We start from the raw sequence: 72,089 nt of genomic DNA, 5'->3' as shown, positions 1-72,089 counted from the left end.
GTAATCTCACTGAGGCCATTTGGAGTAAGGGGGTTTAGTTTATAAATCCAGAAGATTTCTTCCCGATGTAGTTGTCCAATGCGATTCTGACCCTGTGGGGGAATCTCCTCTGTGGGGAATATTCTCAGTTGTGTGGAATCTTTCTTGTGTTTGATGGTGCAGTGACGTGAAAGCCCATGTTGGAGAAAACCCTATGGAGTATTGGGACGGTGTGAGTTCAGCCTTTTGTGGAGGGGTCGGGTCGTCCTTCCCACATATAATTTCTGGTATGAGCATATAATCACGTATGTGACATAACTGGTGGAACATGACATGGGAGTTTTGGTCGGGAAAATTTCACCAGTAGAAATAAGGGTGAATTCAGAGAGACCATGGCAGATCGAGTCACAGCAGAGGCAAGTTTTCAGATTGCATGTAATGAGTTTATTCGGGAGACAGGCGACTTTTAGCAAATCTTCCTTCTTCTCTTTTATGTTTCTTGGTGCTAGGACATTTTTCAATGATGGAGGTCTTCAAAATGTCAAAAAGGGATTGCTGGGTAATGTTTTTCCCATTCCAGCTGTCTGACAGGCTCATGATGCTCCTGCAGAGGACGTGAGTAACTCAATATATCATCCAGGTAAACTACCGCAAATCTACCCATCGGGGAGAATAGAAAATGAGATTTTCAAAGACTGCCGGAGCATTGTTTAATCTGAATGGCATCACCAAATTTTCATTATGCCCCTCCGGTGTATTGAATGCGGCCTTCCATTCATCACCATTGTGTATACGTATAAGAGTAATCATAAGGAATTGAAAGAATTGTCACCCAGATCCTTCTTACAATTTTATTCCATGGTGAAACGTGACATCAAACCATATTAGAGTGCGGCGTGCAGGTAGCAGGGAGCTATACAGAGGAGAGAGCCTGACGGACTACGGCCGTTTCGCACTTGCTTAGCGCTTCTACCGGTCCATGCTTGTCAGGGGGTTACACCACTTCCTTATAACAAGGGTTAGGGAATGATTAACTGAGAATTGCAAAACATTTACAGTGAGTACAGAGAAATGATTAATATAAAAATGTAAAGAACTATAACATAGATCACAGCCACACATACATATTCAATGTATCACTGAGGCCAAGGGGAACTTGTGCATCGCAATCCACAATCCATGCTGCTTCTCTTGTTAGTAGTAATCTATTCTGGTCACCGCCTTGTACAGGATAATCAGCGGGCTCAATTCCTGCAGATCTCAGCACATTGGGGTCCGCATTATGGACCTCTCTTATATCATTAATGTCACAGATCCTTTTCCTGTGTAACTGAATGGAAATGTTCTCTGAGCCTGATGTGCCGCGGTCTAATAGTCTGGGCAATATAATAATCGTCCTGGGCAGTATATGACATAAAGCACTTGCTCTGTGCGGCCCGTGATTAGTTTATCTACCGTCATCGCCCCGATCCTCAGATTTCTCCTGTAAGGTGGAGATGACAGAAGGAGCGATCCCCACAATGGAAATGGCCTCTTGGACGTCTTCCATGTAACCAGGTGACTTTATTGTTCTTCTCCTGGAATCTTTCCTGTAGCGATAAGTCATCTAAGTCACCGCTTCTTCTAGAAGCAATCGAGGGTTGTTCTTTGCTGCTACGGCTAAATCTTTATCTCCTCACAAATGCCAATTCCTGTTTATCGCTGATTTTATTACATTCATATTGGGATTAGGTGTAAAAGTAACAATAAACCTTTTATTATCTCGTCCTTCTTTCTGCTCTTCCTCCTGGATCTTGTAACTAGACCCACATGGGTTCCTCCATCGCTCTAGCACAGTGTAATAATGTTGGCGGATAACCTCTGTGTAATAAGTCGTCTGTCAGGTCATTCGCTTGTTGTAGGAAACCTTCTTCTCTACTATTCATTGTTCTCAGCCTCAGATACCGGCTGTATGGTCGGCCTCTGTTAGTATGTTCCAGGTGCGCATTATTAGAATGGAGGGACATATTGGTGGCTGCAGGTTTTTATAGGTGCTGGTTATTATTCTACCATCCACTATTTTATTATTCACATCTGAGAAATCTAAGTTATTCTGTCCAAATTGTGAATAAATCTCATATTAACCTTATTCTCCTCATTAAATATGTAATGAAATCATTAACCCCTTTCTGTCCCAGCCCACACCAGAAACACATCATCCACGTACCGGTGGTCCGCACGGAGGTGTCAGGTGGGGGTTTTACACTATAAATATATTTATTTTCAAAGTCTGGCAAGAACAAATTAGTGAAACTGCAGCATCTGGCGCCCCCATCGCTGTCCCCGTCATCTGGGTGGACCAGCTGCCCCCAAAAGAGAAGGCCTTATGGGACAATATAACATTCAGGCTTTCCAGGATGAATCCAATATAGTCATCTGTTTCAGCAGTGTTTTCCATAGATTTTTATTGCTTCCAGTCCTGTGATTTGTGGAATTCGTGCGTACAAGCTCCCGACATCGATCAAAGCCAATTTATAACCCTCCTGCCAATCTATACCGGACACAATTCTCTATAAATCTCCGGTGTCCTTGATGTGAGCAGGTGCTATTCTCAGTAATGGTCTCAGACACCGGTCTATAAATGTAGATAAAGATTCTGTTACTGATCCGACCCCGCACACTATCGGGCGGCCTGGTGGGGGCGCTGCGTCTTTGTGGACTTTAGGAATATAACACCAATGCGGCTTGTGTGGAAATTCAGGGAAGAGTTTCTCTGATATTTCTTAGACAATCGTCCCTTCTCTATGTGAAATCTCAGAGAAGATCTTAGTTGTTCCTTCTCGTTATTTGTGGGATCAGCGCTTGTTTTTCTCTGTGCTGCTCTCTGATCGCTGTCTTTCTGCTCCTTACTATATTGTCCATTGCTACTAACACTACATTATTGCCTTTATCAGCTTCTCTAATAACAGGATCTTGGCAGTTTTTATCTCCTTCAGTGCTCGCTGTTCTTTTTTGTTACATTATCTGTTGTTTTTGTACAGCACTGCCTGTGTGTCTTTTACCGCTCTGTAAAAAACATAAAAACAATTAACCCGATCAGTAAACACCGGAAATAGAAAAAAATTGAGAATTGCCAAAATTACGTTTTTATGGATGGCACAATTCCACAAAAAATGCTGTAACGAGCGATCACAATTGTACTAATAAAAACGTTATCTCGTCCTGCAGAAAATAATCCATCATACAGCTCCACCGGAGGAAAATAACAATGTTACGGGTCTCGGGAAATGGAGAAACTGCTCCAAAAATGTTACAGGGAAAGTGATGATATAGGTCAAATTCCATGATATATCCCCTATATCATCACTTTCCCTGTAAGCAATCTGTTCATGGTTACTATGCCTATACGTCTCCCTCACTACCTGATGCTCCTAACGCGTCCTTTCCATCTCACTGCCGGATGTTCTTAGTGCGTCCCTTCCATCTCCTGCATGACTGCGTCGCCTGGTGACGGCTAGGCGCCGGCCGTCCCACGTGACGCAGCAGCAGAGTGGTAGTGACGTGCGGGTTCACCAGCGGCACGGGGTTAATACCCGCCCCCCATACTGCCACTCACCGCTCCGTACTGAGGGCGGAAGTGACGTGTGTGTACTTAACTGGCAGGAGTGAGGGTCACCGCCCTCACTTCCTGCTTGTCATCGTTGATGTCTGAGCATATCATTGGTGGAGGTGCCCTTTCCGCCTCTGGGGACTAGCTGGAACAATTGAACTGGGATTAAGTGTGACGTTCATGGGCGGATACATTGCACCCATTCGCTTGATTACATTCCTATTGGTAACTTCGCAAACAAGTAGGGTATTTAAATGGGAACCTAGGCATATTAAAGCCACGCCCTCTGAGGAAGATTTACACATCGAAACGTGCGTCGGGGTTTGTCCTCCTGCCTTCACGCTTGGAAGCATGACGGGTAATTACATATTAGCGATGTATTTTGGTTGATTCATTTATCTCAATTGTTCTGCCTAATACACCTTTCACTAACTATGGATCTTTAGTCTCTTCACATGCCGCAGTGTCCGGTGCCCCTCCATATTATTTAGTGCTATTGGATTTGTCTATTTACGACATTGATTATAATTGGGGGAACCTCGGTACCTGGGGTTTAGCATTATGCTTGTTATACTTGGGACTATTTTGTCCACTAAGACTGCTGTGACTAGTGGCAGCACATATATATCTGCTTTATCCCGTATGTACTAAGCGTGATCGTAGGAAATTCATGCCACGTTCTAGGGTTTTGAGGTCACTTTTAATTATATAAGCACCCCTTTCCATACTGTCTGCTCACTCGTGTATTGTGTTCAGTGTCTTTTTGCATATACTGACATTTTATGTCACTTTTTATGATTAATAAAAATTTGATAATTTTTTGTTAACTAGCCTAGACTCTAGTCTCTCCGGTTTATCATGATGTCATCATAGGTTGCAAGCCCTGCTGCCGCTCATTATGATGTCATAATGGTTGACTATGAGATGGAGGATGTGTGATGGGTATATGGGCACTGGACTATGGGATGGAGGATATGTATGATGGGTATATGGGCACGGGACTATGAGATGGCGGATATGTATGATGGGTATATGGGCACGGGACTATGGGATGGAGGATATGTATGATAGGTATATGGGCACGGGACTATGGGATGGCAGATATGTATATGGGCACAGGACTATGGGATGGAGGATGTGTGATGGGTATATGGGCACTTGACTATGGGATGGAGGATATGTTTGACGGGTATATGGGCACGGGACTATGGGATGGCGGATATGTATGATGAGTATATGGGGTATATGGGCACGGGACTATGGGATGGCGGATATGTATATGGGCACGGGACTATGGGATGGAGGATGTGTGATGGGTATATGGGCACTGGACTATGGGATGGAGGATATGTATGATGGGTATATGGGCACGGGACTATGGGATGGAGGATATGTATGATAGGTATATGGGCACGGGACTATGGGATGGCAGATATGTATATGGGCACAGGACTATGGGATGGAGGATGTGTGATGGGTATATGGGCACTTGACTATGGGATGGAGGATATGTTTGACGGGTATATGGGCACGGGACTATGGGATGGCGGATATGTATGATGAGTATATGGGGTATATGGGCACGGGACTATGGGATGGCGGATATGTATATGGGCACGGGACTATGGGATGGAGGATGTGTGATGGGTATATGGGCACTGGACTATGGGATGGAGGATATGTATGATGGGTATATGGGCACGGGACTATGGGATGGAGGATATGTATGATGGGTATATGGGCACGGGACTATGAGATGAAGGATCTGTGATGGGTATATGGGCACTCGACTATGGGATGGCGAATATGTATGATGGGTATATGGGCATGGGACTATGGGATGGAGAATATGTATGATGGGTATATGGGCACTTGATTATGGGATGGAGGATATGTATGACGGGTATATGGGCATGGGACTATGGGATGGAAGATATGTATGATGGGTATATGGGCATGGGACTATGAGATGAAGGATGTGTGATGGGTATATGGGCACTCGACTATGGGATGGCGAATATGTATGATGGGTATATGGGCACTTGATTATGGGATGGAGGATATGTTTGACGGGTATATGGGCACGGGACTATGGGATGGTGGATATGTATATGGGCACGGGATTATGGGATGGAGGATGTGTGATGGGTATATGGGCACTGGACTATGGGATGGAGGATATGTATGACGGGTATATGGACACGGGGCTATGAGATGGTGGATATGTATGATGGGTATATGGGGTATATGGGCACGGGACTATGGGATGGAGTATGTGTATGATGGGTATGTGGGCATGGGACTATGAGATGAAGGATGTGTGATGGGTATATGGGCACTCGACTATGGGATGGAGGATATGTATGATGGGTATATAGGCATGGGACTATGGGATGGAGGATATGTATGATGGGTATATGGGCACGGGCCTATGGGATCGTGGATATGTATGATGGGTATATGGGCATTGGACTATGAGATGGTGGATTTGTATGACGGGTATATGGGCACGGGACTATGGGATGGAGGATAATTATAATTTGCTATAACTAACCACAGTTAGTTACTATGCCCGGGCAGCGCCGGGCTCTTCAGCTAGCATATATATATATACATGTAACTACAGTATATAGTATGTGTATGTATATTATACTTGTATACTGCATGTGTGCACGATATTGTGTAAATATATAAGCTGTATATGTATGTGAGCATACTGTATATTTTGTATATAAACTGAATGTTTCTGTGTGTATATACTTTATATATACAGTATGTGTGTACTGTATATACAGCATATAGTGTATGTTTCTATATTTATAAAGTATATATAATGTGTGTCCATGTATAGTGTGTATCTGTGTATATGTGCTGTATATATAGTCCTGTAATTGTAGTGTCGCCATAATAGGAATCAGTAGTTTACCGTATTTTATAGATTATAAAACACTCCGGATTATAAGACGCACCCCAAATTTTGAGAAGAAGAAAAGGAAAATAACTTATTTTAATAAATTACTTACCGGTGTTGGTGGTGGCTGCGGTGAAGCGGGGTCCCAGGGTCGCTGCTGGAGGAGGCAAGAGTGGAGCGTTGCCGCAGGCTGGGATGAAGGGGCATTCGGATGTGTGGCGCGCCGCTGTGGGTGTACGGTGCTGCAGGGGCTCTGCCGACATTTTGTGAAAGGCCAGAACCCCCGCAGTTTATATATTTATTTTGACTCATTTATATAGCGCTATTAATTCCACAGCGCTTTACAGACATTAGTGGCATTGTCCCCAATGAGGCTCACAATCTACATTCCCTATCCTTAGAGACGGACGTAGGACATCTTTCCAGATCACATGTCTATTTATCTTGTGGAGATGCGATAAATCTCACCCTACAATGTATTGTACGCAGTGAATCCGCACGGTTCAGTGATCACATGTGGAGTCACCTGTGTTCAGTAGCTGGCAGCGGACATGTGCTGCGTCCAAAGCGCTGCCAATTCCTGATCGTGTGCACCGGCCTAAGGGAATAAATCATTCAATTACAGAAAAAAAACAAATTCCTTTGACCTCTGCTGGTGTCAGTGCCGTCTGTGGCCCCAATGGGGATTTATGTGATTCCTATTTTAGAGGGATTCAGGCAGAGCCCCCGGACGCACTGCAGAAGCACAGTGTGAACAGGGCTTAATATCCTATTGTGTGGAATAATGCCGTCTACTATACTATTCCGGCCTGTCCCAGTGCAGCAGCCAGACATGGACACGGACAGCAGGCAGACACGGACACTGGCCAAACACGGACAGTGGGCAGACATGGACACGGACAGCGGGCAGACATGGACACCGGGCAGACACGGACACCGGGCAGACACGGACACCGGGCAGACACGGACACCGGCCAAACACGGACAGCGGGCAGACACGGACACCGGCCAGACACGGACACCGGCCAGACACGGACACCGGTCAGACACGGACAGCGGCCAGACATGGACACTGGTCAGATACAGACACCGGGCAGACACGGACACCAGCCAGATACAGACACCGGCCAGACATGGACACCGGCCAGACATGGATACTGGGCAGACAAGGACACCGGTCAGACACGGACGCCAGCCAGTGTTAAATATTAATAATCCATTAATTTCTTATTACACTCAGTTCTATACATTGTTTTAGCTGACACTACGTAGGCTATTTTTAAGTTTAGCTCATGGTAAAAGGACAACTCCATATGTAGAGACCACGTGCTTTGAAAGATGTATATTTAAGGTGGGGGCTTACTCTAGGGGTCGCTCGCTCGCTCTCTCCTTCCCTATCACCATGAAACACATTCGAGGAGTCATCTATGCTGGGCCATGACATTACGGACAGCTGGTATGTAACTTGATGGCTACGTGAGAAGCCGAACAGAGACAGACGCCATTTGCCATGTGGGATCCCAGAGAAAGAAGGATATAAGTTTTGCATTTTTTTACAGCCAGACGCAGACACCAGGCAGATACGGACAGCAGGCAGACACGGACACCGGTCAGATGCAGACAGCAGCCAGATACGGAACCAAGCAGACACGGACACCAGCCAGACACGGACACCAGCCAGACACAGACACCGGCCAGACACAGACACCGGCCAGACATGGACACAGCAACAATGGTGGGTGTGAACATACACTACAGGGGATTTCTGAGAATGTAAAAATAATTAGCATGAACTGATAAATTCCCCGCGGCTCCAGCACCGATGCTCAAGGGGTCTCTGCCAGTTTCAGCACTGGGCTGCAGGGGTCTTGTGGCTCCAGGGGTCTCTGTCAGTCTTAGCACTGGGCTGCAGTGGTCTTGTGGCTCCAGGGGTCTCTGTCAGTTTTAGCACTGGGCTGCTGGGGTCTTGTGGCTTTGGGGGTCTCCGTCAGTCTTAGCACTGGGCTGCAGAGGTCTTGTGGCTCCTGGGGTCTCTGTCAGTTTTAGCACTGGGCTGCAGGGGTCTTGTGGCACCGTGGATCTCCATCAGTCTCATCACTGGGCTGTAGTGGTCTTGTGGCTCCTGGGGTCTGTCAGTCTCAGCACTGGGCAGCAGGGGTCTTGTGGCTCGGGGGTCTCCATCAGCCTCAGCACTGGTCTGCAGGGGTCTTGTGGCTTCACCTTATATTATAGCTGCAAAGTGAATAATAACCATCAGGGCCCCCGAACCATCGGCCACGGAGCCAGAGGGGATTTAGCAGAGTAGTTTGGGGGACATGTAGGACTTGTTATTAATCTCTTTTTATTCTGCTGTTTGTGAGGTAGGATGTAGAAAAAGACGGCAATTCTGCTAATGTTTTCTATTATGTGACTGTACGGCCCCTTCACACGACCTGTCATGTTTTTCACAGATGCCACGTGTCCCCTATTTGACCTACGGTGCTGCTCTCATGTCCATGTTTCCCCAGCAGCACAGATGACAAAGGGCCAATACAAGTCTATGGGTCCGTGTAAACATGCCGTCCGTGTGCTGTACATGAGCCATACATGTGCTGTCCATGTGCCATCCGTGTGTTGTACATGTGCAGTCCGTGTGCTGTACATGTGCTGTCCGTGTGCCGTACATGTGCCGTCCGTGTGCTGTACATGTGCCGTCCGTGTGCTGTACATGTGCCGTCCGTGTGCTGTACATGTGCCGTCCGTGTGCTGTACATGTGCCGTCCGTGTGCTGTACATGTGCCGTCCGTGTGCTGTACATGAGCAGTCCGTGTGCTGTACATGTGCCGTCCGTGTGCTGTACATGAGCCATCCGTGTGCTGTACATGTGCCATCCGTGTGCTGTACATGTGCCGTCCGTGTGCTGTACATGAGCCATCCGTGTGCTGTACATGTGCCGTCCGTGTGCTGTACATGTGCCGTCCGTGTGCTGTACATGTGCCGTCCGTGTGCTGTACATGAGCCATCCGTGTGCTGTACATGAGCCATCCGTGTGCTGTACATGTGCCGTCCGTGTGCTGTACATGTGCCGTCCGTGTGCTGTACATTAGCTGTCCTTGTTTTGTACATGTGCCGTCCGTGTGCTGTACATGAGCCGTCCGTGTGCTGTACATGAGCCGTCCATGTGCTGTCCGTGTGCCATACATGTGCCGTCCTTGTGCCGTACATGTGTCGTCCGTGTGCTGTACATGTGCCGTCCGTGTGCTGTACATGTGCCGTCCATGTGCTGTACATGTGCTGTCCGTGTGCTGTACATGTGCCATCCGTGTGCTGTACATGAGCCGTCCGTGTGCTGTCCATGTGCCATACATGTGCCGTCCTTGTGCTGTACATGTGTCGTCCATGTGCTGTACATGTGCCATCCGTGTGCTGTACATGTGCCGTCCGTGTGCTGTACATGTGCCGTCCGTGTGATGTACATGTGCTGTCCGTGTGCTGTACATGTGCCGTCCGTGTACTGTACATGAGCCGTCCGTGTGCTGTAGATGTGCCGTCCGTGTGCTGTACATGTGCCGTCCATGTGCTGTACATGTGCTGTCCTTGTGCTGTACATGTGCTGTCCGTGTGCTGTACATGAGCCGTCCGTGTGCTGTCCGTGTGCCATACATGTGCCGTCCTTGTGCTGTACATGTGTCGTCCGTGTGCTGTACATGTGCCGTCCGTGTGCTGTACATGTGCCGTCCATGTGCTGTACATGTGCTGTCCGTGTGCTGTACATGTGCCGTCCGTGTACTGTACATGAGCCGTCCGTGTGCTGTAGATGTGCCGTCCGTGTGCTGTAGATGTGCCGTCCGTGTGCTGTACATGTGTCGTCCGTGTGCTGTACATGAGCCGTCCGTGTGCTGTACATGTGCCGTCCGTGTGCTGTAGATGTGCCGTCCGTGTGCTGTACATGTGTCGTCCGTGTGCTGTACATGAGCCGTCCGTGTGCTGTACATGAGCCGTCCATGTGCTGTACATGTGCCGTCCGTGTGCTGTACATGTGCCGTCTGTACATGAGCCGTCCGTGTGCTGTACATGTGCTGTCCGTGTGCTGTACATGTGCCGTCCGTGTGCTGTACATGTGCCGTCCGTGTGCTGTACATGTGCCGTCCGTGTGCTGTACATGTGCCGTCCGTGTGCTGTACATGAGCCGTCCGTGTGCTGTACATGAGCCGTCCGTGTGCTGTACATGTGCCGTCCGTGTGCTGTACATGTGCCGTCCGTGTGCTGTACATGTGCCGTCCGTGTGCTGTACATGTGCCGTCCGTGTGCTGTACATGTGCCGTCCGTGTGCTGTACATGAGCAGTCCGTGTGCTGTACATGTGCCGTCCGTGTGCTGTACATGAGCCGTCCGTGTGCTGTACATGAGCCGTCCATGTGCTGTACATGTGCCGTCCATGTGCTGTACATGTGCCGTCCGTGTGCAGTACATGAGCCGTCCGTGTGCTGTAGATGTGCCGTCCGTGTGCTGTACATGTGCTGTCCGTGTGCTGTACATGTGCCGTCCGTGTGCTGTACATGAGCCGTCTGTGTGCTGTAGATGTGCCGTCCGTGTGCTGTACATGTGCCGTCCATGTGCTGTACATGTGCCGTCCGTGTACTGTACATGAGCCGTCCGTGTGCTGTATATGTGCCGTCCGTGTGCTGTACATGTGCCGTCCGTGTGCTGTACATGTGCCGTCCATGTGCTGTACATGAGCCGTCCGTGTGCTGTACATGTGCCATCCATGTTTAACATGGAAAGTCTATGAGAAGCTTTGTAATTCCTTTTCCATTATCCATACGGATGACCAAGATCAGAGTCTCATTATCCCGAGTAGAGAATCATAGAATCATAGAATCGTAGAGTTGGAAGGGACCTCCTGGGCCATCTGGTCCAACCCCCTGCTCAAAGCAGGATTCGCTAAATCATCCCAGTCAGATGTCTGTCCAGCCTCTGTTTGAAGACTTCCATTGAAGGAGAACTCACCACTTCTCGTGGCAGCCTGTTCCACTCATTGATCACTCTAACTGTCAAAAAGTTTTTTCTAATATCTAATCTGTGTCTCTTCCCATTCAGTTTCATCCCATTGCTTCTAGTCTTTCCTTGTGCAAATGAGAATAAAGTTGATCCTTCTACAATGTGACAGCCCTTTAGATATTTGTAGACAGCTATTAAGTCTCCTCTCAGTCTTCTCTTTTGCAAACTAAACATTCCCAAATCCTGCAACCTTTCCTCATAAGACAGGGTTTGCAGACCGGTCACCATTCTGGTCGCTCTTTTCTGAACTTGCTCCAGTTTGTTGATGTCTTTTTTAAAATGTGGTGCCCAAAACTGGACACAATATTCCAGATGAGGTCTGACCAAAGAGGAGTAGAGGGAAATAATGACTTCACGTGATCTAGACTGTATGCTTCTGTTAATACATCCTAGAATTGCATTTGCCTTTTTTGCTGCTGCATCACACTGTTGACTCATATTCAGTCTGTGATCTATTAGTATACCCAAGTCTTTTTCACATGTGCTGTCACTTAGCCCTATTCCTCCCATTCTATATATGCTTTTTTCATTTTTATTGCCCAGATGTAGTACTTTGCATTTCTCCCTGTTAAAAACCATTCTGTTAGTTGCTGCCCACTTCTCCAGTTTATTTAAATCTTTTTGAATCCTCTCTCTCTCTTCTCTAGTATTAGCTATCCCTCCTAGCTTTGTGTCATCAGCAAATTTAATCAGTTTACCCTCAATTCCTTCATCTAAATCGTTGATAAAGATGTTGAACAATACAGGGCCCAGGACAGAGCCCTGTGGTACCCCACTTGAGACATTCTTCCAACTGGATGTGCAGCCATTTACGACCACTCTTTGGGTCCGATCACTAAGCCAGCTATGAATCCACCTAACAGTTGCCTTGTCCATTCCATACTTAGTCATTTTTTCAATAAGGATTGTATGAGAGACTTTGTCAAATGCTTTGCTGAAGTCAAGATATACTATATCTACAGCATTTCCTTGATCCACCCAATCAGTGATACCGTCATAGAAGGAAATTAAGTTAGTCTGACATGACTTATTAGTTAGAAACCCATGCTGACTCTGTTTAATCACTTCATTCTTATCCAGGTATTGACATACATGTTGTTTAATAATTTGTTCAAAGATCTTTCCTGGTATAGAAGTCAGACTCACCGGCCTATAGTTGCCTGGGTCCACCTTCTTCCCCTTTTTGAAGATAGGAACAACATTTGCTCTTCTCCAGTCTTCTGGCACTTCTCCTGTTCTCCAAGAATTTTCAAAGATTATGGAGAGGGGTTCAAAAATTTCTTCTGCTATCTCCTTCAGTACTCTGGGGTGTAATTCATCTGGACCTGGAGACTTGAATTCATTTAGGTTAGCTAAGTGTTTCCTCACTATCTTTCTGTTTATAGATATCCTGGATTCTTCTATTCCCTTAATAGGACAGTGAATAACAGTTGATGTTGCATTTCCTTTCTGAGAGAAAACAGATGCAAAATAGGAATTTAAAAGTTCAGCCTTCTCAACATCCTGTCTTACCAGGGACAAAGACCCCGTCTGGTCCTAACACGCTGGGGGCCCGGAGTATCCAGCCACGGGGCCCGGATTCTCTCATTTGTGGCCCCAGCGTTTCTTGTAGAATAAATCCCTTTCTCACACAGTCCTGTAGTAATGACTTTGTTCTCACTTTTTGTAGGAGGGTTCGTCTGACTCCATCTTATGTTATCAGTATAAGTGCAGAAATGTGGTCAGTCAATCCACGCTGTGAATCACTGAGGAATGAGTTCTGTGAGACTCTGAAACGCGTAGAATAAAGTCCACTGTATTAATAATCCGAGTTTTTCGTGATTCGCAGCGCGGATTGACTGACCACATTTTTCCTGTCCTGAATCTTCTATGTTGGTCCCTCATGGATCTGTGGTTCTGCAGCAGCGAATCCTCCATTGCCGGTTACAAATCTCCATTTGGTGAGTGTATCACTTGCAATTGTTATCTGCACTCCGGATAATGCACTATTGCGCTATTTCTCTTTTACAGCAATATTAGTATAAGTGCGAGAGATGAGACACCGACGACCGCAGTTTTACCGTGTGTGTCCGACAGAGGCGTATCTAGGCTTTCTGGCACCCGGGGCAAGAATTTGGTTCGGCGCCCCCCCCCGCCCAAGTACATATGCGACTTGCACACTTAGTCATGTACCCACGAGCTGCTCTCCCTAATGCCCTCAATGTTCAGTGAGAATCTGAGAGAAGCAGGAAGAGAAGCTCGTTGTCACAGGACCATAACTATGAGAGTCACATATGAGTGACGTGTCCATGTGATGACTGCTGGAGCCTGCAGAGCTGAGTCCTGACATTGCAGCTTCTGAATTCTCACAACGAATGCACTGCACACATTTAGGATTCTCACTTGCCGATGTACAGTCATGTCAGCACAAGCATGTGATTTATATACTTCTGGCCACATTCCGACTAGACGTGCCCTGCCCCGCTCTGTTCATTTTCATTGAGTGAGGCCACACATGTCTAGTCAGCATGTGACCGCATGTATGTAAATTACCGGCACGAGAGAATCCTGACAGCGTTCAGTGAGCACTGTGAGAATTCAGAAGTCTGCAGTCACATAGAATGTCTGCAGACTCAGCACAAACCTGGACAGCCCCTTTAATGCTCCTAACAAATAAAAACACAAGAATAAGTCAGTGTCACAAATAATATTTACATCCAGGTACCTTATAGATGACGTCGTCTCTGGACTCATTCTTTTCTTCTTGTCCAGACCCCATGATGAGTTTTCTCATCCACAGCCGTCTCTGCAGACTTCCGTCTTCTCCGCTCTTCTGCAGCAAATCTCCACACGATGCCCTTAAATATAGAAGTGTCATTATAATGCCCCTAAATACAAATATCTGCAATATACTGTGGCCTCACACTATTCCCCTCTAGCATCCCACCTGTTCACCATACTGTCTCCTCATATATTTACCCCCTCACTCTCTATACTGTCTGCTCACACATACCCCTGACTCCCCATACTGTGTCTGCACACATCCCATCACCCTCACTCCCCATACTGTATCCACATACATTAACCCGTTTGCTCCCCATACTGTCTGCACCCATCCCCCATACTGTTTCCTCATACATACTCTTCATTTTGTGTCCTCAAATCTCCCCATTCACATTAAATCCCCCATCCCCAATCCCCCACACACATTAAGTACCCCCCATCCCGACTCCAAATCCCCCCACCCACATTAAATGCCCCATCCCCACTCCAAATCCCTCACACACATTAAATAACCCCCATCCCCACTCCAAATCCCCCCACAAATTAAATAACCCCCCATCCCCACTCCAAATCCCCCCTCGCATTAACCCCCCATCCCCACTCCAAATCCCCACACACATTAAATAACCCCCTATCCCCACTCCAAATCCCCCCACACATTAAATAACCCCTGTCCCTACTCCCAAATCCCCCAACACATTATGTACCCCCACTCCAAATCCCCCCACACATTTACCCCCATCCTCACTCATTAACCCCCCACACATTCACCCCCATCACCACTCATTAACCCCCCACACATTATCCCCCATCCCCACTCATTAACCCCCCACACATTAGCCCCCATCCCCACTAATTAACCCCCCACACATTAACCCCCATCCCCACTCATTAACCCCCCACACATTAACCACCATCCCCACTCATTAACCCCCCACACATTAACCTCCATCCTCACTCATTAACCCCCCCACACATTAACCCCCATCCCCACTCATTAACCCCCCACACATTAACTCCCATCCCAACTCATTAACCCCCCACACATTAACCACCCCACACATTAACCCCCATCCCCACTCATTAACCCCCATCCCCACTTTAATCCCCCACACATTACCTCCCATCCCAACTCATTAACCCCCTTCCCCACATTAACCCCCCCACTCATTAAACCCCTTCCCCCTCATTAGAAGAATCCAGGATATCTATAAACAGAAAGATAGTGAGGAAACACTTAGCTAGCCTAAATGAATTCAAGTCTCCAGGTCCAGATGAATTACACCCCAGAGTACTGAAGGAGATAGCAGAAGAAATTTTTGAACCCCTCTCTATAATCTTTGAAAATTCTTGGAGAACAGGAGAAGTGCCAGAAGACTGGAGAATAGCAAATGTTGTTCCTATCTTCAAAAAGGAGAAGAAGGTGGACCCAGGTAACTATAGGCCGGTGAGTCTGACTTCTATACCAGGAAAGATCTTTGAACAAATTATTAAACAACATGTATGTCAATACCTGGATAAGAATGAAGTGATTAAACAGAGTCAGCATGGGTTTGTAACTAATAAGTCATGTCAGACTAACTTAATTTCCTTCTATGACGGTATCACTGATTGGGTGGATCAAGGAAATGCTGTAGATATAGTATATCTTGACTTCAGCAAAGCATTTGACAAAGTCTCTCATACAATCCTTATTGAAAAAATGATTAAGTATGGAATGGACAAGGCAACTGTTAGGTGGATTCATAACTGGCTTAGTGATCGGACCCAAAGAGTGGTCGTAAATGGCTGCACATCCAGTTGGAAGAATGTCTCAAGTGGGGTACCACAGGGCTCTGTCCTGGGCCCTGTATTGTTCAACATCTTTATCAACGATTTAGATGAAGGAATTGAGGGTAAACTGATTAAATTTGCTGATGACACAAAGCTAGGAGGGATAGCTAATACTAGAGAAGAGAGAGAGAGGATTCAAAAAGATTTAAATAAACTGGAGAAGTGGGCAGCAACTAACAGAATGGTTTTTAACAGGGAGAAATGCAAAGTACTACATCTGGGCATTAAAAATGGAAAAAGCATATATAGAATGGGAGGAATAGGGCTAAGTGACAGCACATGTGAAAAAGACTTGGGTATACTAATAGATCACAGACTGAATATGAGTCAACAGTGTGATGCAGCAGCAAAAAAGGCAAATGCAATTCTAGGATGTATTAACAGAAGCATACAGTCTAGATCACGTGAAGTCATTATTTCCCTCTACTCCTCTTTGGTCAGACCTCATCTGGAATATTGTGTCCAGTTTTGGGCACCACATTTTAAAAAAGACATCAACAAACTGGAGCAAGTTCAGAAAAGAGCGACCAGAATGGTGACCGGTCTGCAAACCCTGTCTTATGAGGAAAGGTTGCAGGATTTGGGAATGTTTAGTTTGCAAAAGAGAAGACTGAGAGGAGACTTAATAGCTGTCTACAAATATCTAAAGGGCTGTCACATTGTAGAAGGATCAACTTTATTCTCATTTGCACAAGGAAAGACTAGAAGCAATGGGATGAAACTGAATGGGAGGAGACACAGATTAGATATTAGAAAAAACTTTTTGACAGTTAGAGTGATCAATGAGTGGAACAGGCTGCCACGAGAAGTGGTGAGTTCTCCTTCAATGGAAGTCTTCAAACAGAGGCTGGACAGACATCTGACTGGGATGATTTAGCGAATCCTGCTTTGAGCAGGGGGTTGGACCAGATGGCCCAGGAGGTCCCTTCCAACTCTACGATTCTATGATTCTATTAACCCCCTACCCCACATTAACCCCCATAATGTCCTCAGTTTCCCTCTCCTCCCACCATATGTTCCTCATCTTTCTCCACCACACCACATGAATATGTCTGCATCCTGGCCTTGCGCCGAGTCCTCATACACTGTCCTCAGTAAATTTACTCCCCCTGCTCCCTCCCTATCCATTCCATGGGACTCTGCAGCCATCCCCCAATCTTCCCTTGTCGGTGGTGTCTTCAGCTCCATTACCCGTCTGGAGCACTTACCGCACCAACCGCAATGCTGCCTCACTGCCCGAGTCTTCGCCTCTGTAAAGCTGCGTGTGATGTCAGCAGCGTGATCATGTGACCTGATCACGCTGCTGGCACATGCGGAAGTGCCGGCGGCGGTGAGGCGCCGCTGGCAGTGGCGGCGCAGCGGCGCTTACACCTCTCCATGTGAGTCAGACAGTGTATGTACTAGTACACAGACGTGCAGCACTTTCTCTGCGCCAGCTGTCAGTATGACAGCTGGCCCAGAGAACTGGAGATTCTGAGCGTGGGGGCGGCAGAATGCTGCCAACGGGGAGTCTCCTCTTTGGACCACCGCATCAGGCATCCCGATGGTGCCCCCTGTCGGCTGCACCCTGGGCAAATGCCCCAGCTGCCCCCCCTGGATACGCCCCTGGTGTCTGACATCAGTTCTACAGTGTGAGAGATGCGGGTTCTGTGACCAAAGCTGTGGGTATACGGGTGTATACAGCATACACAGGGGTCTGCAACTGAAGCTGGGTGTATACAGTGTACACAGGGGTCTGCGACTGAAGCTGGGGAATACGGGCGTATACAGTGTACACAGAAGTCTGCAACTGAAGCTGGGGGTATACGGGTGTATACAGTGTATACAGGGGTCTGCGACCGAAGCTGGAGGAATACGGGTGTATACAGTGTACACAGAGGTCTGCAACTGAAGCTGGGGGTATACGGGTGTATACAGTGTACACAGGGGTCTGCGACTGAAGCTGGGGGAATACGGGTGTATACAGTGTACACAGAGGTCTGCAACTGAAGCTGGGGGTATACGGGTGTATACAGTGTACACAGGGGTCTGCGACCGAAGCTGGGGGTATACGGGTGTATACAGCATACACAGGGGTCTGCAACCGAAGCTGGGGGTATACGGGTGTATACAGTGTACACAGGGGTCTGCGACTGAAGCTGGGGGAATACGGGTGTATACAGTGTACACAGAAGTCTGCAACTGAAGCTGGGGGTATACGGGTGTATACAGTGTACACAGGGGTCTGCGACCGAAGCTGGGGGTATACGGGTGTATACAGCATACGCAGTGGCGTCTGCGAATGAAGCTGGGGGTATACAAAGTACACAGAAGGGTCTGCACAAAGGCGGCTTTGCTCCGTACACCTCGTACACACATGGCTCTGCTCCGTACACCTCGTACACATGTGGCTCCGCTCCGCACACCTCGTACACACACGGCTCCGCTCCATACACCTCGTACACACAGGGATCTGCTCTGTACACCTCGTACACATAGGGCTCCGCTCCGTACACCTCGCACACACACGGCTCCGCTCCATACACCTCGTACACACACGGCTCCGCTCCGTACACCTTGTACACACGTGGCTCTGCTCCGTACACCTCGTACACACACGGCTCTGCTCCGTACACCTCGTACACACACGGCTCTGCTCCGTACACCTCGTACACACGTGACTCCGCTCCGCACACCTCGTACACACACGGCTCCGCTCCGCACACCTCGTACACACACGGCTCCGCTCCATACACCTCGTACACACGTGGCTTCGCTCCGCACACCTCGTACACACAGGACTCTGCTCCGTACACCTCGTACACACATGGCTCCGCTCCGTACACCTCATACACACGTGGCTCCGCTCCGTACACCTCATACACACGTGGCTCCGCTCCGTACACCTCGTACACACACGGCTCCGCTCTGTACACCTCTTACACACACGGCTCCGCTCCGTACACCTCATACACACACGGCTGCGCTCCCTACACCTCGTACACACACAGCTCTGCTCCGTACACCTCGTACACACACGGCTCCGCTCCTTACACCTCGTACACACGTGGCTCCGCTCCGTACACCTCGTACATACACGGCTCCGCTCTGTACACCTCTTACACACACGGCTCCGCTCCATACACCTTGCACACATAGGGCTCCGCTCCGTACACCTCGTACACATAGGGCTCCGCTCCGTACACCTTGCACACAAAGGGCTCCGCTCCGTACACCTTGTACACACACGGCTCCGCTCCTTACACCTCGTACACACACGGCTCCGCTCCTTACACCTCGTACACACACGGCTCCGCTCCGTACACCTCTTACACACACAGCTCCGCTCCGTACACCTCGTACACACACGGCTGCGCTCCCTACACCTCGTACACACACGGCTCCGCTCCGTACACCTCGTACACACACAGGGCTCCGCTCTGTACACCTCGTACACACACGGCTCTGCTCCTTACACCTCGTACACACGTGGCTCCGCTCCGTACACCTCGCACACACACGGCTCCGCTCCCTACACCTCGTACACACACGGCTCCGCTCCTTACACCTCGTACACACGTGGCTCCGCTCCGTACACCTCGTACACACACGGCTGCGCTCCCTACACCTCGTACACACACGGCTCCGCTCCGTACATCTCGTACACACACAGGGCTCCGCTCTGTACACCTCGTACACACACGGCTCCGCTCCTTACACCTCGTACACACACGGCTCTGCTCCGTACATCTCGTACACACACAGGGCTCCGCTCTGTACACCTCGTACACACACGGCTCTGCTCCGTACACCTCGTACACACACATGGCTCCGCTCCGTACACCTCGTACACACGCGGCTCCTCTCCGAACACCTTGTACACACACGGCTCCGCTCCGTACACCTCGTACACACGCGGCTCCGCTCCATACACCTCGTACACACACGGCTCCACTCTGTACACACACAGCTCCGCTCCGTACACCCCGTACACACACGGCTCCGCTCCGTACACCTCGTACACACACGGCTCCGCTCCGTACACCTCGTACACACGTGACTCCACTCCGTACACCTCGTACACACGTGGCTCCGCTCCGTACACCTCGTACACACACGGCTGCGCTCCCTACACCTCGTACACACACGGCTCCGCTCCGTACATCTCGTACACACACAGGGCTCCGCTCTGTACACCTCGTACACACACGGCTCCGCTCCTTACACCTCGTACACACACGGCTCCGCTCCGTACATCTCGTACACACACAGGGCTCCGCTCTGTACACCTCGTACACACACGGCTCTGCTCCGTACACCTCGTACACACACAGCTCCGCTCCGTACACCCCGTACACACACGGCTCCGCTCCGTACACCTCGTACACACACGGCTCCGCTCCGTACACCTCGTACACACGCGGCTCCGCTCCGTACACCTCGTACACACACGGCTCCGCTCCGTACACCTCGTACACACCCGGCTCTGATCCGTACACCTCGTACACACGCGGCTCCACTCTGTACACCTCGTACACAACACGCGGCTCTGCTACATCCACCCTGTAAACCCCTCCTGACCTCACACATAAACTTCCCCTCATCCAGCACCATGACAACCAGCACAGCAGAGTCCTGCACACACTGAGGCCCCTGATCATGTGACCCCTGACTCCTCCCCCTGTGACCTCATCACAGGTCCTGTGCACACAGAGCAGCTGTAGAAATCTGCGGCCTTGGGGGTCTCACCAGACTTCGCTCTTTTCTTGCAGGGGCCGCAGTGGATTTCATCCTGGATCCATAGAGCTGAATAGAGGAGCGATGTTCCTTCACTCTGATGGGAATTGATGGTGATGTTTGTCCAACGTCCACGTTACCGAGTAAATCCCCCCAGGACTGCAGCCGGTAAAGACCCCGATATCCACAGGTGTCCCCTCTAATTGGGGGAAAGGGATAGAAAAGCCTCTTATCCCGAGGGGAAACCCTGTACATGGAGACATCGGCCTCAGATCTCTCCTGTCCTGTTCTTCCAGAAAAGCCTCAAACTTCTGTGTGTGACTCAGAGCTGAGATCTAACGTGATAGAAGATTCCAGTGCGGGGAAGACGGGAAACCTTCATATAGACGGCCGGTGGGGATGGAGGCAGTGACCGACTCTGGCCAAATCTATTTCTAGAGCCGTAGTAGAAGATGACGATGTCGTCCTCATCATGAAGGAGTTATTTCTCATGTCGCGTGTAATGAATATCTCCTGCAGTATTGCTAATGCCGATTCCAGTGCCGGTAATGAGACGAGAATTAGCGTTATGGAAGATGAGTCTATGAGGAACGTGTTCAGCTGCCGACTCCGAGGAGGAAACTGCTTGTTGTCTGTGGCCTAAATATATAGGTTTTATTAGTAGATGTCAGGGGAGAAAACTAAACCCTGTAAGATAATAAATCTCCTCATATGTTTCCCTTATTATCTCCAGTAATTGTATTATTACACAGGATTCTTATGATGTTACATCGGATCATCTTCTTCTCATTCAGGTCTCTACAATATCGGATCCTCTCAGTGAAGATCTTCTACAGAAGAGAATTTTCCTGATTTACCCATCAAGGATGGATATGGACAGAGACAAGATGGCGGAGAGGATATTACACCTCACCCTATTACACCTCTCACTGGAGAGGTGAGAGATTCTGATGACGTCACATTACATCATTCTTATCTATGGGAATAACAGTTGGACAGAACTGGAGCGGTGAGGACTCTGGAAATGTCTGGAGTGAGATTTATTAATGTGTCTCTCCATAACCAGGATTACACAGTGGTGAAGAAGACCTCTAGTGATCGCTGTCAGGACCCTGTGTCTGAGGGATGTGGAAGACCCCTGAGCCCAATCACGGGGCCTGCACCTCACCCCCTGATCCATGAGGACATCAATGACCAGAAGTTCCTAGAACTCATCTACAAGATGATTGAGCTGCTGACTGGAGAGGTGACACTGCTGGGAATGCTGGGACATTATACAGTAACACTATGAAGGGATCGGGGGATGATCATTGTATCATTGTATGTGTCAGGTTCCTATAAGGTGTCAGGATGTCACTGTCTATTTCTCCATGGAGGAGTGGGAGTATTTAGAAGGACACAGAGATCTGTACAAGAACGTCATAATGGAGGTTCCCCAGCCCCTCACATCTCCAGGTAATAGACAGGACTAAATACACACGGCCTATAATTATCTGTATGTAGAGAATGAATTCAGTCCCTGTATGTGTTTCCTCCAGATCTATCCAGTAAGAGGACAACACCAGAGAGATGTCCCCGTCCTCTTCTTCCACAGGACTGTAACCAAGAAGATCCCAGTGCTCCTCAGGATCATCAGGTAGATGGAGAGAAGGTGTCAGGAGATCTCCCCTATGATGTGTAGACGGCTGTGAAGGTCTTGTGCTCAGTCTTGTTTTATCCACCAGTATTATATGTTTTATACTTGTGTAATGAGAGCGGTGGAGATGGCAGGATTAGAGCTGATCATAGATGGGACTTCTCCATCTGTCGGTGACTTTTACAATATTTGTTTCAGGGTGAAGATCTGACCCATATTAATACTACAGAGACAGATGTGAGAGATGATGAGCGGTGTAAAGAGGAGATTCCCACATATGATTACCCAGGTGAGTAGTAACCACTGAATGCAGAGAGGTCACAGATTCCTCTCAGTCACCGGCTGTGGCTGCTTTATCGGTGGTGTAGTCCGGCCGTATTACCATGATCACTATTTTGCCTCTAGACCACAACATTCTCCTCCACCCAAAACTGTTCAAATGACTTTGATACAGGAAAGATATATATCTTTGTACCGTGTTAGCCAGTAGATAGAAGAATATTCAGAATTGAGAGTCCTCAGTGGTTGATACTAGAGTTGAGCGACTTTTGTTTTTTTAGGGTCGAGTTTCGTTTCGTGAAACCCGACTTTTCCAAAAGTCGGGTCGAGCAAGATCGTCCGATTATAGGGAAAAGTCGGGGTCGTCCCGAAACACGAAACCCAATGTAAGTCAATGGGGAATAAAAGTCGTCAGTGAGAGGAGGACAGGAAACACACCTACAGTGCCCATTTGAATGCCAAAAGCATCAATTCTTCTTACTTAAGCTTGTCAACCTTAATTAACTTCATAATACAAGTTACGCACTGAAAAATGGGGGTTATTTGGCTAAAGTTGTGGGGGGGGAGGGCTGGCTCCAGGTTTTCATGTGCCCTGGGCGAAAGAGCGCCCCTTTAACACATACCACAACTCATCATGCTCCGATACGGCAAAGAAATAGCGGTATAGTACAATGAAAAATACTTCACTTTTTACATCTCATGACGAGGCCCATCTATTTCTCCATACAGAATCATTGGTCCCATATAATGTTTGAAACAGTATATGATGAGCTCCACATAATGCTACAGTATATGTTGGTCCCCATGGATGAAGCTCCACTGTCTTATGGGCCCAAATAATGCTCCAAACATAATGGGCCCCATTTTTAATGCTCTAGTGTATAATGGGCCCTGTAAATGCTGCTCCAGTGTCTGATGTCCACCTTTGGAATGTTCCAGTGTATGGTGGGCCCCATCTATCATTCTCCAGAGTATAGTGCTCCCCAAAAATTGCTGTCCCAACATTGAAAACAATCAAATAAGTCTCCTCGCTAGGGAATCCCTGTACTAGTCTGGAGTCTGGACTCCTTGTCGTCCCCATCTTCCATCTCACTGCACAGTATTTCAACCTTGCAAGTGCTGTGATCCTGAGCAAGCAGGGGGGGCCCACTCGTTGGCGACAGCACTGGCACAGGGCCCCTGATAGTACGGTGGTGTGTCTGACGGTGGGTGGGCCGAACCTGCACTTTCATCTGCAGCTTCCTCTTTGTCACCGTGTATGATGGAACTGTATATGGGAAGGGTAACCTGAGTTTCATCAGGGTCAGATTCAGGCCGTGTAGCGTGCGAGGGGAATGTAGTGGTCTGGGTCAATGTACCAGCAGATTCATCAAGCAGTGGCTGGGCATCAGTGCACTTGTGTCGCCCCCAGGAGTACGGTCGCCACAGTGGCATTACCTTCCTCCTAGGGAGTGTGATGTCATGCTTGGGAGCAACGAAGGATCTCTCTAGCAGGTTAACTGATTGGGCGGCGTTATTCCCACGAGTCATGACCCTCCAAACAGCGTTCATGAAGGCAAAGTGTTTGTTTTACGTGGGCAGTATGGTTGCAAAGCTGAACCTTAAAGGAATGTCCAGAAGGGCACCACGAGGAGTGGAGCCTACGGTTAAATTCGACTCCACCTGGGAAACCTCAACCATGCCAGCTACAGAACAGATGCACACTCCATCATGCCCCGCGGTCCGAGTCCGGCTTACTAGAGGGACACGTGAGGCTCTGGCACATGAGGTTGGCCAATAACTGGTGTGTCATGCCCTTACATGTCCGTGGCTACATGTGCGCTACACTGAAAAAGCCAGCGTTTGTCGCTGATTACAATTATTACCCGCGAACAATGATTTCCCAGTAAGTGCAGGTCAACCGCAGTTCCGGAATTAGGCCTAACCGTCATTCCTGAAAAAATGAAAAACTTACGTGTGCAAACCACAGGTGCTGTAGCTTGCTTAACAGCTCGCCAGCCGTTCTCACGCCCAGTATGGATTACACGTGATTGCACAAAGGTTAGAAAGGGTACCGTTTCCCCGGATAACAGGTATGGATAGCGTACACATTCAAAATATATGTCTCAGGAGGCAGGCTCAGACGGTGTTAGGCCCAGTATGGATTGCACGTGATTGCACAAAGGTTAGAAAGGGTACCGTATCCCCAGATAACATGTATGGATAGCGTACACATTCAAAATATATGTCTCAGGAGGCAGGCTCAGACGGTGTTAGGCCCAGTATGGATTGCACGTGATTGCACAAAGGTTAGAAAGGGTACCGTTTCCCCGGATAACATGTATAGATAGCGTACACATTCAAAATATATGTCTCAGGAGGCAGGCTCAGACGGTGTTAGGCCCAGTATGGATTGCACGTGATTGCACAAAGGTTAGAAAGGGTACCGTTACCCCGGATAACATGTATGGATAGCGTACACATTCAAAATATATGTCTCAGGAGGCAGGCTCAGACGGTGTTAGGCCCAGTATGGATTGCACGTGATTGCACAAAGGTTAGAAAGGGTACCGTATCCCCAGATAACATGTATGGATAGCGTACACATTCAAAATATATGTCTCAGGAGGCAGGCTCAGACGGTGTTAGGCCTAGTATGGATTGCACGTGATTGCATAAAGGTTAGAAAGGGTACCGTTTCCCCGGATAACATGTATGGATAGCGTACACATTCAAAATATATGTCTCAGGAGGCAGGCTCAGACGGTGTTAGGCCCAGTATGGATTGCACGTGATTGCACAAAGGTTAGAAAGGGTACCGTATCCCCAGATAACATGTATGGATAGCGTACACATTCAAAATATATGTCTATACAGCAGGAGGCAGGCTCAGACGGTGTTAGGCCCAGTATGGATTGCACGTGATTGCACAAAGGTTAGAAAGGGTACCGTATCCCCAGATAACATGTATGGATAGCGTACACATTCAAAATATATGTCTCAGGAGGCAGGCTCAGACGGTGTCAGGCACAGTATGGATTTGATGGCCCAGATTACACAGCGGAGGAGCAGGGAGAGGTAAAGATTGCAAATGCTGGGGCCCTGCCCAAGCAAGGGGGGCCCACTCGTGGGCGTCGGTACTGGCACTGGGCCCCTCATAGTACAGCGGTGTGTCTGACGGCGGGTGTGCACCACCACCGTCAGAGACACTTGATTGCACTATGAGGGACCCTGTGCCAGTGCCCGCGCCCAAGATTTGGCCTACCCACCTGTCCAGGGCAACGGCACTCGCACGGTGTCGTGCGCTAGGTGGTGACCCCGGCCATGGGGGGGGAGGCAGCACAGTTAGGGAGTTTTAGAAAGTGGCATATGTTGATGTTGGACATTCAGCTGATGCAAAAGGCGAAATAGGTGAAGTCCCAGGAAGAGGTGGACCAAAGCAAGCCATTTTTCTGTCACCCTATGTGTCATCAGGGGAAGGTGGGACAAAATCCTTGGAAACCCATGCATGGTTCATTTTAATGAAGGTTAGATCATCCACATTTTGGGTTGACAGACGGGTCCTTTTTTCTGTCAGGATTGATCCAGCTGCACTGAAGACTCTTTCCGATAGCACACTTGCAGCTGGGCAAGCGAGCTCCTGTAAGGCATATTGGGCCAATTCAGGCCAGGTGTCCAGTTTAGCGGCCCAATAGTCAAAGGGGAATGACCTGTGTGGGAGAACATCGATATGGGAGGAAAAGTAGTTTGTAACCATAGTTGACAACTGCTGTCTCCTGTCACTTTCCATCGATGCAGTATTACCAGTTGTGTGAGCGGTATTTGAAAAATCAGTCCACAACATTGTCATGAAACCCCTGTCTCCAACGCCACTTCTGCTGTGTGCACCACGAACACCTCTGCCAAGCTGCCCCCGGCCCGTACGGCTCGTGTGAGAACCATCACCGCTGCTGTGTGCTGGGAATGCCTCAAGCAACCGATTTACCAGAGTTGCTTGTTTATTAGCCAATATTAGGTCAAGGTTCTCCTGTGGCATGATGTTTTGTAATTTGCCTTTATAGCGTGGATCCAGGATGCTGGCCAACCAGTAGTCGTCATCGTTCATCATTTTGGCAATGCGGGGGTCCCTTTTTAGGATCTGCAAGGCATAATCTGACATGTGGGCCAATGTTCCCGGTGTCAATGATGCACTGCGAGTGCTGGGTGGAGGAGCACTTTCTGGCAAATCCACATCCCTCCAGTCACGCACAAACCCTATACCAGACCTTGCCACGCCAACATTTTCACTTGCCCCACGAGATGCATCCTCCTCCCCTAAGTAATCATCCCCATCATCATCCTCCTCCTCCTCTTCTTCCTCCACCTCGTCCAGGAGAGGTCCCTGAGCAGACAATGGCTGAATGTCATCAAGAATTCCCTCCTCCTCTTCCTCCTCATCAACATTGGCTGCAGACGCCTGCTCCTTAAAGTGCGTCAAAGTTTGCATGAGCAGACGCATAAGTGGGATGCTCATGCTTAGGATGGCGTCGTCTGCGCTTACCAGCCGTGTGCATTCCTCAAAACACTGAAGGACTTTACAGAGGTCTTTCAGCTTCGACCACTGCACGCCTGTCAACTCCATGTCTGCTCTCAAAGTGCCTGGCCGTGTATCCTCCCACAAATGCATTATGGCCTGCCTCTGCTCGCACAGCCGCTCCACCATGTGCAGGGTGGAGTTCCACCTTGTTGCAATGTCGATAATGAGGCGGTGGTTGGGAAGGTGGAGCAATCGCTGCAGCTTCTGCATATGAACGGAGTGTACAGGCGACCGGCGGATGTGCGCGCACAGTCTTCGCACCTTCTGGAGCAGGGCTGTTAACAACGGATAATTTTTGAGGAAGCACTGCACCACCAGGTTCAAGGTGTGAGCCAAGCAAGGTATGTGGCTGAGTTTTGAAAGGGCTATGGCTGCCACAAAATTACGGCCGTTATCACTAACTACCTTGCCTGCCTCAAGATGTACACTGCCCAGCCATGACTCAGTTTGTCGCTTCAAGTACTCGGCCAGCACCTCGGCGGTGTGTCTGTTGCCCAAACACATCATCTGCAACACAGCCTGCTGACGCTTTCCACTAGCTGCTCGATAGGGGGACAAATCGTGTGCAACAGTGGCAGCTGCAGATGGAGTGCTCGTACGACTGCGCTCTGTGGACGAGCTTTCGCTTCTGGAGGAGGAGGAGGAGGAGGGTCGAACGCCTACAGCCAACTGTTTCCTATACTGTGGGCTAGGCAGCACTGTCCCACCACCGCTGTCCCCTGTGGACCCTGCATCCACCACATTAACCCAGTGCGCAGTGATGGACACGTAACGGCCCTGGCCATGCCGACTGGACCATGCATCAGTTGTGAGGTGCACCTTTCCGCTCACTGACTGCTTGAGTGCATGGACAATGCGGCCTTTCACATGATGGTGGAGGGCTGGGATGGCTTTGCGAGAGAAGAAGTGGCGACTGGGTAGGTCATAGCGTGGTACTGCATAGGCCATGAGTTCGCGGAAAGCTGTGCTTTCCACCAACCGAAAGGGCATCAACGAGATTAGTTTGGCAATGTGGGCGTTCAAACCCAGCGTACGCAGATGAGAGACTGAGTACTTTCTTGACCTACTCATAGTGTCTGGGAGGGTGAGCTGGACTTGAGAGCTGCATATGGTGGAAGTAGCGGTGGACAGGGCGGACTGATAGAGGGTTGATGATGGTGATGGAGTTGTTGTTCTTTATGATGGCCTAGAATCAGTCTTTCGTTGATATAACAGTGGGATTCCCTGACTGCTGTGGCCTTGCAACGACACCTCAACATTTGCTGCTGTGCTAACCGGTGGGCTTACAGTGGGGGAAACAATGTAGCGTTGCTGACTACTTTCGTTGTGATCAGTTGCACATGTGGCACTTGAGGTTTGGTGTTGTGTCCACGCTTGCAAGTGCATGCTGGTTAAATGTCTAAGCATGCAACTGGTATTCAAATTTTTCAGATTTTTCCCTCGGCTAAAGGTCTTTGCGCACTTCTTACAGATAACCTTGGCCTGATCATGAGGATTTTGTTCAAAAAAGTGCCACACTGCACTCTTCCTACTTTGGCAGACATTTTGCGGCCTAGCACGCTGTGATCTTTTGACCCTCTGGACAAGCTGTCCTGCAACTATTTTGATGTTTGGAACCTGTCTTTGGAGTGCTCCGGGCCTGCCAGATAACAGCTGTTGCGATGTCGATGTCTGCTGTGGATGCTCCTCATCTGAGCTATTGGAAGCAGCACCCTCTTCCCCCAATGGATGCCAATCTGGGTCAACAACTGGGTCATCCATCACCTCCTCTTCTATGTCATGTGCACCTTCCTCTGTGTCACCGTGTATGGTGGTATAGTGTGCGGGAAGGGGCACCTGAGTCTCATCAGGGTCAGAATCTGGCTCTGTACACTGCGAGGACAATGTAGTGCTCTGAGTGAATGTACCAGCAGAATCATCCATCAGCGGCTGTGCATCAGTGCACTCCATGTCAGATTCATCTTGGCCTGGGTAATTCACCATTTGACTTGATAATCCAGGCATGGTATGTGAAAACAGCTCCACGGAGTAATCAGTAGTATGGCCTGCGTCATCCTTCAATCTTGTTTGGGGTGAAGGACACAAGGAAAGGTGTGGTTCATGAACATGAGCCTCCAATGACGACTTAGTGCTTTTACGTTTTACAACTGAAGAAGAGGAGGCGATAGAGCTGGAGGCTGAGTCAGCAATGTAAGACAAAACTTTTTCCTGATGCTCTGGCTTTAAAAGCGGTTTGCCAACTCCTAGAAAACTAAGCGTTCGAGGCCTTATGTAGCCAGACGATGACGCAGGCTCAACACCTCCTGCATTCGGTCCTATTTTGCTCTTGCCACTACCATCAGATCCACCACCAACACCATCATTACCAGCTGCCAACCCCCGCCCAATTCCATGGCCTCTTCCACCAGCCTTCCTCATTTTTGGTAGAAATGTAGACAAAATCCAACAAACTATATAGTAATGTCAAACAAGGTACAAGGTGTCGATAGGACAGGGGAGATTTTGAATTTCTGCAGACACTTGTGGACACTGGACACTTTTGGATTGTGTGAGGCCCAATGAATATCTGAGCGCTATGTGACAGGCTCGATGGCACAGCTGTGACCAAAGTGACGAGAGGATATGGGAGATTTTGAATCTCTGCGCACACTTTTGGACACTGGACACTTGTGGATTGTGTGAGGCCAAATGAATATCTGAGCGCTATGTGACAGGCTCGATGGCACAGCTGTGACCAAAGTGACGAGAGGATAAGGGAGATTTTGAATCTCTGCGCACACTTTTGGACACTGGACACTTGTGGATTGTGTGAGGCCCAATGAATATCTGAGCACTATGTGACAGGCTCGATGGCACAGCTGTGACCAAAGTGACGAGAGGATAAGGGAGATTTTGAATCTCTGCGCACACTTTTGGACACTGGACACTTGTGGATTGTGTGAGGCCCAATGAATATCTGAGCGCTATGTGACAGGCTCGATGGCACAGCTGTGACCAAAGTGACGAGAGGATAAGGGAGATTTTGAATCTCTGCGCACACTTTTGGACACTGGACACTTGTGGATTGTGTGAGGCCCAATGAATATCTGAGCGCTATGTGACAGGCTCGATGGCACAGCTGTGACCAAAGTGACGAGAGGATAAGGGAGATTTTGAATCTCTGCGCACACTTTTGGACACTGGACACTTGTGGATTGTGTGAGGCCAAATGAATATCTGAGCTCTATGTGACAGGTTCGATGGCACAGCTGTGACCAAAGTGACGAGAGGATAAGGGAGATTTTGAATCTCTGCGCACACTTTTGGACACTGGACACTTGTGGATTGTGTGAGGCCCAATGAATATCTGAGCGCTATGTGACAGGCTCGATGGCACAGCTGTGACCAAAGTGACGAGAGGATAAGGGAGATTTTGAATCTCTGCACACACTTTTGGACACTGGACACTTGTGGATTGTGTGAGGCCCAATGAATATCTGAGCGCTATGTGACAGGCTCGATGGCACAGCTGTGACCAAAGTGACGAGAGGATAAGGGAGATTTTGAATCTCTGCACACACTTTTGGACACTGTACACTTGTGGATTGTGTGAGGCCCAATGAATATCTGAGCGCTATGTGACAAGCTCGATGGCACAGCTGTGACCAAAGTGACGAGAGGATAAGGGAGATTTTGAATCTCTGCACATACTTTTGGACACTGGACACTTGTGGATTGTGTGAGGCCCAATGAATATCTGAGCGCTATGTGACAGGCTCGATGGCACAGCTGTGACCAAAGTGACGAGAGGATAAGGGAGATTTTGAATATCTGTGCACACTTTTGGACACTGGACACTTGTGGATTGTGTAAGGCCCAATGAATATCTGATCGCTATGTGACAGGCTCGATGGCACAGCTGTGACCAAAGTGACGAGAGGATAACGGAGATTTTGAATCTCTGCACACACTTTTGGACACTGGACACTTGTGGATTGTGTGAGGCCCAATGAATATCTGAGCGCTACGTGACAGGCTCGATGGCACAGCTGTGACCAAAGTGACGAGAGGATAAGGGAGATTTTGAATCTCTGCGCACACTTTTGGACACTGGACACTTGTGGATTGTGTGAGGCCCAATGAATATCTGAGCGCTATGTGACAGGCTCGATGGCACAGCTGTGACCAAAGTGACGAGAGGATAAGGGAGATTTTGAATATCTGTGCACACTTTTGGACACTGGACACTTGTGGATTGTGTGAGGCCCAATGAATATCTGAGCGCTATGTGACAGGCTCGATGGCACAGCTGTGACCAAAGTGACGAGAGGATAAGGGAGATTTTGAATCTCTGCGCACACTTTTGGACACTGGACACTTGTGGATTGTGTGAGGCCCAATGAATATCTGAGCGCTCTGTGACAGGCTCGATGGCACAGCTGTGACCAAAGTGACGAGAGGATAAGGGAGATTTTGAATCTGTGCACACACTTTTGGACACTGGACACTTGTGGATTGTGTGAGGCCCAATGAATATCTGAGCGCTATGTGACAGGCTCGATGGCACAGCTGTGACCAAAGTGACGAGAGGATAAGGGAGATTTTGAATCTCTGCGCACACTTTTGGACACTGGACACTTGTGGATTGTGTGAGGCCCAATGAATATCTGAGCGCTATGTGACAGGCTCGATGGCACAGCTGTGACCAAAGTGACGAGAGGATAAGGGAGATTTTGAATCTGTGCACACACTTTTGGACACTGGACACTTGTGGATTGTGTGAGGCCCAATGAATATCTGAGCGCTATGTGACAGGCTCGATGGCACAGCTGTGACCAAAGTGACTACAGGATAAGGGAGATTGGATTGCTTTTAAAAAAGCAGTTTGCGGAGCAGTGGGTAAACAGCAATGCCAGCCTGTCAGGAAGCCTTAAAAGGCAGCCCAACAACCAACACCACTGATACACCACAATATAGCCTCCCCTTGCACTGCACACACAGTGACTTGTGTGTTGTGCAGGCCAAATTGCTAGCAGCAGAAGCAGTTTTTTTTTCTTCTCAGCAGGACAAAAAAAAAAAATTGGGATTGCTTTTAAAAAAGCAGTTTGCGGAGCAGTGGGTAAACAGCAATTCCAGCCTGTCAGGAAGCCTTAAAAGGCAGCCCAACAACCAATACCACTGATACACCACAATATAGCCTCCCCTTGCACTGCACACACAGTGACTTGTGTGTTGTGCAGGCCAAATCACTAGCAGCAGAAGCAGTTTTTTTGTCTTCTTCCCTGCCTAACGCTCTCCCTACAGAATCAGCAGCAACCTCTCCCTATACTGAGATCGGCAGAAGTAAGATGGCGGTCGGTGTCCACGCCCTTTTATACCCCCTGTGACACCCACCAAAGCAAGCCAATCACTTGCATGCCCTTCTGAAAGATGGTGGTGACCCCTGCCTATGTCATCACGTTGCCCACAGTGTCCGTGGATCCTGATTGGCTGAAAAAGAGCGCAAAACAAACTTTTGAAACGCGACTTTGGCGCGTAAGTCGCCGACCTCGTGGCCGACCTCATCCTAGGGTCGGGTTTCGTTTCATGAAACCCGACTTTGACAAAAGTCGGCGACTTTTGAAATTTTTCAACCCGTTTCGCTCAACTCTAGTTGATACCTTTTAATGGCTAACTGAAAAGGTGGTAGCACATTGCAAGCTTTTGAGACTACTCAGGTCTCTTCATCAGGCTAGACTAATACAACATCTGAAAAATCACATATTTATACACAAAACAGCACAGAAATAATGCAGATAGATAAGACAAGTAACATTTAGCAGACTTGTCATTATGGGAGAGGGATAAACATAAATATTGGAACAGTTTATAGATTAGGAGTGTGAACGTTTTATTGCCCTCTGATTAGGGTCTAGTTCTGTGTTGTGTGATGACCCCAGAAGTTCTGAAGAGCAAATTCCTTAATTGATGTAAAAAGACATAAATTCATGTGACACATTCATTCCTGCACTGAGTGTGTCAAAAGTTGTCATAAATTTATACTCCCAGACCCTCCTGTCTCTCTGAGAGTTGAAGTTACCATTTAATACAAGTAATTTAATGTCCATCATGCTATGACCGGGGATACAAAAATGTTTTGCCACAGGTAGATCCTTTCTTTTTTCTCTTATTGTGTGGCGATGAGAATTCATCCTTGTTCTCAGTGTTTGCCCGGTCTCTCCCACATACAGACCCCCAGCTGGACATTTAGTACAGATAATTAAGTACACCCCATTAGATGTGATGCAGCTGAGAGTACCTGGGATCTTGTAGTCCTGATGTGAGGTGGGGATCTTTATCTTGTCCGTGGTCATTATAAATGGACAGGCTTTACATTTTTTTCTGGTTGCAAGGAAAGGTTCCTGCAGCTGTTGGAGAGGACAGGGAGCTTCTGACAATGACGCTTCTTAGATTTGGGGGCTGCCTAAAACACAGTAGTGGGGGGTCTGGAAACATGGATTGTAATCGGGCATCTTTTTGTAGTAAAGGTTGTAATTTCCGTGCCGCTCCCCTTAGCACCTCCAGATTTGGGTTGTAGGTGACCACTAGAGGCTCCCGGTTATTCTCTTCTTTAGCTTTGTAATGTGGCAGGTGATTCCTTGACATTCTGGTGGCTCTTGTAATTTGGTTTTCAATTGTTTTTGGATGGTAGCCCTGACTCAAAAAGGTCTTTCTGAAGCAACCAAGGTGTTTGTCTCTATCCATGGGGTTGGAACATACGTTATATATGTTATATATTGTTAACATATGATATTCCGATCACGCTCAGTAATGCAATACAATGAGTGCGTGGAAAACACCGGACTGCACTCCGATGACACAACGGAGAAATGTTTGTTCTCCATCTTTTCCTCAGTGTTCTCTGATTCTCTCATCCTAGACAATCGGACCACACTGTGCTGACACTCGGGTCAGAGCTTGATCCAAGTGTCAGCTTTACAGTATAATTGGCCGATTCTCTCAGATCAGAGGATATATATGGCCGTCTGCATTGGCCCTTAGAAATACATGTAGCCGCACACTCCGGTCCGAGTGCCGGTGGCAGTGCTGGGTGTTGTTTCTCGCATCACACACCCTAGTGTGACCCCGGCCTTAGAATGATTCATGTACTGAGCGTTTGCCGGGTGCTGTAGCCTAGTGTTTGTAACTAGGGTATGCTAATTATACAAATTGTCTCTTCAGAGAGGAAGAGCACTAGAACTCTAGTGCCACCTATTGGAGGTAGCAATCCTAGAAGTCAATGTTGACTCTTTAACGAGCCTTGTTACATGACTTAGGATAAAATCCAAGCAAGAATCTCAATTTGCAGACACTGTGTTTCGGGGTACTGCCCCTCATCAGTGCAAAGTGTGAGATCTGGTTTGTCTGTGTGAGAGGCGTCTGACCGATATCCTAGAAGTATCATTTCTCCTTGTGGAGAACTAGGGTATGTGCACACAGTTTTATTTCCGGGGGCAGAGCTGCTTCAGGAAAGTGTCTCCGGTCTTTTACCTGAAGGCGCCATGTCTTTTGTGCCACCGGCGTCTTTTCTCGATAGTTTCTATTATAGTTGCAGGTGACAGAATGTGCTACTTGTATTAATGGCCTCAGTTTCCAAGCACTGAAGCAGATAAAAGACGTAACAGACGGAGCGGGTACAGCAATGTGGTTTTCCATCGCCGTGCACTAAGTTCATGTTTAGCGGCAGGTTTGTGGCGCTTTTTCAATCCGCCTGACAAAGATGAGTGCACATCCCCTTACCTTGGTTCTGCAGCCACAAAATACAGGCATCCCAGCATGAAAACCATCTGTCCAGTCTCTGCTGCTTCTATAAGGAAGGCAAGGCAGCAATAAACTGGTTAATGAGTCACTACACATGGGCCGGTGATGGGTGCGGCCCCCAGACGGGAACTTTAGTGATTTTCACGTATGAAAAAATAAATTAAAATCTTCTCCTATACATTACAGTGTTAATCCGCGCAGAGTGTGCACTGGGGCGATCTATGTGGGGCCTGTGATCGGCGCAGGTTCAGAGACTTGTGGAGGGGATTGTGTCTGTGACAACAATAAAAAACGAAAATGTCTCTGATTTTTATTGGGGAGACACAGTCTGCAAAAACATGAGCCTGTGAGCAGCACCATAGACTATAATGGAAGAGAACTAATGAAAACCACAGAGAGAACATGGACGTGAGAAACGGCCGTCTGACTGAGACTTTCCTGTCATTACTGTGCTCCAGCATGTCCACGACCACCGACCAGCCATATACACGTCAGTCAGTGTCCTCTACAGCCTGTTCACACAGGAGGACGCACTTCTCTGTGCACACAGCGACTGGTAATATGTTCTGTGCACGTAGACTGTCCTGTTCTCAGGAGCGCATGTCCTGCTTACCCCGAGCAATGTGCCACCAAGAACCTTGAGTTTTAAGCCGGCTAAAAATTGTCTCACGTGACTAATAATCATTTTTCCTTCCATCAGGTGATTACTGACCTATTGAAATGAGCCGATAATCAGGAAGCCGCGCTCTTACAATCCCACATTTCATGATTATTGGCTCATCTAAAGTGGCCAGAATTCAGTGGCTGTCAGCTCTGCAGCTCCACAACACTAAACGTTGTGATTGTAGGCCGCTGACCTGTATTAGACTATCTAGCCAGCAAGATTACAGAGGGTACAAGACGTGGGCCTGTGGTCTTACAAATGCCAGGGCTGAATTTCACTCCCAGTCCGGCCCTGGTTACACGGAAAATAAAGACACAGCCAGAATAAAGCCTTTTATTAGAAATAAAACAAAACAGTTTTCCTTTTTTATTTAAAAATATCAAACACAGTTATACTCACCTAACGCCTATTTCCACCGAAGACCTCGTTCTCCTGTAATAAAAATAAAATAAAACAACAATATACCATACCTGTCTGTCGCTCTGTCCCACGCCATAATCCATGTCTGGGGGATAATTAGTTTTCAACCTGGACGGTGCCAAGATGCGACCATGCAGGCTGAGAACCACTGGTGAATGAGCTGCTGCAAGCACAGCATCATTAACCAGAAGTGACATCATCGAGGTTTCCAGCTAGGCTGAACCACAGTGACCTCAGGACCATGGGAAAAAGTCAGTGATGAGGTCACCACAGTTCAAGCTGTCACAGCAGATCACCGTGAGAATTCTCTGTGTTATTGTTAAATAAAAAATTAAAACTGTGCTTTTGTTTTATTTCTAATAAAAGACTTTATTCTGGCTGTGTCTTTATTTACCATATAACAATAGTATTAATAATGGATAGGTGTCTTATAGACACCTCTCCATTACTAAGCCGTGGGCTTGATGTCACCTGTCAATACAAGGGTGACATCAACCCCACAAATATGAACTCCACTTGCCATCACTATAGGGCAAGTGGGAAGAGCCGGGCAAAGCACCAGAATTGGCGCATCTAATAGATGTGCCTTTTCTGGGCAGCTGCGGGCTGTTATTTTTAGGCTGGCCCCTTACAAGCCTGAGAATACCAGACCCCAGTTGTCAGCTTTAGGAAGGTTTGTTGTCAAAAATGGGGGGACCCCATGCAGTTTTTTAAACTATTTATTTAAATAATTTAAAAAACAGTGTTGGAACCCCTCTATTCTTGATATCCATCCTTGCTGAAGCTGACAGATGAGGGTTGCAGCCCCCAGTTGTGAGTTTTCCAGACTGGTTATAGGAAATACAGGGGAATCCTCGCCAGTTTTTTCATTCATTTACTTAGTTATAGCACAGGTGTCAGGTGAGGAATACTCCCATCATCCGCTCCTGCTGTCACTGTTCTTAGCAGCAGGTGTAGGTTGATGGGAGTAATAGTCCCAAAAGCCGCCACCTGCTGTCATCATTCTGACTTTAATATAACTCATCATTCTCCCCACCGGCAGAGCAGGGGAGAATGATGAGAGCATCTTCAGCACCTACCACTGGGGAACAGCGATTAATGTAGCGCTTCATCCCTGCCAGCTGTCCATGTATTACTGATGCTGCACACAGGCGGCACACGGTTGTCACGTGTGCCACGAGTTTTACACACATGGACATCTCCGGTACCGGAAATATCAGGACGTGTGAAACCGGCCTTATACACAGTTCTCTTTAAATGCCTAATATTTCTTCTTAAAACTCATCTTACAGAAAATATTGGAGCTTAGGATAGTATAGATTGTGAAGTCTCTGAGACCCACATGCTAATTACCCCAGAGAGGTTTCACCACTAGTTACTCATTTATTACTGATGGAGACTGTGGAGTTTGATCATTTCAGTAGTTCCTAATCAGGCCCCATTATTAATATCTGACGTGTGTCACTTTATGTGGTGGTAAGTTTGGAATTCTGCACAAAGGATAATAGAAAACAAATGGATCTTACAAATTATTTTCCAGCTTCGCACTATACCCTACATACGATTGTACTCTACTGTCTGGGCACATGGCAGTGTTCAGAAGGGAAGGAGCGCCATTTAGCTATTTGAATGCAGATCTAGCTGGAATAGTTTGCAGACACAATGTATTGGGAGCACTGTTCATGGTCACCTGGCAGCTCAAAAGATGTCCACCATGAACATGCTTGTCTATCTTCTCTACTCTCCATATCCCAAGGATTGCCTTGCTCATCGCCCTTTAACACCCTCACATGGAATCTGGACTTACACTGGGACCCCTAGGCTTGGACCATGGTGTTACCTGCTATTCTGTGGTGTTAGATGCCAAGAAGAATAGTCAGGTAGCTGGGTCAGAACCAGAAGAACAGAATACAGAATCAGAAGACACAAGAGTAGTCAGTAAACGGGCCACAGTCACAGCAGGAAACAAATACACAAGCCGCAAGCTGAGCACAGAGGACTGAACCAGAGGAGAACAGCGCTGTATCTGGTGGATTCCGGCCATGTGCTTTGTGCTTTAGTAGGGTGTGGTACTTTCCAATTGGCTGAAGTATGGAGCAGATTACTCCAGCTGGACAGCAGGAACAGATTCCAGATGAGATTGGACACACCATATGCAGAAGCCCTAATATAACTAAATGACAGAAAACCAGAATAGTCGAAATCCCCATACAGTGATTCCATGTTATTAATTAATTCACTGAGGGTTATAATCCTTAGGAGGAGTGAAGATTTTGACTCCACAGCCACTTTCTGGAAATTAACACACAGTGGATGTTGGAAAGTGAAAATTACACATTTGCCATTTTCTTACCCAGCACATAGTGCCCAGATTGTGCTCCAGGAGACACACACCACAAATTAAGTGGGTTCTTCTCACTATAATATTGCTAAATACAGGGATCCTAAATGTTGTTTGCGCACACTGCAAGACTCCGAAGTGAGAGCGGATTTTGCTGGATTGGTTTATAGAAACCTTGTTGCTTTTCAACAGCCTTTGAGCCACTAATAGTGTGGGAACCTCTGTTTTTCCATTGACAGATGATGGACCTGAGTGGGGACTTGTTTTGGTGAGATGGGAATTGGTATTTTTTTTGCCTATAGAACATTGATTAGTTTCTTTTTATTCGATATTTGGGAGGCAGAATGAACAAACAGTTGAACACCTCACACTACTGGTTCATCCAACAAGGTTTTCTATTAGACTGTGAACTGTCATTGTCTTGGTAAATAATTTAAGTTTTTAACATACCGTGTTTCCCCGAAAGTAGGACCCCCCCGAAAGTAAGACAGGGTGGGGGTTACGGGGGGGTCCTTCAATGTAAGGCCTCCCCCGAATGTAAGGCAGGGTTGGGGGCCGCTGTGAAATGTAAGGCCCTTACCTTTGGGCCACCGCTGTCCCCCATTGGGTCCCCAGGCTCCAGAGGTGTCCTCAGGTGCAGCTGGGCGGGTCCAGCGCTCATGGGGTTAACTCGCCGTGTTAACTCCGCAATCCGCCCAGCTCAACAGCTCATTGGCCGCCCCTGTTCCCCACGTCACCGCCGGCCCCCGGCTCGAGCACTGATTGGTCCAGCAGCTCGGGCTGTAATTGGCCGCCCCAGCCCCACGTCACCGCTGTTTCCCTGCTGATTGGCACAGCGTTCCCTGCAGCACAGGCCTTCCGCACCCACAGCCGCACCGCAGAGGAAAACGTCCAGCATTTAAAAACCTAGTAGGGAAACATGTACTGTATAGGGTATGGGGCTGTGTGCAGTGGGATACGGCACTGTTATGGGGTGTGGGGCTGTGTGCAGTGGGATACGGCACTGTTATGGGGTGTGGGGCTGTGTGCAGTGGGATACGGCACTGTTATGGGGTGTGAGGCTGTGTGCAGTGGGATACGGCACTGTTATGGGGTATAACAGCATGTTAATGAATGTTAATTTATTGGTTAAAAAGAAATTGTCATTTTTTTTTGGCTAATGTAAGACCTCCCCCCGAAAGTAAGACAGGGTGGGACTTTTTGGGGTAAAATTAATGTAAGACTGGGTCTTACTTTCGGGGAAACACGGTAGCTTGCCATTTTTATGGACAGTTTAAGTAGAAATGTTCAAAAATATAAAACTTAAGGATATTTTATTAAAATTTTCTTTTATCTTAGCAGATGAGTGTACCAGGAGATCAGAGGGACAGCTGACGTCTTCAGTTTTTACATCTGATGATCTTGAGATGCTACAAAATACAACTGAAGTGATTGCTATTACTCCAGATATACCATCATCCATTCACAGCAAAGATCTGTCATCTGATCCTATGAAACAGGTCCCATCTTCTGATTCATTACCGATTACTAAGGAAAATCAAAGTCACAAAAGAGGCATTAAAAAACAACTTGCTTCTAAAGCAAAGAAGTCATTTTCATGTTCAGAATGTGGGAAATATTTTGCACGGAAATCACATTTTGTTTCCCACCAGAGAACGCACACAGGGGAGAAGCCTTTTTCATGTTCAGAATGTGGGAAATATTTTAGCAATAAATCAGACTGTCTTAAGCACCAGAGAACTCACACAGGGGAGAAGCCATTTCCCTGTTCAGAATGTGGGAAATGTTTTGCACAGATATCACAATTTGTTACCCACAAAAGAACTCACACAGGGGAGAAGCCTTATCCCTGTTCAGAATGTGGGAAATGCTTTAACCAGAAATGTCATCTTGTTAATCACCAGAGAACTCACACAGGGGAGAAGCCTTTTACCTGTTCAGAATGTGGGAAATGTTTTAACCAGAAATCAGATTTGGTTAATCACCATAGAACTCACACAGGGGAGAAGCCATTTTCTTGTTCAGAATGTGGGAAATGTTTTAACTGGAAATCAGATTTGGTTCATCACCATAGAACTCACACAGGGGAGAAGCCATTTTCCTGCTCAGAATGTGGGAAATGTTTTGCACAGATATCACAATTTGTTACCCACAAAAGAACTCACACAGGGGAGAAGCCTTATCCCTGTTCAGAATGTGGGAAATGCTTTAACCAGAAATGTCATCTTGTTAATCACCAGAGAACTCACACAGGGGAGAAGCCTTTTACCTGTTCAGAATGTGGGAAATGTTTTAACCAGAAATCAGATTTGGTTAATCACCATAGAACTCACACAGGGGAGAAGCCATTTTCTTGTTCAGAATGTGGGAAATGTTTTAACTGGAAATCAGATTTGGTTCATCACCAGAGAACTCACACAGGGGAGAAGCCATTTCCCTGTTCAGAATGTGGGAAATGTTTTGCACAGATATCACAATTTGTTACCCACAAAAGAACTCACACAGGGGAGAAGCCTTATCCCTGTTCAGAATGTGGGAAATGCTTTAACCAGAAATGTCATCTTGTTAATCACCAGAGAACTCACACAGGGGAGAAGCCTTTTACCTGTTCAGAATGTGGGAAATGTTTTAACCAGAAATCAGATTTGGTTAATCACCATAGAACTCACACAGGGGAGAAGCCATTTTCTTGTTCAGAATGTGGGAAATGTTTTAACTGGAAATCAGATTTGGTTCATCACCAGAGAACTCACACAGGGGAGAAGCCATTTCCCTGTTCAGAATGTGGGAAATGTTTTGCACAGATATCACAATTTGTTACCCACAAAAGAACTCACACAGGGGAGAAGCCTTATCCCTGTTCAGAATGTGGGAAATGCTTTAACCAGAAATGTCATCTTGTTAATCACCAGAGAACTCACACAGGGGAGAAGCCTTTTACCTGTTCAGAATGTGGGAAATGTTTTAACCAGAAATCAGATTTGGTTAATCACCATAGAACTCACACAGGGGAGAAGCCATTTTCTTGTTCAGAATGTGGGAAATGTTTTAACTGGAAATCAGATTTGGTTCATCACCATAGAACTCACACAGGGGAGAAGCCATTTTCCTGCTCAGAATGTGGGAAATGTTTTAATTGTAAATCATATTTGTTTAAGCACCAGAGAACTCACACAGGGGAGAAGCTTTTTAACTGTTCAGAATGTGGGAAATGTTTTGTGAAGAAATCATCTCTTATTAGTCACCAAAAAACTCACACAGGGGAGAATCCTGTATCATATTCTTAATGTGGGAAATGTTTTCTACCAAAATCAACTCTTAATAAACATCAGGGAAGTCATACGGGGAGAAGCTTTTTTCATGTTCAAAATGTTAGAAATATTTTAACTCAAAATTGTATGTTCTTAAAGGTGTTGACCACTACGAGGACAACCCCTCGTCATTCCTCATGTTTGGCCATGTTAAAATAAAAGCACTCATTGTACGAGAATGATCAGTACTAAATATATTGAACAGCCATGTCAGACTGAGCTGCCATCATGGAAAATCTTTCGCTAACTAACTTTGCAGCTAATGAGATGACTTTATGGGAGCTCTAGCCAGAATGGAGACATAAAATGACATCAGAGCCATTAGCAGGTATGGTTGGCATACACAAGGGTTAATAGGAGGAGCTGCAGGGCATTGTGAGAGTAAATAATGGTGTTATATGGTAGTAAGTAGTGTCTGTGATGAGGACAATACAGTAGTCAATATGTGAAGAGTTATGTGAGTAATGACATTAGATAAAAGGGACATGGGGATTTATGGATTGTAATGGAGTTTGGTGAAATACTCCTAAATATTGTCATTTTGTATTATCACTTTCTTTAGTATTCTAGAATACATGTCTTCCCTGCAGTATGAGGTTATCATGTATACACCTTTTGCCGCTCTTCGTAGTTCGTTTGTCTAACCATATATATAAAAAGCCCCAATGAGGTCCTCCATATATTCAGAAGTAGAAATCAACAACATGGCCTACAAACGTTACTCCCATAAATAACATTTCAGTGTGAAATATATCTGTATTTCAACAAAACACATGAAAAATGTAAAAAGAAGAGATTATGCAGAGAAAAATCATCAGGTATGTATATAAAACGTATCTAATCTGTCCCAAAGTATAGTTTAGAAAAATCCTTTACATATATATATATAATTGTAAGTGGAAAGTCCATATGGAAGAAGTATAACAATTATATCGCTTATCACCCTATATCATTACATATCTCAGGTGTAAGGTCTCCGCCGAATGGTCAATAGCAATTCACAATAAACCCAGATACAAAGAATATATAGAACGGGTTTACAATCCACACAGGAATAAGTATTACATTGTAGACTCATAAAGTGACAGTGCTCATGGAAACATTCAAAAAATAGTACAAACAATGAATGTTATAAAGCCGATTCCATAGGGCATGTGTGGCATTATGGGCATGACACGGTCACGGCTTCACATAGAGTCTTCATTGCTGGTGCATAAATCCAGAAGCAGCAGAACGGGGCAAACTGCACATTACACGCGTTTCTCTTGTAGAAACCCCTTTCTGAGGAAGCATTACAAGTGAAACATGCTGAAAAGAGCGCCTCTGGGTAATGGAATCCTCCCTATAGATCGGTCTTGTCTGTGTCTGCCTCTTTGGTATGTGGACATTGTGGGGTTCGCCACGTTCTCCTGCTTCTTGATTTGTGCACTAGCGATGAAGACTCTATGTGAAGCAGTGACCGGGTCACAATACTATTTTGTCCTCACACTCCCTGTGATTGTGTGGATGTGTCTGGCCTAAGAGAGACAATCAGCAAGTGGGTTATAAATTAGGTATAAATATAATATATATGACCAAATATATTGTAGTTCCCCCTTCTTTCTCTCCCATAAGAAGATTCTTTCCGGTAGAATCAGCGCGGATGAGCTCCTACTGTGCTCTCTCCCTGGCCACAATTCCCCATCTTACTTCCATCCTCACCCTTTCCCCCTATCCATCTTTTCCCATCTAGATATATATCTACCATCCAACTATAGTGATAAACTCTCTGCAGATTAATGACATACTATATCGGTCTGTGTTCCTGGAGGATAGCTTCTGCTCCACTAGATACCATTGATAAGATACATGGTGCTTCACGTCCAGTATTTATGGTGAATAACATATATTATTATGGGCAGCTGTTCTTTGAGATCGGTAGATTTAACATATGTCAAACTAAAAAGCGGGTCTGTAATATCCCGAAATTTCAAAGGTTCTGGTTACAATCGATAACTTCCTTGTCAATTCCTGAACCTGGTGGGAAAATTATATTTCCACCTTATTAAAACCAAGCCAGGTATATATTGAGCCTAATATGAAAAACTTACCCATCAGCATTTTCTCTTTTCTTCTTTTTTCCATAAATTCCTTGATATTCCTACTTTTTAGTTTTTTTAACAGGACATCGGGGGCCCATATGTCCTGGAACCCATGTTTCTCTCGGTGCTCTAGTACACTGTGCTTCAGGTCTCCGGTCCATACTGCTATTAGTGAGCAGAACGGATTCACAAAATATTGAACTCCGTTCACCTCACTTTCTGAAGTGATGCAGCATTCAGTTTATGAAGATTGAGCTTAGAATTATTTTAATTTTAACAATTAGAATAAAATCTACATAAAATTAACATTGTTATAAATATTTATACATTTAAATAGCCACAAAAATACACATCAGTAGATAAGAAATTATTCAAACATTTATTCTGGACCTCTTAATTTTGACCCTGGCATCTTACCTCTCTGGTTTCCTGTCCATGACCCTGGTATATTACCTTTCTGGTTTCCTGTCCATGACCCTGATATATTACCTCTCTGGTTTCCTGTCCATGATCCAGTTATCTTACCTTTCTGGTTTCCTGTCCATGACCCTGGTATATTACCTCTCTGGTTTCCTGTCCATGATCCTGGTATCTTACCTCTCTGGTTTCCTGTCCATGACCCTGGTATCTTACCTTTCAGGTTTCCTGTCCATGACCCTGGTATATTACCTTTCTGGTTTCCTGTCCATGACCCTGGTATATTACCTCTCTGGTTTCCTGTCCATGATCCTGTTATCTTACCTTTCTGGTTTCCTGTCCATGACCCTGGTATATTACCTCTCTGGTTTCCTTTCCATGATCCTGGTATCTTACCTCTCTGGTTTTCTGTCCATGACCCTGTTATATTTCCTCTCTGGTTTTCTGTCCATGACCCTGGTATATTACCTCTCTGGTTTCTTGTCCATGACCCTGGTATATTATCTCTCTGGTATCCTGTCCATAACCCTGGCATATTACCTTTCTGGTTTCCTGTCCATGACTCTGGTATATTACCTCCCTGGTTTCCTGTCCATGATCCTTGTATCTTACCTCTCTGATTTCTTGTCCATGACCATGGTATCTTACCTCTCTGGTTTCCTGTCTATGATCCTGGTATCTTACCTCTCTTGTTTCTTGTCCATGACCCTGTTATCTTACCTCTCTAGTTTCCTGACCATTACCCTGGTATATTATCTCTCTGGTTTCCTGTCCATAACCCTGGCATATTACCTTTCTGGTTTCCTGTCCATGATCCTGGAATCTTACCTCTCTGGTTTCCTGTCCATGGCCCTGGTATATTTCCCTTCTGGTTTCCTGTCCATGACCCTGGTATCTTACCTCTCTGGTTTCCTGTCCATGACCCTGATATATTACCTTTTGTTTCCTGTCCATGACCCTGGTACCTTTCTGGTTTCCTGTCCATGACCTTGGTACATTACCTTTCTAGTTTCCTGTCCATGACCCTGGTACCTTTCTGGTTTCCTGTCCATGACCCTGGTACATTACGTTTCTAGTTTCCTGTCCATGACCCTGGTACCTCTCTGGTTTCCTGTCCATGACCCTGGTACCTTTCTGGTTTCCTGTCCATGACCCTAGTAGTTTGGGGGACATGAAGGACTTGTTTTTATTATCTTTGTATTCTGCTGTTTGTGAGGTAGGATGTAGAAAAAGACGGCAATTCTGCTGTTTTCTATTATGTGACTGTACGGCCCCTTAACACGACCTGTCATGTTTTTCAACGATGCCATGTGTCCCCTATTTGACTTATGGTGCTGCTCTCATGTCCATGTTTTCCCAGCAACAGAGGTGACAAAGAGCCAGTACAAGTCTATGGGTCCATGTAAACATGTCGTCCGTGTGCCGTACATATGCCGCCCGTGTGCTGTACATGTGCCATCCATATGCTGTACGCGTGTCGTCCGTTTGCCGTCAATGTGCTGTACATGAGCCGTCGTGTGCGGTCCGTGTGCTGTACATGTGCCGTCCGTGTGCTGTACATGTGCCGTCCATGTGCCATACATGAGCCGTCTGTGTTTAACATGGAAAGTAAATGAGAAGCTTTGTAATTCCATTTCCATTATCCATACGGATGACCAAGATCAGAGTCTCATTATCCCGAGTAGAGAAGCTCCAGGGACAAAGACCCCATCTGGTCCTAACACGCTGGGGGCCCGGAGTATCCAGCCACGGGGCCCGGATTCTCTCATTTGTGGCCCCTAAGTTTCTTGTAGAATAAATCCCTTTCTCACACAGTCCTGTAGTAATGACTTTGTTCTCACGTTTTGTAGATGGGTTTGTCTGACTCCATCTTATGTTATCAGTATAAGTGCGAGAGACGAGAGACCAACGACTGCAGTTTTACCGTGTGTGTCCGGCGTCAGTTCTACAGTGTGAGAGATGCAGGGTCTGTGACCAAAGCTGGGGGTATACGGGTGTATACAGCATACACAGATGGGTCCGTGACCGAAGCTGGGGGTATACAGGTGTATACAGCATACACAGGGGTCTGCGACCGAACCTGGGGGTATACGGGTGTATACAGTGTACACAGGGGTCTGTTACCGAAGCTGGAGATATACGGGTGTATACATCTTACACAGAGGGGTCTATGACCGAAGCTGGGGGTATACAGGTGTATACAGCGTACACAGGGGTCTGCGACCGAACCTGGGTGTATACAGTGTACACAGGGTTCTGCGACCAAAGCTGGGGGTACACGGGTGTATACAGCATACACAGAGTGGTCTGCGACCGAAGTTGGGGGTACACGGGTGTATACAGAGTACACAGAGGGGTCTGCGACCGAAGCTGGGGGTATACAGCATACACAGGGGTCTGTGACCTAAGCGTGGGGTATATTGGTGTATAAAGCATACACACAGGGGTCTGAGACCAAAGCTGGGGGTATATGGGTGTATACAGAGTGAGAGATGCGGGGTCTGTGACCGAAGCTGGGGGTATATGTGTGTATACAGTGTATACAGGGGTCTGCCACCGAAGCTGGGGGTATATGGATGTATACAGAGTACATAGAGGGCTCTGTGATCGAAGCTGTGGGTATACGGGTGTATACAGCTTACACAGAGGGATCTGTGATCAAAGCTGGTGGTATACGGGTGCATACAGCATACACACAGGGGTCTGAGACTGAAGCTGGGGGTATACCGGTGTATACAGTGTGAGAGACGCGGGGTCTGGGATAGAAGCTGGGGGTATACGGGTGTATACAGTATACACAGGGGTCTGCGACTGAAGCTGAGGGTATATGGGTGTATACAGTGTACACGGGTCTGCGACCGAAGCTGGGTGTATACAGCGTACAGAGGAATTTGTGACCGAAGCTGGGGGAATACGGGTGTATAAAGAGAACACTGAGGGGTCTGCGACCCAAGCTGGGGGAATACAGGTGTATACAGCATACACAGGGGTCTGTGCCCGAAGATGGGGGTATACGGGTGTATACAGCGTACACTGAGGGGTCTGCGACCGAAGCTGGGGGTATACGGGTGCATACAGAGGGGTCTGCGACCGAAGCTGGGGGTATACGGGTGTATACAGTGTACACAGAGGGGTCTGTGGCAGAAGCTGGGGGTATATGGGTGTATACAGCATACACACAGGGGTCTGAGACTGAAGCTGTGGGCATACGGGTCTATACAGCGAACACAGAGTGATCTGCGACCGAAGCTGGGGGTATACGGGTGTATACAGAGTACACAGAGGGGTCTGCAACCGAGGTTGGGGGTATACGGGTGTATACAGTGTACACAGAGGGGTCTGTGACCGAAGCTGTGTGTATACGGGTGTATACAGCATACACACAGGGGTCTGAGACTGAAGCTGGGGATATACAGTGGTATACAGTGTGAGAGATGCAGGGTCTGTGACTGAAGCTGGGGGTATACGGGTGTATACAGTATACACCACAGGGGTCTGCGACTGAAGCTGGGGGTGTATGGTTGTATACAGTGTACATAGGGGTCTGCGACCGAAGCTGGGGGTACACGGAGCACACTGAGGGGTCTGCGACCGAAGCTGGGGGAATACAGGTGTATACAGCGTACACAGGGGTCTGCACCCGAAGATTGGGGTATACGGGTGTATACAGCGTACACTTGTAGGAGGAAGAGTCCCCGCTGTGTGTCAGGGCCAGAACCAAGAGGGCCGTCACCAAGGTTCCTAGGGAGACTTTCAGGGGGACACAATTAGGAGACGGACCCCAGAGACTTCTAGAAAGGCTGGGGGAGGAGTTACTATAAAAGGGGCTGAGGACGCCAGCAGGAGTCAGTTGACGCAGCAGGGGAAGAGACGCGAGGAAGCTAGAGGGTGCCAGAGAGCCAGAGCAATAGTCTATACCAGAGACCAGAGGGAAGAGCAGCGACAGGCGAGACAGAAGTGGGACTTACTGTGCACAGAAAGGAGGTGGCACCGAGCCGTCCAGCCGAGGAACACTGACCGCCAGCCCGCAGCTGCGGCCTGTCCGCTGCAGCCTGCGGCCGTCGCCACTTCACTCCAGCCAGCAGCTGCGGCCTACCCGCTGCTGTCCGCGGCCTGTCCGCTGCCGCCCGCGGCCGACGCCGCTTCTCTCCAACAAGTGGCGCCGGCCTGCCCACTACCGCCCGCAGCTGTCGCCGCTTCACTCCAGCCCGTGGCTGCGGCCTGTCCGCTGCCGCCCGTGGCAGCCGCCGCCTCACTCCGGCCCGCAGCTGCGACCGGCCTGCAGTCACTTGAGGCAGCCACTGCATGTTCCCATCTCGAGGCTGTGGCCTCCGCTTTCCGGCCCCCAGACAACGCCATACTGCCTCCGCCGGGGGGCATAACGCCGGAGAACCCTCCCGGGGCCTGTTGTGCCCCCCCCCGTGCCGGGGCGTAGGAATGCCCAAAGTCTATGCCAGATCTTCGTCGGCTGGGCCCAGAGGCTGAAACGCCGAAGCATCATCGACCATCGCTCTGCCGGACGACAGGGAGGATAAGTGGCACCTTATAGTCAAGGACCTGTAGTCGGCAATACGGCCGCCCTATAGTCACCGGTCTTTGCCAGATAAGTCATGTTCGCATTATCAGTGTATTCTTGTGTTGATCCCTGCGAGGATAATTACTGTTAGCTAGTTTGGTTGCTCTAGATAGCCCCTATAGGCATCTTCACATATAAAAGTTACATCTTAAAGTCCAAGCCGTCTCACGCCTCGTCACTGCATCCCGCGTGCCTGCGAGTGCTACACACTGAGGGGTCTGCGACTGAATCTGGGGGTATACAGCTTACACAGAGGGGTCTGTGACTGAAGATGGGGGTATACAGAGTACACAGAGGGGTCCAAACAAACGCGGCTCCGCTCCGTACACACACGGCTCTGCTCTGTACACCTCGTACACACACGGCTCCGCACCATACACCTCGTAAACACGCGGCTCTGCTCCGTGGACATGCGGCTCTGCTCCGTACACCTCGCACACATGTGGCTCCGCTCCATACACCTCGTACACACGCGGCTCCGCTACGTACACCTCGTACACATGGCTCCTCTCCGTACACCTCGTACACACGTGGCTCCGCTCCGTACACCTCGTACACACATGTGGCTCCGCTCCGTACACCTCGTACACACGCGGCTCCGCTCCGTACACCTCGTACACACGCTGCTCTGCTCCGTACACCTCGTACACACGCGGCTCCGCTCCGTACACCTCGTACACACATGGCTCCTCTCCGTACACCTCGTACACACACGGCTCTGCTCTGAACACCTCGTACACACGCGGCTCTACTGCGTACACCTCGTACACACACGGCTCCGCTCCATACACCTCGTACACACACGGCTCCGCTCCGTACACCTCGTACACACGCGGCTACGCTCCGTACACCTCGTACACACGCGGCTCCGCTCCGTACACCTCGTACACACGCTGCTCCGCTCCGTACACCTCGTACACACGCGGCTCCGCTCCGTACACCTCGTACACACGCGGCTCCGCTCCGTACACCTCGTACACACAGGGCTCCGCTCCGTACACCTCGTACACACGTGGCTCCGCTCCGTACACCTCGTACACACACGGCTCCGCTCCGTACACCTCGCACACACGCGGCCCCGTCCGTACACCTCGTACACACACGGCTCCGCTCCGTACACCTCGTACACACGCAGCTCCGCTCCGTACACCTTGTACAAGCAGCTCCGCTCTGTAAACCTCGTACACACGCGGCTCCGCTCCGTACACCTCGTACACACGCGGCTCCGCTCCGCACACCTCGTACACACATGGCTCCGCTCCGTACACCTCGTACACACGCGGCTCCGCTCCGTACACCTCGTACACACGCGGCTCCGCTCCGTACACCTCGTACACACGCGGCTCCGCTCCGTACAACTCGTACACACACGGCTCCGCTCCGAACACCTCGTACACACATAGTTCTGCTCTGTACACCTTGTACACACACGGCTCCGCTCCGTACACCTCGTACACACACAGCTCCGCTCCGTACACCTCGTACACACATGTGGCTCCGCTCCGTACACCTCGTACACACGCGGCTCCGCTCCGTACACCTCGTACACACGCTGCTCCGCTCCGTACACCTCGTACACACGCGGCTCCGCTCCGTACACCTCGTACACACATGGCTCCTCTCCGTACACACACGGCTCTGCTCTGAACACCTCGTACACACGCGGCTCTACTCCGTACACCTCGTACACACACGGCTCCGCTCCATACACCTCGTACACACACGGCTCCGCTCCGTACACCTCGTACACACGCGGCTACGCTCCGTACACCTCGTACACACGCGGCTCCACTCCGTACACCTCGTACACACACGGCTCTGCTCTGAACACCTCGTACACACGCGGCTCTACTCCGTACACCTCGTACACACACGGCTCCGCTCCATACACCTCGTACACACGCTGCTCCGCTCGGTACACCTCGTACACACGCGGCTCCGCTCCGTACACCTCGTACACACGCGGCTCCGCTCCGTACACCTCGTACACACAGGGCTCCGCTCCGTACACCTCGTACACACACGGCTCCGCTCCGTACACCTCGTACACACACGGCTCCGCTCCGTACACCTCGCACACACGCGGCCCCGTCCGTACACCTCGTACACACACGGCTCCGCTCCGTACACCTCGTACACACGCAGCTCCGCTCCGTACACCTTGTACAAGCAGCTCCGCTCTGTAAACCTCGTACACACGCGGCTCCGCTCCGTACACCTCGTACACACGCGGCTCCGCTCCGCACACCTCGTACACACATGGCTCCGCTCCGTACACCTCGTACACACGCGGCTCCGCATCCGTACACCTCGTACACACGCGGCTCCGCTCCGTACACCTCGTACACACGCGGCTCCGCTCCGTACAACTCGTACACACACGGCTCCGCTCCGTACACCTCGTACACACATAGTTCTGCTCCGTACACCTTGTACACACACGGCTCCGCTCCGTACACCTCGTACACACACAGCTCCGCTCCGTACACCTCGTACACACATGGCTCCGCTCCGTACACCTCGTACACACACGGCTCTGCTACATCCACCCTGTAAACCCCTCCTGACCCCACCCATAAACTTCCCCTCATCCAGCACCATGACAACCAGCATAGCAGAGTCCTGCACACACTGAGGCCCCTGGTCATGTGACCCCTGACTCCTCCCCCCTGTGACCTCATCACAGGTCCTGTGCGCACAGAGCAGCTGTAGAAATCTCCGGCCTCGGGGGTCTCACCAGACTTCGCTCTTTTCTTGCAGGGGCCACAGTGGATTTCATTCTGGATCCATAGAGCTGAATAGAGGAGCGATGTTCCTTCACTCTGATGGGAATTGATGGTGACGTTTGTCCAACGTCCACGTTACCGAGTAAATCCCCCCAGGACTGCAGCCGGTAAAGACCCCGATATCCACAGGTGTCCCCTCTAATTGGGGGAAAGGGATAGAAAAGCCTCTTATCCCGAGGGGAAACCCTGTACATGGAGACATCGGCCTCAGATCTCTCCTGTCCTGTTCTTCCAGAAAAGCCTCAAACTTCTGTGTGACTCAGAGCTGAGATCTAACGGGAGAGAAGATTCCAGTGCGGGGAAGACGGGAAACCTTCATACAGACGGCCGATGGGGATGGAGGCAGTGACCAACTCTGGACAAATCTGTCTCTAGAGCCGCAGTAGAAGATGAAGATGTCGTCCTCATCATGAAGGAGTTATTTCTCATGTCGCGTGTAATGAATATCTCCTGCAGTATTGCTAATGCCGATTCCAGTGTCGGTAATGAGACGAGAATTAGCGTTATGGAAGATGAGTCTATGAGGAACGTGTTCAGCTGCCGACTCCGAGGAGGAAACTGCTTGTTGTCTGTGGCCTAAATATATAGGTTTTATTAGTAGATGTCAGGGAAGAAAACTAAACCCTGTAAGATAATAAATCTCCTCATATGTTTTCCTTATTATCCCCAGTAATTGTATTATTACACAGGATTCTTATGATGTTACATCGGATCATCTTCTTCTCATTCAGGTCTCTACAATATCGGATCCTCTCAGTGAAGATCTTCTACAAAAGACAATTTTCCAGATTTACCCATCAAGGATGGATATGGACAGAGACAAGATGGCGGAGAGGATGTTACACCTCACCCTAGAGATCCTCTTCCGTCTCACTGGAGAGGTGAGAGATTCTGATGACGTCACATTACATCATTCTTATCTATGGGAATAACAGATGGACAGAACTGGAGAGGTGAGGACTCTGGAAATGTCTGGAGTGAGATTTATTAATGTGTCTCTCCATAACCAGGATTACACAGTGGTGAAGAAGACCTCTAGTGATCGCTGTCAGGACCCTGTGTCTGAGGGATGTGGAAGACCCCTGAGCCCAATCACGGGGCCTCCACCTCACCCCCTGATCCATGAGGACATCAATGACCAGAAGATCCTAGAACTCACCTACAAGATGATTGAGCTGCTGACTGGAGAGGTGACACTGCTGGGACATTATACAGTAACACTATGAAGGGATCGGGGGATGACGGTATCATTGTATGTGTCAGGTTCCTATAAGGTGTCAGGATGTCGCTGTCTATTTCTCCATGGAGGAGTGGGAGTATTTAGAAGGACACAGAGATCTGTACAAGAACGTCATAATGGAGGTTCCCCAGCCCCTCACATCTCCAGGTAATAGACAGGACTAAATACACACGGCCTATAATTATCTGTATGTAGAGAATGAATTCAGTCCCTGTATGTGTTTCCTCCAGATCTATCCAGTAAGAGGACAACACCAGAGAGATGTCCCCGTCCTCTTCTTCCACAGGACTGTAACCAAGAAGATCCCAGTGCTCCTCAGGATCATCAGGTAGATGGAGAGAAGGTGTCAGGAGATCTCCCCTATGATGTGTAGACGGCTGTGAAGGTCTTGTGCTCAGTCTTGTTTTATCCACCAGTATTATACGTTTTATACTTGTGTAATGAGAACGGTGGAGATGGCAGGATTAGAGCTGATCATAGATGGGACTTCTCCATCTGTCGGTGACTTTTACAATATTTGTTTCAGGGTGAAGATCTGACCCATATTAATACTACAGAGACAGATGTGAGAGATGATGAGCGGTGTAAAGAGGAGATTCCCACATATGACTACCCAGGTGAGTAGTAACCACTGAATGCAGAGAAGTCACAGATTCCTCTCAGTCACCGGCTGTGGCTGCTTTATCGGTGGTGTAGTCCGGCCGTATTACCATGATCACCATTTTGCCTCTAGACCACAACATTCTCCTCCACCCAAAACTGTGCAAATGACTTTGGGCATTGAAAGCCCTTTTCTATAGAACTTACAACCTGGAGGATCCACCTACCCCCTGGGATTAGTGTGAGGGTGATCCCTTAAAGCGAGATCTATATAATTACTTGTACCTGACCAAATATAGGCCGAGTGCGCGCTTAAAGGGTCACACTGGACGCAAAGTTAGGCCAGGATCACACTACTGTGTGTGATGCAAGAAAGTTGCACGAGTCTCTCGCATCAACACCCGTCGCTTCCGCCGCTATTCGGGATTGGAGCTGCGGCTGCATAGAAATCCTAAAGTTTATTCTCAAGACAAAGAGACAGGACTTAGACAGGTAATGACCAGAGTCTTCTAAACTATAAAGCCAAATGACAGCGTACGTAGAATGTGCTGACAAGTTAGAAAATCACTTGAAGAAAAATCTTATGCTGGGCCTGTAAGAGAAAGCGGAGGGTAATGATGCTGTTGGCTTCCTAGATCCCTGAGATCTTACCGGATGAATCTTCTCTCCCTTCTGTGCTGCTGAATGTCTCATAGTCACTAGGGATGAGCAAGTATACTCGTTAGGATTTGGTACTCGCGGTACTCGAATCCTGGTGAGTATTTCACAACTCACCTCTCTAAGCTGTGCGTGGCTGAGGGCTGTAATATACATTTATTCCCGCCTGCAGGAGATGTGTTGGCTCCAGTCCTGGTGTCATGGATTCACTCCACATCATAAATTAGATTGTTTTTGATCCTAAGGAATTCAGATTATTGCACAATCTCCCCTGAAATGGGGAGCAATATTATTTTCTCTAATCTTCTGCTCAGGATCCATAGTAGCTCCAATGGTCCACCATAAATGAGGGCAACTCTGGTTTACTGTTGTGTAATCTGTATTTGTAGTTTTCAGTTAATGACATTCCCGTGCTCTGAGGCGGGGCTGTGGGTGGGGCTCTGGGGCAGGCTGTGGGCGGGGCTTTATGTGGTGCGCTGATTACATATTCATCTGTATTGGCTTATGACAGGTCGCTGATCCCTCACTGACCTGCCCCCCATTATTACATAATGCATATAATAGCATTGATATTATTGTTGATACTGCCTATAATATTGTGGCTATTGTGAGGCTCAGAAAAAAATTACATCCAGCAAAATGACACCAGCGGTGCCTGTCCAGTAGCCTCTATCTCTTACTTATAGGTGCTACTGCGCAGGCGCCGCCATCACCGGTGACATTTTGCTGGTTGACTCTATCTTCTCTGCTTTCCATATCCCAAGGATTGCCTTGCTCATCGCCCTTTAACACCCTTACATGGATCTGGACTTACACTGGGACCCCTAGGCTTGGCCCATGGTGTTACCTGCTAATCTGTAGTATTAGATGGCAAGAAGAATAGTCAGGTAGCTGGGTCAGAACCAGAAGGACAGAATACAGAATCAGAAGACACAAGAGTAGTCAGTAAACAGGCCACGGTCACAGCAGGAAACAAATACACAAGCCGCAAGCTGAGCACAGAGGACTGAACCAGAGGAGAACAGCGCTGTATCTGGCAGATTCCGGCCATGTGCTTTGCGCTTTAGTAGGGTGTGGTACTTTCCAATTGGCTGAAGTAGGGAGCAGATTACTCCAGCTGGACAGCAGGAACAGATCCCAGATGAGATTGGACACGCCATATGCAGAAGCCCTAATATAACTAAATGACAGAAAACCAGAATAGTAGAAATCCCCATAAAGTGATTCCATGTTATAAATTAATTCACCGAAGGTTATAATCTATACACACGGGGTCAAAATTGTTGGTACCCCTCGTTTAATGAGAGAAAAACCCACAGTGGTGACAGAAATAACTTGAATCTGACAAAAGTAATAATCTATCAAAAATCTATGAAAATGAACAAATGAAAGTCAGACATTGCTTTTCCACCATGCTTCCACAGAATTAAAAAAAAATAAAACTCATGAAATAGGCCTGGACAGAAATGATGGTACCCCTGAAAATAATGTGACAAAAGGAACATGATAAATCGCGGAGTGTCCACTAATTAGCATCACAGGTGTCTACAATCCTGGAATCAGTGAGTGGCCTGTATAGAGGCTGCAGATACTCACTGTGCTGTGTGGTGACATGGTGTGTATCACACTCAACATGGACCAGAGGACGTGAAGGAAAGAGTTGTCTCAGGAGATTAGAAAGAAAGTTATAGACAAACATGATACAGGTAAAAGTTATAAGACATCTCCAAGCAGCTTGATGTTCCTGTAATTACAGCTGCACATATTATTCAGAAATTTAAGCTCCATTGGACTGTAGCCAACCTCCCTGGACGTGGCCGCAGGAGGAAAATTCATGGCAAATCAAAGAGATGGATAATACGAATGGTAACAAAAGAGTCCAGAAAAACTTCTAAACAAAAGGTGCACTTCAAGCTCAAGGAACATCAGTGTCAGATCCCACCATCACAACAATTTTCCTTTAAACCTCATTTTTTTTTTACTTTCGCAAGGGTAATAGGAGAAAATGGACTATAAATTTTGTGTTGCAATTTCTCCTGAGCATGCCGATACCCCATATGTGGGGGAAATCTACTGTTTGGGCACACAGCAGGGCTCGGAAGGGAAGGAGCGCCATTTGATTTTTTGAATGTAAAATATGCTGTAATAATTAGCGGTTGCCATGTCACGTTTGGAGAGCCCCTGATCTGCCTAAACAGTGGAAACCCCCAATAAGAGACAACATTTTGGAGACTAGACCCCTTTAGGGAACTTATCCAGATGTGTATTGAGCACCTTGATCCCACAGGTGCTTCACAGAAGTTTATAACGTAGAGTTGTCGAAATAAAAAAAATAACATTTTTCACAAATAATTCAATTTTAGCTCCATATTTTGCATTTTCATAAGGGTAACAGGAGAAATTGCTCCATACAATTTGTTGTGCAATTTCTCCTGAGCTCGCCGATACCCCACATGTGGGAGAATACTACTGTTTGGGTGCATGGTAGAGCTTGGAAGGGGAAGAAGCGCCATATTGGAGAGCAGATTTTGCTGGAATTGTTTGTAGGTGACATGTCAAATTGTCAGAGCCCCTGACATGTCTAAACAGTGAAAACCCCCAACACGTGACCCCATTTTTGAAACTAGACTCCAAGGCACTTATCTAGATGTGTGGTGGGCTCTTTGAACCCCCAAGTGCGTCACAGAAGTTAATTACGTAGAAACGTAAAAATAAAAAATCTTTTTTTTTTTTAAAAAAAAGTTCTTTTCGCCCTCCAATTTTTATCCAAAGGGTAACAGGAGAAATTGGACCGCAAAAGTTATTATGCAATTTGTCCTGAGTATTCTGACACCCCTTATGTGGGGGTAAACCATTGTTTGGGCGCATGGCAGAGCTTGGAAGGGAAGGAGCGTCATATTGGAAAGGAGATTTTGCTGGAATTGTTAGTGGGTGACATGTCACATTGTCAGAGCCCCTGAGGTGCCAGATAAGCATAAGGCCCCAAAAGTGACTGCATTTTACCAAAAACTTCCCTAAATGAATTCTTCTTGTGGTGCAGTGAGCATACTGACACCACAGCTGTTCCATAGAAAATTATACCATTGGCCAGTGAAGAAAAAATAATTACATTTTTACCACTAAAATGTTGTTTTAACCCCAGATTTTACATTGGAAAATATATAGATAGGTAAATGGTCACTACACCCATAGATGAATTCACAGGGTGGTGTCATTTCCAATTCCCAGAGGGGTGTCATTTCTAAAATGTGGTCACTGTGACACTTTGGAGAGCCGCTAAGTGCCAGAACAACAGAATCCCCCCTGAAGTGACCCCATTTTGGAAATGACACCCCTCTGATAATTCATCTATGGATATAGTGACCACTTTCACTACATGGATGATTTCCAGAAACACGTAGTGGAAGTTTCAGAGCAAAAATTGCAAAAATGTCATTGTAGTGCCCAATATATTGTGCCCAGCTTGTGTCTCTGGAGACCTCCCCCCACCTACCCCCGGAAATTGTTACGTCAGCTCTACTGAAATGTGTCTGTCACTAAATAAACCAAATGCTTGAATGTCAAAACAGTTCAAAAACGTGGTTCTGTGTGGAAGGTTGTAAAGCCGTCATGGAGGCATAAGGCTGGCAGTGATGGGCATTGTGGGTAATAATAGCGGGGATCATGCCTCATTCCTCTCTAGGAACATACACGACATCTTCTCTGGGGGTTCTTTCTTGTTTCAGTTACTGGGATGAGTGCAATAAAATGTCGCTCAGTGAGTCTTCTGACATCTTCAGATTCTAAAGGATTGGCGGGGACAACATTTTCAAAACAAGATTTTCAGTGACCTTTTCCTGATAATCAAGGAAAGTATCTGCATTTCCGGCTTTTTTGTATAACACAAAAGAATTCTATGTGGCCACCTGAAACAAATACATGACTAACTTTTTATACCAGATATATGATTTTCATGATACCTGGTATGGCTGTAGAACCTGATCTGCAAGGTCCACACCCCATATATTTGTTGTAGTCAATGACAGACACAGGGTTTGGAGTAGTGGATCCCTGTTGGTCTGCAGTGGCCCTTGTGGCATCTGTGTGGATCGAGCTCAGGATAAAAATATCTTTTTTATCCTTATACTTAAGGGCAAGCAGCTCTCCATTGTGTAAAGACCCTGACTGCCCCTTTTGGAAATTTTTGCTGACTAATGATTGTGTGTTGAATGGTCCCACAAGCCCCTATGTTATGTTCAACCAGACTTATAAATAGGGGTATGCTGGTGTAGTAGTTGTCAACATACAGATTGCAGCCTTTTTGTAAAAATGGAGTTATCAGCTCCCAAACGACTTTTCCAGATGTCCCCAGATAAGTAGGGCCTCCTGGTGGGTTTAGTTGGCTGTCTTTCCCCTCATAAATGTGAAAAGCTGATGTGTATCCGGTTGAACTCTCGCACATTTTATAGAGCTTTATTCCGAACCTTGCCCTCTTAGAAGGAATAAATGGCTTGAGGTGCAGTCTTCCTCTGAATTTTACAAGGGACTCATCAATGGAAATGTTTTCTGTTCGGGTGTAAAGCTTTATGAACTTTTCTGTCAAGTCTTCGATGATGGGTCTGATTTTGAATAGTCTGTCATGTTCTGGGGCATTTCTGGGCAGGCATTGACTATTGTCATTAAAATGCCAAAATCTCATGAGCATTTCATAACGGGTCCTAGGAAGAATGGCAGAAAACATAGGGGTGGCTTGAACAGGGCAGTTGGACCAATGGCACCGAATGCTCGTTTCTTTATCAAGCCCCATAGCGAATGTAAGTCCTAAAAATGTTTTCGTTTCTAGGACATTAGTTGGTGTCCATAAATTTGACCTAGCATAATAGGATGGTGGATTCTGGCTGATGAATTGGGACACATATAAATTTGTAGGACAATATGCTCTAGCAAGCTATCTGTCAGAAACAAATTTAAAAAAATAATTGGTCCAAAATTTTCCACCTCCACATTTATACCAGGAATGGCATTAAAATTAGGGATGAATGGAGTAGCCGAATCCGAAGCCTCCCATCTGGGAAATGCTACATCAAGAGGCAAAGCCCCTTGGACATTGGTGTGCGCCAATTCACGAGCACTAGGGACAGCGCTAGTACTGGGCATTGTTCCCTGAGTTGGAGACATTTCTCCAGAAGCGCTATTTGTCCTTCTTGTTGTCCTGGTCCTTGTGTGTGAGGATGGACCGGAATCACTGCTCATTTCTGAGCTATCACTGTCGCTGCTACTAAAGCCCTCGAAATCCTCATCATCATCTGACACTGCACTTTCTTCACTGTCAGAACATAAAAGTGCATAAGCCTCCTCTGTTATTAAAACTGACCATTTTATTCGTTTTTTATTTCTTTTTCCGGAAATAGAAAACTCTGACATGACTGACGTGACCAAATTATTGGGGAGACAATTGAGAAAAGCCTAATTCTTTACCCTACCCCTAACTTTAGAATAAACCCTATCTTTAGCCTAACACTAACCCTAACTATAGCACTAACTGTAACCTGCCTTATCTGTTTTTCCATTGACAGATGATGGACCTGAGTGGGGACTTGTTTTTTGTGAGATGAGAATTGGTATGATTTTTGCTTACATAAGGCTGGTTTCACACTAGCTTATTTTCCACGCAGCGCTCGGTGCCGCTAAGCCCCGCCCCCTGCCGACTCCCTGCCCGTCCCATCCGGTCATCGCCGCCTACTATCACACATGGCCGCATGCGATCTGCGCACCCTATCTTTAGCATAGGGTGCGCAGGCCGTGCGCTAGTAGGATTTTAACGTGCGCTGCGCACTTTTGAAGGTGCGCCAAGCGCACCAAAATGCAACATGGTGCGTTCGGCGCACACCAGCACATTTTTAAAAGTGCGGAGCGCACGCTAAAATCCTACTAGCGCACGGCCAGCACACGGTCTGCGCACCCTATGCTAAAGATAGGGTGCGCAGATCGCATGCAGCCGTTTGTGATAGTAGGCGGCGATGACCGGATGGGGCGGGCAGGGAGTCGGCAGGGGGCGGGGCTTAGCGGCTCCGAGCGCTGCGTGGAAAATAAGCTAGTGTGAAACTAGCCTAACATTGATTGGTTTCTTTTTATTGGATATTTGGGAGGCAGAATGAACAAACAGTTGAACACCGCACACTACTGGTTCATCCTACAAGGTTTTCTATTAGACTGTGAACTGTCATTGTCTTGGTAAATAATTAAAGTTTTTTTACATAGCTTGCCATTTTTATTGACAGTTTAAGTAGAAATGTTGAAAAATATAAAACTCAAGAATATTTTATTAACCCCTTAACGACCACCGATACGCCTTTTAACGGCTTTAATTAAGGGTACTCATACCTCCCAACTTTTGAAGAAGGCAAAGAGGAATAAAGGTGGTGGCGCTAAATTTTAGGCCACGCCCCTAGCCACACCCATTTTAAGCCACACCCATTTACACACACCTTTTCCTCACTCCTCTGTCCATCCCAGACTCTTGTGTCCCCTCTGTACTCCTCTGTCCACCCCAAACTCCTCTGTTCTCCTCTGTCCACCCGACTTCTGTGTACCCTCTGTACTACTCTGTCCACCCCAAACTCCTCTGTTCTCCTCTGTCCACCCCAGACTCCTCTGTTCTCCTCTGTCCACCCGACTCCTGTGTACCCTCTGTACTACTCTGTCCACCCCAGACTCTTGTGTCCCCTCTGTTCTCCTCTGTCCACCCCAAACTCCTCTGTTCTCCTCTGTCCACCCGACTCCTGTGTACCCTCTGTACTACTCTGTCCACCCCAAACTCCTGTGTCTACCCCAGACTCCTCTGTTTTCCTCTGTCCACCCCAGACTTCTGTGTCCCCTCTGTACTGCTCTGTCCACCCCAGACTCCTGTGTCCCCTCTGTACTCCTCTGTCCACCCCAAACTCCTCTGTTCTCCTCTGTCCACCCCAGACTCCTGTGTCTACCCCAGACTCCTCTGTACTCCTCTGTCCACCCCAGACTACTGTGTCCCCTCTGTACTCCTCTTTCCACCCCAGACGCCTCTCCCTTCTGTCCACCCCAGACTCCTCTGTCCCCTCTAGTTTCCTTTCTCTCCCTCAGACTCCTCAGTCCCCTCTGGACTCATCTGACCCCTCTAGTCCTCTGTCCCTTCTGTTCCCTCTGGACTTCTCTCTCTCCCCCAGACTCCACTTTCCCCTCCGGACTCCTATCTCCCTCAGACTCCACACTGTCCCCTCCAGACCTCTCTGTCCCCGAGACTCCACTGTCCCCCCCAGACTCAGCGTGTTCCGTGTACCTGAGCACCTGACCGCGTCCTCACAGCACCACAAGCTCTCTGGGCACTTGCTGCAGGATGGGGCACCTCTCCTTGGTGATATATGGTAGCTGTAGTTCCGGGTTCTTGCTTCCTGGGGCTGGGCTGGAGGTGAGCTCTGTGCACCCTGTGGATGTGGCGCGGCGATCCCCACACTGTGTGCGGCCTCTGCTGTATTTTGCGGTCATACACCGCGATCGCGGGATAAAAAGCTTCCCGGCCGAGACGGCAGGATAAGGACCAGAAATCGGGTCTGTCCCGCGGGAATCGGGAGGGTTGGGACCTATGGGTACTGAAACCACAGCGCCGTGAATTCACTGCGCTGTGGAGTAAGTAAATAGCACCCCCAGTGTCGTATTTTCTCTGAGGTCTTGGCTGCAGGGGGTAGCCGAGACCCCAGAGAACATGAATCGGGTTTGTTTTTGCCGACCCCGCTTTTGCAATCGCCGTTATTAACCCTATAACGGCGACTGCAAAAAAAAGCCGCGATTTTGCATTTAATTTCTCTTTCCTCTGATGTGATCGCATATCTGAGGCGAGAGAAATAGGGTCCCCTATCCCCCCCAGTACCTCTCCGTGGTCCAGGGTCCCCTTCCGGTGGTCTTGCGTCCCGCCGGCCTCCTCCAGTGGGCGCCGCCATCTTGGATCCGGAGAAAATGGCGGGCGCAGGCACAGTGCGCCCGCCGTGAATCTGCAGGCTCCGGCTGGCAGATTCCATTCATTCATTTTGATCACTATGATAAACTATCATAGTGATCAAAATAAAAAAAATAGTAAATAACCCCCTTAGTTAGGCAAACATAATGAAATAAAGAATATTGTTTTTTTTTTCATTTTTCCGCTAGGACTAGGGTTAGAACTAGGGTTAGGGCGAATTATAATTAGGGTTAGGGTTGGGATTAGGGTTAGGGGGTGTTGGGGTTAGGGTTGGAGCAAGAATTGAGGGGTTTCCACTATTTACTATTTTGGGGGTCTAAAAATTGGGGGTTAAAAAAATCACTTTTGTGGAAATAAAAAGAACTTTTTATTTTCACGGCTCTGCGTTATAAACTTCTGTGAAGCACTTGGGGGTTCAAAGTGCTCAACACACACCTAGATAAGCTCCTTGTGGGGTCTAGTTTCCAAGATGGGGTCACTTGTGGGGGTTTTCCACTGTTTAGGTACATCAGGGGCTCTGCAAATGCAACATGACGCCCGCAGACCATTCCATCAAAGTCTGCATTCCAAAATGGCACTCCTTCCCTTCCAAGCTCTCCCACATATGGGGTATCAGCGTACTCAGGACAAATTGCACAAAAACTTTTCTGTTCCAATTTCTCCTGTTACCCTTAGGAAAATAAAACATAGAAGGCTAAAAAATCATTTTTGAGGAAAAAAAATGATTTTTAATTTTCTCGGCTCTACGTTATAAACTTCTGTGAAGCACTTGAAGGTTCAAAGTCTAGATAAGTTCCTTAAGGGGTCTAGTTTCCAAAATGGGGTCACTTGTGGGGGTTTCCACTGTTTAGGCACATCAGGGGCTCTCCAAACGCAACATGGCATCCGATCTCAATTCCAGCCAATTCTGCGTTGAAAAAGTCAAGCAGAGCTCCTTCCCTTGCGAGCTCTGCCGTGCGCTGAAAAAGTGGTTTACCCCCACATATGGGGTATCGGCGTATTCAGGAGAAATTGCACAACAAGTTTTGTGGTTCATTTTCTCTTTTAACACTTGTAAAAATAAAAATAATTGGTTCTGAATTAAATTTTTTGCAAAAAAGTTAAATGTTAATTTTTTCCTTCCATATTGCTTTAGTTCCTGTGAAACACGTAAAGGGTTAATAAACTTCTTGAATGTGGTTTTGAGCAGCGCCTTGAGGGGTCTAGTTTTTAGAACGGTGTCACTTTTTGGTATTTTCTGTCATGTACACCCCTTCAAATGACTTTAAATATGATGTGGTCCCTAAAAAAATGGTTTTGTAAATTTTGTTGTAAAAATGAGAAATCGCTGGTCAACTTTTAACCCTTATAACTTCCTAACAAAAAAAAAAATTTGCTTCCAAAATTGTGCTGATGTAAAGTAGACATGTGGGAAATGTTATTTATTAAGATATTTGTCTGACACATCTCTCTGATTTAAGGGCATAAAAATTTAAAGTTTTAAAATTGCAAAATTTTTTGCCATATTTCTGTTATTTTCATAAATAAACACAAGACATATTGAAGAAATGTTACCACTAACATGAAGTACAATATGTCATGAAAAAACATTCTCAGGATCAGTGGGATCCATTAAAGCGTTCCAGAGTTATAACCTCATAAAATGACAGTGGTCAGAATTGTAAAAATTGGCCTGGTCATTAAGCTGCAAACTAGCTCTGTCACTAAGGGGTTAAAAAAATTGTTTTTTTATCTTAGCAGATGAGTGTACCAGGAGATCAGAGGGACAGCTGACATCTTCAATGTTTAAATCTGATGATCTTGAGATCCTACAAGATACAACTGATGTGATTGCTATTACTCCAGATATACCATCATCCATTCACAGCAAAGATCTGTCATCTGATCCTATGAAACAGGCCCCATCTTCTGATTCATTACTGACTACTAAGGAAAATCAAAGTAAAAAAAGAGGCATTAAAAAACAAACTGCTCCTAAAGCAAAGAAGTCATATTCATGTTCAGAATGTGGGAAATGTTCTAAAAAGAAATCTCATTACACACCAGAGAACTCACACAGGGGAGAAGCCTTTTTCATGTTCAGAATGTGGGAAATGTTTTAACCAGAAAGGGAATCTTGTTGCACACCAAATAACTCACACAGGAGAGAAACCTTTTTCATGTTCACAATGTGGCAAATGTTTTGCACATAAATCACAAATTGTTAACCACCAGAGAGCTCACACAGGAGAGAAGCCTTTTTCATGTTCAGAATGTGGGAAATGTTTTACACGTAAATCACTGCTTGTTACTCACCATAGAACTCACACAGGGTTCGAAAAGCCTTTTTCATGTTCAGAATGTGGGAAATGTTTTAACCTGAAAGGAAATCTTGTTACACACCAAAGAACTCACAGAAGAGAGAAGCCATATTCATGTTCAGAATGTAAGAAATATTTTACCAAGAAACAGAATCTTGATGAACACCAAAGAACTCACTCAGGAGAGAAGCCTTTTTGATGTTCAGAATGTGGGAAATGTTTTACTCAGAATTCAAATCTTGTTACATATGAGAGAATTCACACAGCAGAGAAGCCATATTCATGTTCAGAATGTGGGAAATGTTTTAAATGGGAAAATAAACCTTGATTGCCATCAAAGAACCCACACAGGGGAGAAGCCTTTTTCCTGTTCATAATGTGGGAAATATTTTAACCGGAAAGCGCTTCTTGTTAGACATCAGAGCAGTCACAAAGAGGAGAAGATTTTTTCATTTTCTTAATGTAGGAAATATTTTACTTGGAAATCAGCTGTTAATAAACATCAGAGACGTCACATAGGGGAGAAGCCTTTTTTATGTTCATAGTGTTGGAATAGTTTTAACCAAAATTGAATCTTCTTAAATGGGTTGTCTCTTGTCATTCCTCGTGTTTGCTGACAAAAGGATAAAACTAAACTTTATTCATTCCAAATGTAAAACTATACCCATAATTCACCCCCTGAAGGTTAGTCAGTAGGTGACTAATAGAAAGAACATGTACCCCACATCTCAGTATATAGGGTGAGGTGATGTATACACACTCACTCTCCAAGCCTCTCATTTCTCAGGGCTTCATCATCCTCACCAAAGGCGACTCATCAGGAGACTATTTAATATTGAACTATATTCAAGTGAGACTAGACAAAAAAAAAACTAAAATCATGTATCATGTTATCCGAAACAGTCAGAAAACTAGCCCCATATTGGCAGATCCCAGACCTCAGACTATATACTGTGTAAGTTTATAAGCCCCTCCAGTGTCAGGAATAGATAGTATGTGACAATACAGTATAATTCTTGTGTTTTTCTCCTATAGGGACTGCCCTAGTTTGGTAATGTAACTGCTGTTAATTAGTAGTGCAGACAAATTGTCCTAGACTAAACTCAGTCTTCAGACGGCCCAATATGTACCACTCAGGGAAAACTTACCTGCTCCAAAGATCATTAGCAGCTTCTAACTAATGGCCATGCTGCGGTCTGTCAGGGAATGAGTGCAATATCGTTATAAAGACTAGGGATATGTGCAATCATAATGTCTGGGAGATCTGTGCCATTATTTAGTATGAATATGGAAATTATCTCTGAAAGGTAAGTGTTCCCTGAGTGGTATATACGGGATTATCACATACTATCTATTCCTGACACAGGAGGGGCTTATAAACTTACACAGTATATAGTTTAGATATATATATTGGGGGCGCTAGTACTACAAGAGGAATATCCGCTGCACGACAAACAACACACCTCCAAGTTGTTGATTAAGGTGCAAATAAAATTAAAAATGTCTGCGCTGAATAATCCTCACAAATCCAGAAAATACCCTAATTTTAGGGCTATAGAATGACAAAATATAACAATAGCTTGCAAATAAGTGAGAAACGACTCACAAGAGTTAATTTTCACTGCCTCTATTCTCTGCGGGAGCATCCTGTCAAATTCTACCAATACTGTCGCATGAGCCTTGCAACATTTGATCGACTCTTGGAGACAGTGCGCCCTGGGAAAACCTTTCAGGACACAAGGATGCGCAAAGCTATATCTGCAGAGGAGCGACTTCTACTCACATTACGGTATGTACTACACAACCATATTCTCTAGGTTCATAATGTGTTGGGCAAAGTTTGAATTTTTGCATTCTTGTAGTAAGTTTTAGGCCCTCATCTTAGTCCACATATGTTTCAACTTACAGACCAGAATGTTATGTGGAATATGTACTGAATATCACTTACTCATTGTGCAAAGCAAGATGTGTGTTATTTGCTCTCAAATCTTACCAAGTTTGGTATGTATGGACCTGTTTGTTTTGTAAATATGTGCATTCGACAATCATCCTTTTCTGTTGTTCTTCAGCTTCCTGGCCACTGGCCTATCTTATGCTGTCCTCCACCATGAGTTTATGATTGGAAGATCAACCATATCTGGCATAGTCAGGTCAACATGTAGTGAAATATGGACAAGACTATATCAAGTCGTCATGCCCGAGGCCAGGATGGAAGACTGGTTGAGGATATCAAGGTACTTTGAGGAGGAATGCCAGTTTCCAAATTGTATTGGGGCCCTTGATGGCAAACATATCCGGGTGCGTAAGCCGCCGAACTCTGGCTCCCAATTCTTCAATTCTAAACAATACTTTTCTGTTGTATTGTTGGCTGTGACCGATCCTCAATACAAGTTTATAATTGTTGACATTGGGGCCTATGGAAGGACGGGAGACTCTAGAGTCTTCAATACTTCCATTATGGCTCGGCGGCTACGCAACAACCAGTTGGATCTGCCACCACCACGCCAGCTACCAGGCTCCACTCAAGAATGTGTCCATTATGTCCTTGTGGCAGATGAGGCCTTTCAGTTAACACGCAATGTCATGAGGCCATATCCCTGGCGCAACCTTCACCACAGGCGCAGGATATTTAACTTGCGCCTATCACGTGCTCGGCAACTGGTGGAGTGTTCCTTTGGCATTCTTTGTGCCAAATGGCGGGTACTCCAGTCTGCCATTCAGCTGAGAGAACAAAATGTTAATGAAGTAGTGAAAGCCTGTGTGGTTCTTCATAACTTCACCAGGATACATGATTGTTCCTCCTCTGCTGGTGTGCGTAGGCCGGACAATGTGCGTAGGGTGAGACCACCTATGAACCATCAACGTAGACCGATCTCTGGCCTCAAAGTGCATGATATTTTCACTAATTACTTTATGGCACCTCAGGGGGAACCTTCTTGGCAAGAGCATGCTGTATCTATGTTGGCAATGTTGGTTTGATGTGTGTCAAAATAAATATATTTCTACCCCTTCTGAATCTATGACTGTTGATTTGATTTGGTACGCGTATTTTGATAGGGGGTTTGGACAATTAAGACAGAGACGTAAAGTGTAGTTGCCAAATTTTTACTTTTGCTTTTTTTTTTTTTTAGTTTGTAAGGCAAACATATTCTTGCCCTATGAAAAACTTGGGCAATGGCCCAAATTGGGCTTTTGGCATATTTCAACATTGTTGTTAAAACAAAATTACAAACATATCCAACAACATACAAAGTGCAATAACAACATTGCAACTGTACACATTTTTTAATCCAAAGTAAAAAAGAGGAGTTATCCATCATCAAAATGAGCTACAAAAGATACTAACATTTATTATGAAGGTTTTAAAATCATTTTAATAAGCCACCATGACAGGCAAGGCTACCTTACGCGTATCTGACACATATTACATGTCTGTAATAAACACAATATTTCACCGCACTATACTGGGAAAGTCAAAGGATCAAATTAGAAGACTGACTTGATAATACATAGAGAGAGCGTGATGGTCTTGAGGCTGTTTGCCTTGATTTTGGAATATAGTTAGCTGGCCTAAATTTTGCTAAGTGAATATGGACAGCACGCCTTTTCTAGGCATTATCAAGTGAGTAGTCTATTTTGATCCTTTGACTTTGCCAGTATAGCGCTGTGAAATATTGTCTTTTTTACAGACATGTAATATGTCTCAGAAACGCATAAGATAGCGTTGCCTGTCATGGTGTCTTAATCATATGATTTGAAAACCGTCATAAGAAATGTTAGTATTACCTATTTTAGCTCATTTTGCTGCTGGAGAAAACCTCTTTTTGACTTTGCCTTGGGATTTTAACCACCAGTTCAAACACACTGGACATCTCCTGCCATCAGACCGCTTAAGAACACTCATGTACAGTATGGGTTTACAATTTCCATGTTTTTAGCCACTTATAAATTGTGGAATGTTGGGGAAGGAGAAGGCAGAGGAGCAGCCTGTGGTTGCTGCTGACTACTTTGAGCAACATCGCCCTGTGTGGGTGCATACTGTTGCCCATGGTGTTGGTACTGACTTTCCTCCTGTGCTTGTTGGGGGTAGTGGCCATAGTAATACTGCTGAGGGGCATCTTGTTGGGGCGGGTAGGCCCGTGTCTCATACCCACCAATATAGCCATGTCGTTCCCAACCAGGTTGGGACCAGCCTCCAACACTGGGTGGGAAAAAGTGGCCATATTGGTGGGGTTGGCTAGAGCCAGAAATCTGTTGCTGCTGTTGGGAAGGTTGGGTAGGGGGAGGAAGGGGGTGAGGTGTAGGCCCACGTATTTGAGGATGTTCAGACCCTGCTTGACCAAGCATCTGTGTGGGTGGTCTCATGCGCATTAGATTTCTGGGGGAAAGCTGCCACCTCTCCAGATATTCAAAAAGCTCATATGGGGTATTGGGGGGGGTGCTTGCATCAAGCAGGATCTGAAAACATCCCCGAATACGGAGCCTGACCTCACGGGAAAGGGCACGGAGATAAAGGGCCAGGCTACATGAGTAGGTCTCCTCCCCATCATCTGTAGTGACTCGAGATAAATAATTTAGGACCCCTGTGTCCACATTGGTCCTGCTCTCTTGAACAGCGACCTGGCGCCTTCTTCGGCCTCGCCGGGATGTAACAGCAGCCTGTGGGGAGCCCCGGATCAGGCCATTCTTGCTGCTGCTCAAGTTGCCCTGCTCCTCCAGGATGGGTGATGGGGCAGCAGCAGACGGTCCTGGTGGTGTGGTTTGTTGGGCAGCCAATGGGTTCTCCTGTGATGACTTATCTTCACCCATGCTTCTTGTAGGGGGAGAAGATGGGCCAGCCACCTCATCCCCTACAGGATCAATTATGGGCTCTGTCTCTGAGCCCGTTCCTCAATCCGTAAGGTTGGATTGAGTTCTGTTAGGCTCCTTTCACACATCAGGTTTTCGGCGTCAGGCGCGTTCCGGCGTCGTACCGGAGCGCCGGATCCGGCAAATGTTTAGTAAAACCGGATGTGACGGATCTGGTTTTCTGCCGGATCCGTCTTGCTCTTGACAGCCAAAACCGGATCCGTCTCATCCGGTTCATCCGGTTTTCGATCCGTTTTTCGACGGATTACGCCGAATCCGGTTTTTAATATCGCCCCTTGTGGCCTTCCGAAAGGGATTGGCTACTGAAAAACTATATATAGCGTGTTCCTACAGCCCTTCTTTGACAGGTTGTAAAGGAGAAAGTGCAAGTTGGAGAGAAGAGCAAGTTACTGGCGAAGATGGATGTTGTGATTGGAAATATTTTGAAGAATTTGGCGGATTTTACAGCGGAGGCGAATCGTTTGAGGGTGATTGTTCTGGAGAAGGAGAGAGTGAGACAGCAGCGCATCAGGCTTCGTAGACAACGTTTGTGGATCCACCCCATCACAGCCAAGAGAATGACGCATGGGGTCTATTCTACACTCTGCATGGACCTTAGATGAAACCCGGATAAATTTTTTGGATATGTTCGGATGAAAATGGAGAATTTTGGTAACTTGGTGGAGCGCATTGCACACCTCATAAGAAAATCGGACACCTATTGCTGCTTCTCTGTTTCACCCGCAGAGCGTCTGATGGTGACTTTAAGGTAAGCCACATTTATTGTATATGTCTCGCATCAGAGCACACTTTCACTGCAATCTTGTTGGTGGTAGTTTGTATCTCCAAATGTTATAGCTGACTTTTGGTATGTAATGCTGTGATTTTAAACTAATTGATTGTTTTTTAATTCCCCACAGATTTCTTGCAACTGGAGAATCCCTTTCGACACTGCATTTCCAGTACAGACTCGGGATTTCCACCATATCTGGAATAGTGAAGTACACATGCCGTGCACTGTGGGACTCCTTAGCTGAAGAGTTTTTACCAGAGCCCACAACAGAGAGGTGGATTGAAATTTCAGAAAAGTTTCAACAGATATGTCAGTTTCCAAACTGCTTGGGCGCTGTGGACGGGAAACATATCCGCATTGTAAAGCCAGCCGGATCGGGATCGGAATATTTCAATTACAAGAAATATTTTTCAATTGTCCTCATGGCCATCGCTGACGCGGAATACAAATTTATTGCTGTTGATATTGGGGCCTATGGCCGCTCCAATGACTCTCAAGTTTTCAAACTGTCTGCCATGGGGCGTAAACTGTATGGAAACACCTTCCAGTTCCCACCACCTAGACCGCTGCCGCAAACATCTGGTCCACCTATGCCATTTGTCTGTGTAGGGGATGAAGCCTTCCAGCTGTCAGAACACCTTTTGAAACCGTACGGTAGCAGAGGATTGTCAAGAACAAAACGCATTTTTAATTACCGCCTCACAAGAGCAAGAAGAATGGTTGAATGTACCTTTGGTATTCTGACAGCCAAATGGTGGGTCCTATTGACTGCGATCAACCTCAAGACAGAAACTGTGGACGAGGTGATCAAAGCTTGCGTGGTACTCCACAATTTTGTTATCTGCAAGGAACCCATTTCCATTGAGGACACCTCTGAAGAAACCACCTTGCAAGATTACCATGACATTACCACTAGAAGTTCTGTGACGGTTTCAGTAATGAGGGACAATTTTGCACTATACTTTATGTCACCTCAAGGCAGAGTACACTGGCAGGATGACAGAGTGTGAAAGATTTGTGCCCTTAACCAAACTTGTGTACCTTCTGTACCAACAGTATATACCTTTGCCAACCAAAGTTGGCTATCTTGTCCTGGTCTTACTATTTTTACCTTTAGGCCACAGGTGTGTACCTGGTTGTGTTTTATGCAAAGTATTTCACCTTTTAACAAAAGTCGTGTACATTGTTAGGAAATCACCAACAATAAACACAACTTTTTAGGTGAAATACTTTGCTTCAAACACAACCAGGAACACAACTGTGGCAAAAAGCTAAAATTTACCCACAGTTATATACCTGGTTTTGAATACCTTTTTACCTTTGAAATACCCTGTATTTAACCTTTTTTTTAAACATATTTCGCCGCAGAAAGAAATGACAGACAACCATTGTGAAACGATAATTTAACTTTTATTTAAAATATTTTTTTTTTTTTTAAATGTTTTTAAAGTGCAAAAAACTTTTTTAATAAAGGTTTTAAACCAAATGACCATTTTTATTAAAAAACACATTATAAATCTGTAGTGTGGGGTGGAAATACTGCTGGAGGGGCTGCGGGACACTTCGACACTGGGAGTGTGGAGAGAGGACTGGGATCGTGGTGGGGAAGGAACAGTTAGAGGTGAAGGTGTGGAAAAAGCTACAGAATGGGTGGACATGTGGGAGGCAGAAGAGGTGGTGGGCGGTGGAGTGGAGGGTTGGGCAGGGACTGTAGGAGCAGATGATGTTGATGGAAAGTTGTATGGGGAAGGAGTTTGGTACGGGGAAGGAGTTTGGTACGGGGCAGGTTGCTGGAAGTGGGGAGATGTCTGGTACTGGGGAGGTTGCTGGTACTGGGGAGGTGGCTGGTATGTAATAGGAGGGGGAGGATGGAAAGTGGCTGGAGGGGGTGCAGGTGGAGGAACTACTGGGGTGGGAGGAGGAGGTTGGGAGGTAACGTGCTGGAGAGCACCGTGGCATGAATGCATTACATGCATCTGCTGGGTAGGAGAGAGCGTTTCCATGCGC

General features: G+C 47.1%; 1 protein-coding gene and 1 pseudogene across 1 annotated transcript; both read left to right on the top strand.

The window, feature by feature from the left end:
* The first annotated feature begins 22,677 nt into the window (after window positions 1–22,677).
* Window positions 22,678–64,955, top strand: LOC141056862 (uncharacterized; annotated as a pseudogene).
* On the top strand, window positions 52,006–52,933 carry LOC141056799 (oocyte zinc finger protein XlCOF29-like). The gene is made up of 3 exons (XM_073553284.1): window positions 52,006–52,020; window positions 52,407–52,556; window positions 52,686–52,933. The coding sequence occupies exons 1-3, from the start codon at window positions 52,006–52,008 to the stop codon at window positions 52,899–52,901; spliced, it is 381 nt and encodes a 126-aa protein (XP_073409385.1). The 3' UTR covers window positions 52,902–52,933.
* Window positions 64,956–72,089: the final 7,134 nt, after the last annotated feature.

This window comes from Dendrobates tinctorius, unplaced genomic scaffold, assembly GCF_039654945.1.
Source record: "Dendrobates tinctorius isolate UK_male_01 unplaced genomic scaffold, ASM3965494v1 ptg000200l, whole genome shotgun sequence".
Classification (NCBI taxonomy): domain Eukaryota; kingdom Metazoa; phylum Chordata; class Amphibia; order Anura; family Dendrobatidae; genus Dendrobates; species Dendrobates tinctorius.
Note: the sequence above shows the minus strand (reverse complement) of the source record. Positions and strands in the feature narration are given on the sequence as shown.

Excerpts from the sequence above, each read along its gene's own strand:
- LOC141056799 (XM_073553284.1), top strand. Across the intron at positions 52,557-52,685 it reads TCTTCCGTCTCACTGGAGAG|GATTACACAGTGGTGAAGAA; the intron begins GTGAGAGATTCT and ends CTCCATAACCAG.